Raw genomic sequence first — 72,089 nt, 5'->3', positions numbered from 1 at the left:
TCCATAATAGTCCATCAGTCATAAATATAAAGTGCGAGAGTCTTCGTCAAATTATCCTTATACCCGAAGTCAAATATTCTAACTAATTGGGGATTCGAACTGTAACAAGGTCTTAATACTTTGTTTAATGAATACACCAGGTTATCGACTGCGTGTAATCCAAGGTTTTACTACTTTGTTAACAATTACACCAATTACCCTTGAATGTAATCCACCCTTGTTTTAATGAGTCCATTAACTATTAATCCATCCCCGTGTCCGGTAAAATGAACGATAATTCGTATTTATAGATATCCCGTCCACCGTACCCGATTAAGCGTATGTGGTTATATATAGATACGTCAAATTGTAATCTTTATATTAAATTAATGAGGTATCATTTAGTTAATATAAAGCCCATTAATAGCCTACAGTCTAATTTCCACAAGTATCGTTCTTTTGTCCAAACCCCAATTATGGTCCAAAACTCAATTACCCCGTCTTTAATATTTAGCCCAACATCACGATTACTTCGGCTTAAATAAGCATAATAATAACTTAGCTACGAGACATTAATTTAAAAAGGTTGAACATAACTTACAATGATTAATAATAGCGTAGCGTTACACGGACAGAATTTCGACTTACACACTTACAACATTCGCTAACATAACCTTATTATTATTAATCTTAAAATTAAAATTATAATTAAAATATAAATATAAATATAAATTGAGAGTGAGAGATTGATTAGAAAAGATGTATATTTTCGGCCAGAAAACGTTTCATTTATAGAACCTCAGCTGCTACAGTACTCCATGCCACCGCATGGAGTTTGTGCTTCCTCGCCATACGGTCGAATGGTCGCCTTTCACTGGACACGTATCCTTCCAAAAACGTGGGCTGCTCGATTAATATATTAATTATAATATATTATATATAATTTTAATTAATTATATATATATATATATATATATATATATATATATATATATATATATTATATTCTTGTGCATAGTTGACTCGTAATTTTAGGTCCGTTGCGTCGCGCGTTGATAGTTGGCTCAAGTCCCGGTTCCAGATTTTCAAATGTCCTTTCGTACTATTTAATATCTTGTACTTTGCGTTTTGCGACTCGTACTCTTTTAACTTTTAGACGTTTCTCATCAATAAATTGAACCTCGTGGATTGTATTTTGTACTTTTTAGCGTTTTGGTCATTTGCGTCTTCAAATCGTCGAATCTGTCTTTTGTCTTCACCTTTTATTATTTAAACGAATATCACTTGTAAATAGAACAAGTACAACTAAAAGCTTGTCTTTCTTGAGGGATGATGCTATGAAATATATGTTCGTTTTTAGCATTATCAAATATTTCCACACTTGAGTGTTGCTTGTCCTCAAGCAATATAGAATTTAAATATAACTTTAATAGAATTACTTCTTTATTCTTCACACTTTGTACATCAGTGATTTTAATACGGCGGTATGAACAATGATAGTAACGATGTGGTTTACAGTCCCACATGACTATAAAAATTTAGATCCTTTAGGAAATTGGATCTTTATGAAAATATTTTATCTTTTGAAAATTTCAATCTAGCTTTTTCTCTAGATTAGTTTTTCGGAATAACCCTTCACCGGTGTTTGCAAATTGTTTTTGTGGGTTTTGTGGGTTTCAGATTTGAAAATTTTAGCTCAAAACTTATAGTTATGTGTCACCCACTTGCTAACCTTGTATTAGGAAAGCAACACGTCCAGTATACTTGCTCCGTATATTACCTTTCGGTAAACTACCGTCCGGTTGTAAAAGAAAGCGTTTGAACAAGCAACTGTCGAGGCAATGTCCCGTGACATGCTTTTGATTATGGTCTATAACGTGTTGGATGCAATTACTATCCTTTGTAGGAGCAATAGTAAAGATCACCCTATAGTTTTTTCGGTCTGGCACAAGGTCCTGTCTTCGACCATGCTATGCAACCACCGTTCTTACGGTTGACACCTGATTTGGTTCAGGTGACCTAATGAATTCCAGGTGAATTCCTAGGATTTTACGTTCAATGGTAATGAACGCATTGAAAATGGGTTTTCAGAAAACAAATCGGTTTGTAATTTTGATCAAAATATTTTCTCGTTCAAGCTCGAGTTTAGATATCATCGAATTCCATGAGTTTGTAATTCTCAATCTTTAAGGTCAATCTCAAGGATTAAGTAATATCAGGCTTAAAAGCTAATTTTTGATCTTTAAGGAGATTATCCTTTCTGGGAATCTGATTCATTAGTCTTATAAGCTAATTTGCATGGTGCCCCCCCCCCCCATTGTACGAGATAGATGCTCTAATGGTTAGGATAAGTCTGACCACTTGGCGACCCTGTTTGATGCTGAGGTCCGTGGATTTCCAGCTGATTTTCGAGAAAACTTTTCAAGATTTTTCGTAGACTCTACAACTGGTCTGGACTACAACTTCCTGACCAAAATCAAGAAGCACGTGTCTTTTTCTCGAAAGACTTTACTTCCTTTTAAATTTCATTTATATTACAATAAACTGGGTAAAACTGATTAATATCGTTCAAAACAAAAGTATCTTCAATTATTTGTACAAAAATATGTAATATATGTTTAAATAACTTGGTAATTTTTTTCACACTTGGCTTTTATTTTCCTTTCTTTGCCTTTTTATTATCCTCTATTCCATTTTAAATGAATTCTAACATTTTAGGTTGTTTCTCAATTTATGTCCTTTACGAGGTAACAATAATTTCGGTGTTAACACCTAGTTTTATCGTTCATAAATATGTATAAACATGATTTTGAATTCATTTATTTGAAAATTTTTAAAATTTTACTAGAATTGGGTAGTCAGTATATAAGACTAGGGCTGTTCTTTATTATCAAAGAGCACTAGATTCTAATACAACTACTGCGTTACTAGTATTTTTAATGGTAACCAAGTGTTTAAAATTAAAATTTTTAAAAATTCGAAAGAATTTAACCCCTTCCCACACTTAAGATCTTGCAATGCCCTCATTTGCAAGAAATCAGTAACAATTTAAATTATTGAGGGTGATCAGCTTAGAAAAATGATTAAATTTTACCAAAGTTTCCAAACATATTGTTGTTTATGTTGAATGATAAATTGTGCACATCATTTGTTCATTCCTGCAGTTGTTATTTCACATTTATTTTGCCTCTTGTCGTCAAAATTAGTTGTTTTTGCTGAACTTAATGCCAGTCTTTGAAAATTCACTGTTTTACCCTTTGAATTAGATGCTGCCTAACTGGGTTAGCTAGGTGGACCCTTTTCAAAGGCTCCCAATCGATTACCCTTGGTACTTCAACATTTTTCGTTACCAGTTTATATTTGTTACTTTGGTACGTCGGGTAATCTCTCCAACTTCTATCAATCCTTAAATTGGGATGCAACTGTTCTTCATGAATTGTTGGGTGTTCTACTATATGGTGAGCGGGAAATACTAAGTAGGTAATAAAAAATTGTGGATCCGGCTCATAGTATGGTACATGTTGATCATCATGTTGTTGTTGTTGTTGTTCCGGTTGTTGCTCCGGTTCGTCATATTGCATCTCTGGCTGTGGTTCCGGAGTAGGTTGCCTAGATGATGATGATGCACCATCAATATCGATATTTCTCTGTAAAATACATTAAACACAAAATTTGTGCATTCAAATATGCATTAGTATTAGCAAAATAACAAATTAAAACAATTACAATAACATGTTTAATCCATATTAAACTTATACTCATTTTCATATTTTTTTTATCAATTCTACACTTTTTCAAATAAGCATATATGAAAATGTTTACAAAGTTCATAAGCATTCAACTCAAATAACATGTTAAAATAACCATTACTAGCAATTAAACAAGTTTCAAATGGCATTTACATCAATTTAATCAAGTTCATGAATTTTAGACTTAAAAAGTCCACTTTAATTCTCAAAAATCATGTTTAGGATCAAAGTTTGGATCATTTAGCTACCTAAACATGTTACATTACTTAATTTAGCAATAATTCATGATAAAAATCGGCCATAACCTGTTTATATCAAAAAGCCCCAAATTGCTCAAGAACACAAACCCTAGATTTCTAAAATTTTTGAAGTTTTTAGCTTCAAATCATGTTAAATAGCATCAATCTAGGTTATACATGCATAATATACTAACAATTTAACTCTAATTACACTAGAAATTAACAAAATTAAATTAGGTAAAATTTAGCTCAAGAACACTAAAATTCAAATTTAAAGCGTTTTAGGGGTGAAATCTTTACCTTCTTTGAAAAACTTCTGAAAAATTTCATGATTAAAGCGCATTATTGCAAGAAATTTGGTGAATTTTAGTGAAAAATGGCGAATTTTTGAGAGTATTTGGGATGGTTTTCGTATATGTGTGTGTGTTGAATTGGGATACAGAGGCAGCGAGCTGCTCTTTTTGATCCTGGCCAGATTTTGGTCCCCATGCGACCGCATGGTTTTGAAGAGGAAACCCCATGCGATCGCATGGGGTCTGAATTTTTTTTTTTTTTTGCATACTTTAATTCAATAAGATTAAAAATAATGATAACAAAATTTCTCGTCCCGCCCTCGGGTAAAGCAATTTCGGTTCAATGACCTAGTCTTCAACTCACGACGAATTTTAGAAATCATATTTTTAACTTAATGAAATAAAGTAATTTTTGTTTTTTAAATTCACACCAAACTTAAATTTAAAATGCATAAAATTAAAAATTCATATAAATATCATTAATATTTTTATACATTAATTTTACAAACTTATATTAAAAATATTAATTTTAAAAATATTTAAAAACTTAAATATATTGATTTTAAAAATTTACAATAATAATTTATTATTAATTTAAAAACAAGGTAAAAATTAAAATTAAAAATCTTTTTGGTCTTTTATCCCACTTTAATCAATCAAATATTATCAAAAATATACGCCCCTCTTTTGGGTAAAGTAATTTCGGCTATATTACCTAGTTCTACCCCTGACGAATTTTTTGAAATATTTTGGATTGATTGGTTAAAGATATTTATACCTTAAGAATAAACGGTAAATTTTGCAGTGATGTAATAAATTTTTGTATGGTATCAACAATTTCGGTTTCGCATACCTAATTTTATTGAATACCAATTTAATACTTTATAGTGAACAATTCAGTGTTTATTATCAAAAGGTTAAAAATAAAAACTGTACATACTTACCTGTGAGATAGAATTCTCAGAGACCTGCTTTAGCTGACTCATAGGAGAGTCGTGTGATTTGGTTTTCCATAGCTACATAAGCATAACCCTGATTCTTCAATAACTTTTCTTCTAAATATATGAATGGTCCTTCTCTGCATAGAGTAACAAATTCGGTATTTGAATATGTTTGATTGTTCGAACATTTACCTTCGTGTGACCATTTTCCGCATTTATGACATCTTTCAAGGTGTCGTGTTCTTCTTTTTATTGCGGATTTTGATTTTTCTTTACCAAAATGTGTCTTATGATGATCTTTCCTGAGTTCTTTCCTTACTTCGTCCATTTTGCCTCTTATGAAGGATACCAGTTCACTCGGGAAAGTGTTATTATTACGTTTAGTAATCATAGTGTGTAGTAGTAGACCATGGTTCAGATCAAAGGAATTCTTCATCTCGTAAACCTAAAAAAAATAAAAATTCAGAATGGAGGGAGAAGACTAGTTCTTTAGGGTCTGCTAGGGAAAGACCATTCGGATTCCATTCTCGAGAACTACACGAAAACAGAATATCTAACTCTAACAGATATACATATTACCATTAAAAGATTCGAATCTTCCCACACTTAGTTAGCTGTGGTGTCGAAATTGTGATTAACTTCGTTTTCAATTGGACTATCAACAACTTGTATATCTCTGACTTTTGCTTCAAGCCAATTGTTGATTTTCTCTGTAACTTTCACAAATTTAACTAACATTGCCTTTGCTTTAGGCGACAAATTGGATAATAATCGGTTACATAACTTAAAGTTCCCCTTAATCCTAGCATCTTGAATCCGTTTATAAAGTTTCTTCGTTGAACTATTAAAAACGGGTTCATCTAATTTCGTATCAACAACGGGGTTCTTTGTTATCAGGTCATCATTGGTTGTTGCTTCATCTTCCCCACACTTAGGCATTTTTATTGGTTCAACAGTTTTGGTTGGTGGAGATCTAAATTTTCAGTTCACAAAGGTGACCGATTTGTCACCATCCCTTAGTGTCATTCTACCTTCTCTTACATCAATGAACGCCTCGGTGGTTGCTAATAATGGGCGACCTAAAATTAGAGGAATATGAAGGTCTTCCTCCCTATTAATAACTATGAAGTTTACAACAAAGGTCAAACTTCTCACTTTAACAAGTAAATTGTTTGTTATTCCAACCGGGTGTTTAATGGTTTGATCAAATAATCGAACACCTATTCTGGTTGGTATTAATTTACCCACACCTAATCTTTTGTATAAGGAAAGAGGCATATCATTTGCACTTGCTCCTAAATCTGCGAGTCCATTATACATAGCACCATCGTTAAGCAAGCAAGAAATGATAAATTCACCTGGGTCTCCTACTTTAGTAAGTAGAGTTGGTTTGTTAACCTTTTCCAAGTGATCTTTTCTTGGTTCTTTCACTTCTACTTGAACTTCTTGTTCAAATTTTTCTTCGTTTCTTGGAATGGGAGGTTTGTATAGGAATTCTTCTTCATCACTCCAATTTGAAGCTTCCCCGTCTTCCAATTTTGGTTTTTCATACGTTGTTGATAACATATTTATGTTTTCATTCTGAGGGTTTTCTTGGGTGGTGAAATTATGATTGACTTCATTGTCAACTTTCATCGGACCATATATGTAATGTTTAACTCTGTGACCATTAACTTTAAATTCAATCTCATTTGAATTTATTAACTCTATTGTTCCATATGGGAAAACTCTTTTGACTATGAATGGTCCAGACCATCTTGATTTCAATTTTCCAGGAAATAACTTGAATCGTGAATTGAAAAGAAGAACTCTGTCTCTTTCTTTAAATTCTTTTGAACTTCTGATTCTTTTATCATGCCATTTCTTCGTTCTTTCTTTATAGATTAACGAATTTTTGTATGCTTCATGTCTTAATTCTTCTAATTCGTTTAGTTGACTTAACCGTAGACGTCTGAATTCATGTAAATCAAGATTACATGTCTTCAAAGCCCAAAATGCTTTGTGCTCAATTTCTACTGGAAGGTGACATGCTTTTTCGTAAACGAGTCTAAAAGGTGTGGTGCCAATTGGAGTTTTGTAGGCTGTTCTAAAAGCCCAGAGTGAATCCTCCAATTTCATGGACCATTCCTTCGGATTTGATCCTACGGTTTTTTCTAGAATACATTTTAAAGCTCGGTTGGTATTTTCAACTTGTCCACTTATTTGTGGATGATATGCGGTTGAGATTTTATGAGTTACTCCATATCTTTTAAGAACTTTCTCAAGTTGATTATTACAAAAATGAGTACCCCGATCACTTATTAAAGCTTTCGGTGTTCCGAACCTTGCAAAAAGACGTTTTAAGAAGTTGACTACAACTCGTGCATCGTTAGTTGGGAGAGCTTGTGCTTCTGCCCATTTAGATACATAATCAATGGCAACGAGAATGTAGAGATTATTATGAGATTTTTAATATGGACCCATAAAGTCAATACCCCAAACGTCAAACACTTCACATACTTGAATGGCATTTTGTGGCATTTCATCACGTTGACTTATTTTTTTGGCCCTTTGACAAGCATCACAGGATTTACAAAGAAGGTGTGCGTCTTTGAAAATTGTAGGCCAATAGAATCCAGCGTCGTAAACTTTTCTTGCTGTGAGTTGAGGCCCATAATGCCCTCCTGTTGGTCCTGTGTGACAATGGTTTAGGATTTGACTAGCTTCATCTCCGAATACACATCGGCGTATTATTCCATCGGGACAACTTTTAAACAAATGTGGATCTTTCCAGAAATAGTGTTTTATATCACTAAAGAATTTCTTTCGTTTTTGGTACGACAACCCTTTTTCAAGGAATCCACATACTAAGTAGTTTGCATAGTCTGCAAACCATGGAATTTCATTATAATCTATCTTCAAAAGATATTCATTAGAAAAGTTATCTTGTATGGCCGATTCATTTAAAACTTCTAATTCAGGATTTTCAAGACGAGAAAGATGATCAGCGGTGAGATTTTCTGCCCCCTTTTTGTCTCGGATCTCAATATCGAACTCTTGTAAGAGTAAGATCCAACGGATTAATCGTGGTTTGGCATCTTGTTTTGAAAATAGGTATCTAAGAGCAGAATGGTTGGTATAGACCACCGTTTTAGCTAGAACGAGATATGAACGAAATTTGTCAAAAGCAAAGACAATAGCAAGGAGTTATTTTTCAGTAGTTGTGTAATTCGTTTATGCTCCTTGTAACGTCTTACTTGCGTAATAAATAGGTTGAAATCATTTTTCAATCCTTTGTCCTAAAACGGCTCCCATTGCAAAATCACTTGCATCGCACATGAGTTCAAAAGGTAAATTCCAATTTGGAGTTATCATGATCGGCGCATTAGTGAGTTTCTCTTTAAGAATATTAAAAAATTTGATGCATTCATCTGAAAAGATGAATGGAGCATCCTTTTCTAGGAGTTTATTCATAGGAGTGGCAATTTTAGAAAAATCTTTTATGAAACGTCGGTAAAAACCGGCATGCCCTAGAAAACTCCTAACTCCTCTAACATTGGTGGGATGTGGAAGTTTAGCAATTACATCTACTTTAGCTCTATCCACTTCAATTCCTTCTTTTGAAATTTTATGTCCAAGAACGATGCCTTCTTTAACCATGAAATGGCATTTCTCCCAATTAAGAACTAGATTTGATTGTTCATATCTAATAAGCATTCGTTCCAGATTAACTAGACATGATTCAAATGTATCACCGAAGACTGAAAAGTCATCCATGAAAACTTCCATGCATTCTTCTATCATGTCGTGAAAAATCGCCATCATGCACCTTTGAAAGGTTGCAGGGGCGTTGCAAAGTCCAAATGGCATGCGTTTGTAAGCAAAAGTACCATAAGGGCACGTGAACATGGTTTTCTCTTGATCTTCGGGTGCTATTGGAATTTGAAAATATCCGGAAAATCCATCAAGAAAATAATAGTAACTGTTTCCGGCTAATCTTTCCAACATTTGATCAATAAAAGGTAAGGGAAAGTGATCTTTTCTGGTGGCGTCATTTAATTTTCTATAATCAATACAAACACGCCATCCTGTTACAGTCCTAGTAGGAATAAGCTCATTTTTCTCATTTGTAATGACAGTCATGCCACCCTTCTTAGGCACGCATTGAACTGGGCTTACCCATGGACTATCAGAGATTGGATAAATTAAACCTGCATCTAGCAGTTTAATAATTTCTTTTTTTAACTACATCTTGCATATTCGGATTTAGTCTTCGTTGGCGTTGCACATACGTTTTATGACCTTCTTCCATAAGGATTTTATGTGTGCAATACGAAGGACTTATTCCTTTAATATCATGAATTTTCCATGCAATGGCTGGTTTATGAGCTTTCAACACAGAAATGAGTTGTGATTTTTCATTTTCAGTAAGAGAAGACGATATTATTACAGGTAATTCAGATTCACCATGTAAATAAGCGTATTCCAAATGGTTTGGAAGTGGCTTTAACTCTAATGTTGGAGGTTCTTCTATCGATGATTTATATCGATATCTGTCTTCTTCTTTTAGCATTTGAATTTCTTCTGTTGTTGGTTCATATTCATTAGCTGTTAGTGTAGCAAACATTTCAGCTTCATCAATTTGTTCAGTTCCTTCTCCTAAAGAACATTCTCCTGTTCCTTGTAATTCTGGAAATTCTTCTAATAATTCTGCATGTGAATCTATAGTTTGAATATAATAACATGTATCATCTGCAGATTGTGGTTGTTGCATTGCTCTATCCACAGAAAAGGTAACACTCTCGTCCTCTATACTTAGGGTCAATTTCTTACCGAACACGTCTATCATTGCTTTAGCCGTGTTTAAGAATGGTCTTCCTAATATGAGAGGAACTCGAGAATCTTCTTCCATGTCTAGAATAACAAAATTTACTGGAAATACTAAAGTACCAACTTTAACTAGCATGTTCTCCATTATCTCTCTAGGATATTTTACTGATCGATCAGCTAGTTATATGCTTATTCGTGTTGGTTTCAATTCTCCAAGGTCTAGTTTAGTGTATAGTGAATACGGCATTAAATTTATACTAGCACCTAAGTCAGCCAATGCTTCTATTGAACTAAGACTACCCAGAAAACAGGGAATTGTGAAACTTCCTGGATCTGATAATTTTTCTGGTATCTTATTCAACAACACTGCAGAACAATTAGCATTCATAGTAACAGCCGCGAGTTCTTCCATTTTCTTTCTATTTGTTAATAGATCTTTCAAGAATTTAGCATACCTTGGCATTCCTGGTATCACATCAATGAAAGGATGATTTACATTTATTTGTTTAAACATATCTAAGAATTTGGATTGCTCAGCTTCAAGTCTTTCTTTTCTCATTTTACTCGGATAAGGAAGTGGTGGTTGGTATAGTTTAACATAAGGTTTAGCCTTAACTGTTTTATCCTCATTAACCTTTTCAACTACCGGTTCTTTTTCCTTTTCTTGCTCAGGCTGTGGTGCCTGTGTAGTGGGAGTAGAGTCATCAGAAGTTACAGAAATTTCAGATGGTTTAAGTGTAATACCACTTCTCGTGGTAATAGCTTTAGCTGTTTTATTCCGGGGGTTAACATTTGTATCGCTAAGTAGACTCCCCGGTTTTCTTTCACCTATCAACCTTGCTAGGTTGCTTACTTCTTGTTCCAGATTTTGGATTGAAGCTTGTTGATTTCTAAATGCTTGAGCATTTTGTTCATTGGTTTGTTTCTGAGATGAGAAAAACTGCGTTTGAGATTCAACTAGCTTCAACATCATATCTTCTAAATTTGGCTTTTTATCATCGGTTTGTGGTGGTTTATTTTGAAAAATAGGTCTTTGCTGATTGTAAGTATTATTGGATACTTGTTGATTGCTAGGACCTTGTTGGTTGTTGTATGGAACATTTTGGTTATAATTCTGGTTTTGATTGTAGTTTGGTCTTGGCGGTTGATAATTATTTCCAGGCCTTTGGTTCATTAATGAAACATTCTCTCTTTGTTCCATTGTTTTTTCAATACTGAGACAATCTTTTGTCAAATGTGGTCCTCCACACTGCTCACAACTAATTCGTATTGAGTGAATATCTTTAGTCATCTTTTCCATTCGTCTTTCGACAGCATCTATCTTTGCAGAAATGGAATCAAAGTCATGGCTAGAATCGGCTCTAGCTGCTTTAGATGATCTAACGATATCTTTTTCTTGATGCCACTCATGTGAGTGGGAAGCAGTGTTATCAATAATTTTGTAAGCTTCAGTTGCGGTTTTCTTCATAATGGAACCACCAGCTGCTATGTCGATGTCTTTTCGTGTGGTAATGTCGCATCCTTGGTAGAATATTTGTACTATTTGATAAGTGTCTAAAACATGTTGCGGACATCCTCTCAATAGCTTTCCAAATCTTGTCCACGCCTCATATAGTGTTTCATTTGGCTTTTGTGTGAACGTAACTATTTCTCCTTGAAGTCTCACGGCTTTAGATGCCGGAAAGAATTGTTTAAGAAAATTTTCAACTAAAACATCCCATGTATCAATCGCCCCTTCAGGTAACGATTCTAACCAATCTTTGGCTTCTCCCTTTAAAGTCCAGGGAAATAACATGAGATATATCTGTTCATCCTCCACTTCTCCGATTATAAATAGAGTACAAATCCTATTAAAGGTACGAAGATGTTCGTTTGAATCTTCCTTCGGCGCACCACTAAATTGGCATTGATTAGTTACCATGTGTAGGATTTGTCCTTTTATTTCATAATCTGGCGCATTATTGTCTGGTTTAGTAATTGCGTGACCTTAGCCAGTGCGTTTAGCCCTCATTCGGTCTTCCATACTTAGAGGTTCCAGATTTTCCATGATTGAATTTGTTAAATCTGAATCACTGGAGGATTGTGACTTAATGGTTTCTTCCTCGACAATTTCTGGATGAGTGATTTGTGGTTCAGGAGGAATGATTAGTAGTTCAGGATCTCTGAATTGTCCTTGAATATCCTCCGGATTCTCAATTGTGAGGTCGGGTTCAAAAAATGGATTATCGAAAATTTGAATTGGAGTACTTGGTCGACTAGATGACGATTCTAAAGAAAAATTAACGGCGACAATATTGGCTAAATGTCTTGATCGAGTTACAGGTGGTGAACGTATGAAAGGTGGTGAACGTTTTGCTCGGTGCATTCACTGAATATCCTATTAGTTATAAAAATAAAAATTATATAAGTTATCAAATTAATAGACTTTTCTGATTTTGCCCACGTTTCGAATAGCCAATAGATGCAGCAGGTAGCCAGGACCCTTTAAATCGGAAGCCCACAACTCGCCACTAACAAATCCAACTATTACTACGAACCAGAAAATTTTGGATGTCTATCAATTTAACCACTTAAAATAATTTTTCGTTTTGAAATTTTAGAGAAGAAATAGAAAATTCTATATCCAAAAAACTAGAGCATCGAGAAATAAGAAAGAAAAAGAGCGCGTCGAAAACAGTCGAAAAATAAAAGGTCGAAAAAAATAAGCGTCGAAAAATAAATGTCGAAAAACAATAAAATGCAGCGTCGAAACTTAAAAGTCTAAAAACTAAAATTTAAAACTTACGTCTAAAGGTATTAAAGCTTAAAAGGAATTCTATATCCAAAACGGCAATAACTTAAAAAGGTACTAAAATCTATTAAAAACGACGTCGCAAAATTCTAAAGTGCCTAAGTCTTAATCTAAAGAGAAAGTACTTAAGGGATTTTACGGCAAAGCCTAAAAATCTAGAAATATAAAATAGCTACGGCAAAAACTAAGTTTAAAACTAGTTATGAATGATAAAAATACAAATTACGAAATAAACGATTAAAATATATGATTTATAAAAAGAAACTAAAAATGATAAAATTACTAATTTTTATAAAAATATTATTTTTATATTATTTTATAAAAGTATTAAGTTTAAAACTAATTAAAACTTAAAATACAAATTAATTAAAACTAAAACTAACTAATATTAAATTAAAACCCTAATTATAATTAATTATATATTAAACTTAACCCTAATTCGTTCGTACCAGGATCAGGGCTGTCAAATCACCTTATGCGATCGCATGAGGTTTACGTATCCATTCCATGCGATCGCGTGGCTTCAGATACCAGGCCAGATTGTTGGGCTGCTACAGTGTTCGGCCCGAATACTTTTATACATATATATATTTTTTTCTTTCTGTTTTTAACTTATAAAATATATATATAAAATAAATAAAAACTTATACTTTCAAAACTAAAAAAAAAAAAAGAAATACTTTCTAATTTTATATATTTTAAACAAACTCTTAAAAATATATATTTTGTTTTTCTTTTTATATTTTTGTATTTAAAACGTATTTTTACAAAAATAAATTAAAACTTAGTAATTTTTTTTTAATAGCGTTTCGCTTCGGCGTTTAAGAGTTCCCCGGCAGCGGCTCCAAAAATACTTGATGTTATGCGAGGTGTATATGAAATAGTTATATATTTACTACGAAATACTAATAAATACGATACAATTTTACACAAGTTATTTATTTATTTATAGAATGGATATACCTAAACCTTGCTACAACACTTATAGGAAGTGTACCTAATCGTACAGTAGTGTAGTTTTTAGTAAGTCCGATTCGTTTCACAGGGATACAGTAAAAAAGTTTAATGCTATAATTATTTTTAAACTATATTTGTATAAATATATATATATATATATATATATATATATATATATATATATATATATATATATATATATATATATATATATATATATATATATATAGTATTATTATTATAAAGAGGGGGGTTTTACCGTTTAATAACTGGTTTGTCGATTTTTAAAACTTAAGTCGCAATTAAAACCTAATGTAAAATATTAAATATAAATATAACTTTATTTAAAGCTTAAAGTAAATGACGATAAATAAAAATGCGATAATTAAAAGTGCGATAAATAAAATGACGGTAAATAAATTTGCGATAATTAAAAAGTATGATAATTAAAAGTGCGATAAATAAAATGATGATAAATAAAATTGTGATAATTAAAAAGTACGATAATTAAAAGTGCGATAAGATATAAAATAAAGGAATTATGCTTATTTAAACTTCTGTAATCATGATGTTGACGTGTTGATTTTAATTTATTACCATGGGTTAATTGTCCTTTGTCCTGCATTATTCGATATGTCCATACAGTTTTGTCCATAATAGTCCATCAGTCATAAATATAAAGTGCGAGAGTCTTCGTCAAATTATCCTTATACCCGAAGTCAAATATTCCAACTAATTGGAGATTCGAACTGTAATAAGGTCTTAATACTTTGTTTAATGAATACACCAGGTCATCGACTGCGTGTAATCCAAGATTTTACTACTTTGTTAACAATTACACCAATTACCCTTGAATGTAATCCACCCCTGTTTTAATGAGTCCATTAACTATTAATCCATCCATGTGTCCGGTAAAATGAACGATAATTCGTATTTATTGATATCCCGCCCACCGTACCCGATTAATCGTATGTGGTTATATATAGATACGTCAAATTGTAATATTTATATTAAATTAACGAGGTATTATTTAGTTAATATAAAGCCCATTAATAGCCCACAGTCTAATTTCCACAAGTGTCGTTCTTTTGTCCAAACCCCAATTATGGTCCAAAACCCAATTACCCCGTCTTTAATATTTAGCCCAACATCACGATTACTTCGACTTAAATAAGCATAATAATAACTTAGCTACGAGACATTAATTTAAAAAAGGTTGAACATAACTTACAATGATTAATAATAGCGTAGCATTACACGGACAGAATTTCGACTTACACACTTACAACATTCGCTAACATAACCTTATTATTATTAATCTTAAAATTAAAATTATAATTAAAATATAAATATAAATATAAATTGAGAGTGAGAGATTGATTAGAAAAAAATGTATATTTTCGGCCAGAATACGTTTCATTTATAGAACCTCCGCTGCTACAGTACTCCATGCCACCGCATGGAGTTTGTGCTTCCTGGCCATGCGGTCGCATGGCCGCCTTTCACTGGACACATATCCTTCCAAAAACGTGGGCTGCTCGATTAATATATTAATTATAATATATTATATATAATTTTAAATAATTATATATATATATATATTATATTATATTCTTGTGCATAGTTGACTCATAATTTTAGGTCCGTTGCGTCGCGCGTTGATAGTTGGCTCAGGTCCCGGTTCCGGATTTTCAAACGTCCTTTCGTACTATTTAATATCTTGTACTTTGCATTTTGCGGCTCGTACTCTTGTAACTTTTAGACATTTCTCATCAATAAATTGAACCTCGTGGATTGTACTTTGTACCTTTTAGCATTTTGGTCATTTGCATCTTCAAATCGTCGAATCTGTCTTTTGTCTTCACCTTTTATTATTTAAATGAATATCACTTGTAAATAGAACAATTGCAACTAAAAGCTTGTCTTTCTTGAGGGATAATGCTATGAAATATATGTTCGTTTTTAGCATTATCACCCGTACATTGGCGTGGCAACACTCAGACGGCATGTATTCAATGCAACTGTTAGTGTTTGCAGCCATGGTGGGTTTTGGATCCTCTTTTGTCTTGAATTATAGATACCAGGTCTGAGCCTAACAAATTTCTAAACGAATATGGATGTTATGCTCTAATATCCTGTGGGTTTCTGAATTTTTCGTACCTCGCCTTTGCTGTTATATATTTTGATTAATTATGGAAGTTATGCAACTTTTCCTGAAACTGTTTTTGGTAGATTGTTTATGATTACTGCGGTTAATACATTTAATTCAAAGTGTCTATCATTTTAAATAGAAACCTTCCGGTGAAGGCGTGAGTTGTCGTTTTTGGTTTTAAAATTATTGTTAAAAATAGGCCTTTTTTACTATACGAGGTTAAGTGGGTTTTTTAGCTGCTTAGCCACATGGTGGTTTGGAGTTCACCTACTGTGCTTATTAATCATGTATTAAAAAAAATGATACGGATTAATTGTATTATATGGTTTATTCACACCGTTTGTTGTGTGCAATTAGCTATTGCGATTACAATTGTCAGACATGTTATCAAATGCTACTTTATATGTTTTGAACTTCATGTCAGAAATTTCAAGTTGTTTTTGGTAGTATTTGCCTTACTTCAAGTTAAAATTTGCAGTTTGTCCCATCTCTTGGTAATTGTCATTGAAGGTTTGTGTTAATGTTAATTTTGTTGATAATTTTTTTTTGGGAGTGATTTATATTTCAATTGCAGTTAGATAGACTTATATGGATGGCTATTATGTGTTTTGTATTTGTTGTTCTGAGGTTGTTCGTCGGTTTCTGTTTGAAATTACAATTTGTTGTTTGCCTTTTGTCTTATAAAAGGTATTGTTGTCTCTTGGTTGTAAACATACCTACTATAATGCTTTCATTCCGAAAGTAATTCATAGTAAGGTACGTTATGTTGTATTTCAAATGTTTGTTGTTCTATAATTGTTAATTATTGCACTAAGTGGATGTGATAATGGCCAATCAAATGAGTGACCTTTATGTAGGCTTACACAATTATAACTTACTATATAAATAACTTAAGAGATAATATTTTGTTGACCATTTTATTGATTTGTGCAGATATAGATTCCACCTTTGCTATTTTGTTTGAAGATTGTTTGTAGCCATCTACCTCTGTTGTTGGAACAACGATTACTGTTACATGAGTTTCCTGTATCAGATCAGCCTGAAAGTATTTAGAAACTACTTATTTTTCTCATTAGGTACTTACATGTGAAATGTCCCGTTCATATCGATTTATAAACGTTCCATATTAATTGATTTCGTTGCGAGGTTTTGACCTCTATATGAGACGTTTTTCAAAGACTGCATTTGATTTTAAAACAAACCATAACCTTTATTTTATCGATAAAGGTTTAAAAATATTACGACGATTATCAAATAATGATAATCTAAAATATAGCGTTTTCACACGATTATTACATAATGGTTTACAATAATATTACACATCAATTTAAGTCTTCGAATGCAGTTTTTAAACAATATTATACAAGCATGCTGACTCCAACTCTTTTCCATAAATTAGCATGCAACAGCGGAAGCTCTTAATAATCACCTGAGAATAAACATGCATTAAATGTCAACAAAAATGTTGGTGAGTTATAGGTTTAACCTATATATTTATCAAATCGTAATAATAGACCACAAGATTTCATATTTCCATTTCTCATAAACAACATGCAATCTGCATAAAAATCATTCATATGATAAACACCTGGTAACCGACCTTAACAGGATGCATATAGAATATCCCCATCATTCCAGGACTCTCATCGGACATGATAAATCGAAGTACTAAAGCATCCGTAACTCGGATGAGGCTTGTTGGGCCAAATAGATCTATCTTTAGGATTCGCGTCAATTGGTGGCAATTATAATAAACACTAATTCTTAGGCTACCAAGCTAAAAAGGGGCATATTCGGTTCGATAATTCAACATAGAATGTAATTTTGATCACTTGTGTCTATTTTGTAAAACATTTATAAAACTGCATGTATTCTCATCCCAAAAATAATAGATTTTAAAAGTGGGACTATAACTCACTTTCACAGATTTTTCATTCGTTGGAAATAAGACTTGGCCACTGGTCGATTCACGAACCTATAACAAATATGTACATATATATCAAAGTATGATTTAAATATATTCACAACATTTTTTATTACGTTTTTATGATTTAAGTTTGTTAAGTTAGCAGTCCTCGTTAGTAACCTACAACTAGTTGTCCACAGTTAGATGTGCGGAAATAAATCATTATATATTATCTCGAATCAATCCATGACCCAGTGTATACAAGTCTCAGGCTAGATCACAACTCAAAGTATATATATTATTTTGGAATAAACCTCAACCCTGTATAGCTAACTCAAACATTACTGCATATAGAGTGTCTATGGTTGTTCCGAAATATATACATAGATGGGTCGATATGATATGTCAAAACATTGCATACGTGTCTATGGTATCCCAAGATTACATAATATGTATAATACAATATAAATTAGTTAGGATATGTTTAGTCTAGATTTGTTACAAAATTTTCGTAGCTAAAACTAGCAAATTTATCCAATTTTGTTTTACCCGTCATTTCTTCGTTTCAAATCCGTTTTGAGTAATTCAAGTTGCTATGGTTTCATAATGAACTGAAATTTATGAAACTAAACAGAAAAAATATACGTTTATAGTCGGAAATACAGGTTACAAGTCATTTTTTAAAGAGGTAGTCATTTCCGTCGAAAGAACGATTGATGACTATTTTGAAAAACATACTTCCACTTTGTGTTTAATCATGATTTTTGGATATAGTATCATGTTCATATGTAATATCATTTTTCCAGAAAACAAACTTCCAATTCAAAGATTAAGATAGTTTTTATTTTTCTAACCCAAAACAGCCCTCGGTTTCACTATGACGGCGTATGTCCGGTTTTACGGCGTTCTTCTTGTTTTTAGGTTTTAAATTATTAAGTTAGCATATCATATAGATATAGAACATGTGTTTAGTTGATTTTAAAAGTCAAGTTAGAAGGATTAACTATGTTTGCGAACAAGTTTAGAATTAACTAAACTATGTTCTAGTGATTACAAGTTTAAATCTTCGAATAAGATAGCTTTATATGTATGAATCGAATGATGTTATGAAAATCATTACTACCTCAAGTTTTTTGGATAAACCTACTGGAAAAGAGAAAAATAGATCTAGTTTCAAAGGATCCTTGGATGGCTTGAAAGTTCTTGAAGTAGAATCATGACACGAAAACAAGTTCAAGTAAGATTTTCACTTGAAATAAGATTGTTATAGTTATAGAAATAGAATCAAAGTTTGAGTATGAGTATTACCTTAAATTAGAAAGATATCTTACTGTAAATAAGAGAGATTTCTTGAGATTAGATGATCACTTGAAATGGATTTGCAATATTGGAAGTAAGCTAGCAAGTTTGAAAGATTTCTTGAAGTGTTCTTGAATGGTTATTTTTATGATGATTAAAGCTTGTAATTGAAGCTAAAAGATGGTGAAAATGCTTGGAGATGATCAAGTATGATGTTAGGAGTATTTTGAGAGAGAATTTGGAGTGTAAGTATGAGAAAATGGAATGGAAAAATGGGGTGAAATCATAAAAACGGAATTACTTGTTATAAAGAGAAAAAAAAAAGATCCTTAAGTTTGTTTTTAGCTCATTAGTCATACAAGTTGTTAAATAATGGTTTCACATATTTTTGACACTAAGATGGCTGCTAAGAATGAATGATTAAAGGTGTATATACCAATAGTAAATACATCTAGAAGCTGTGTATTGTACGAGTACGAATACGGGTACATACGAGTAGAATTGTTGATGAAAATGAATGAGAATGTAATTATGAGCATTTTTGCTAAGTAGAAGTACTTTGATATGTGTCTTGAAGTCTTTCAAAAATGTACTAATACATATTAATACACTACATGTATATACATTTTAACTGAGTCGTTAAGTCACCGTTAGTCGTTACATTTAAGTGTTGTTTTGAAACCTTTAAGTTAACGATCTTGTTAAATATAATTAATCCATTGTTATAATACTTAAATAAGATGTTAAATTGTTATGTTATCATAATAACATGGTGTATAAATATATCTTAACATCATATATATATATATATATATATATATATATATATATATATATATATATATATATATATATATATATATGTTAAAATACTATTACAACGATAATCGTTACATATATGTCTCGTTTCGAAATCCTTAAGTTAGTAGTCATGTTTTTTACATATGTAGTTCATTGTTAACACACTTAATGATTTACTTAATTATTATTTTATCATGTTAAATATAGTGTAAAAATATCTTAATATGATACATATGTATTTAGTAAGACGTTGTTATAACGATAATCGTTATATATATCATTTTCGAGTTTCTTAAATCAATAATCTCATTTGTTTGTATATAACTCATTGTTAACATATTTATGGAGATACTTACTTATCATAATCTCATGTTAACCATATATATATATCCATTTATATAACATCATGTAATTTTTACAAGTTTTTAACGTTCATGAATCGTCGGTCAACTTGGGTAGTCAATTGTCTATATAAAACTCATTTCAAATAATCAAGTCTTAACAAGTTTGATTACTTATCATGTTGGAAACATTTAATCATGTAAATATCAATCTAATTTAATATATATAAATATGGAAAAGTTCGGGTCACTACAGTACCTACCCGTTAAATAAATTTCGTCTCGAAATTTTAAGCTGTTGAAGGTGTTGCCGAATCTTCTGGAGATAGATGGGGTATTTATTCTTCATCTGATCTTCACGTTCCCAGGTGAACTCGGGTCATCTACGAGCATTCCATTGCACCTTAACGATTGGTATTTTATTTTACTTAAGTCCTTTAACCTCACGATCCATTATTTCGACGGGTTCTTCGATGAATTGAAGTTTTTCATTGATTTGAATTTCGTCTAATGGAATAGTGAGATCTTCTTTAGCAAAACATTTCTTCAAATTCGAGACTTGGAAAGTGTTATGTACAGCCGAGAGTTATTGTGGTAACTCAAGTCGGTAAGCTACCGCTCCGACACGATCAATAATCTTGAATGGTCCAATGTACCTTTGATTTAGTTTCCTCCGTTTACCAAATCGAACAACGCCTTTCCAAGGTGAAACCTTAAGCATGACCATTTCTCCAACTTCAAATTCTATGTCTTTTCTTTTAATGTCCGCGTAACTCTTTTGTCGACTTTGGGTAGTTTTCAACCGTTGTTGAATTTGAATGATCTTCTCGGTAGTTTCTTGAATTATCTCCGGACTCGTAATCTGTATATCCCCCACTTCACTCCCATAAATTAGAGACCTGCACTTTCTACCATAGAGTGCTTTAAATGGCTCCATCTCAATACTCGAATGGTAACTGTTGTTGTAGGAAAACTCTGCTAATGGTAGATGTCGATCCCAACTGTTTCCAAAATCAATAACACATGCTCGTAGCATGTCTTCAAGCGTTTGTATCGTCCTTTTGCTCTGCCCATTAGTTTGTGGATGATAGGCAGCACTCATGTCTAGACGAGTCCCTAATGCTTGTTGTAACGTCTGTTAGAATCTTGAAACAAATCTGCCATCCCTATCAGAGATAATAGAGACTGGTATTCCATGTCTGGAGACAACTTCCTTCAAGTATAGTCGTGCTAACTTCTCCATTTTATCATCTTCTCTCATTGGCAGAAAGTGTGCTGAATAGGTGAAACGATCGACTATTACCCAAATAGTATCATAACCACTTGCAGTCCTTGGCAATTTAGTAATGAAATCCATGGTAATGTTTTCCCATTTCCATTCCGGGATTTCGAGTTGTTGAAGTAGACCTGATGATTTCTGATGTTCAGCTTTGACCTTAGAACACGTCAAACATTCTCCTATGTATCTAGCAATATCGGCTTTCATACCCGGCCACCAAAACTATTTTTTGAGATCTTTGCACATCTTCCCCGCTCCGGGATGTATTGAATATCTGGTTTTATGTGCTTCCTTAAGTACCTTTTCTCTCACATCTCCAAACCTTGGTGCCCAAATTCTTTCAGCTCTATATCGAGTTCCGTCTTCCCGAATATTAAGGAGTTTCTCCGACCCTTTGGGTATTTCATTTTTCAAATTCCCTTCTTTTACAACTCCCTGTTGCGCCTCCTTTATTTGAGTAGTAAGGTTAGTACGAATAATTATATTCATAGCTTTTACCCGTATAGGTTCTCTGTCCTTTCTACTCAAAGCGTTGGCTACCACATTCGCCTTCCCCTGGTGGTAACGAATCTCGAAATTGTAATCATTCAATAACTCAATCCATCTACACTGCCTCATGTTCAGTTGTTTCTGATTAAATATGTGTTGAAGACTTTTGTGGTCGGTATATATAATACTTTTGACCCCATATAAATAGTGCCTCCAAGTATTTAATGCAAAAACAACCGCGCCTAATTCCAAATCATGCGTCGTATAATTCTGCTCGTGAATCTTCAATTGTCTAGACACATAAGCAATTACCTTCGTTCGTTGCATTAATACACAACCGAGACCTTGCTTTGAGGCGTCACAATATATCACAAAATCATCATTCCCTTCAGGCAATGACAATATAGGTGCCGTAGTTAACTTTTTTCTTCAACAATTGAAACGCTTTCTCCTGCTCATCCTTCCATTCGAATTTCTTTCCTTTATGCGTTAATGCAGTCAAGGGTTTTGCTATTTTGGAAAAATCTTGGATGAATCTTCTGTAGTAACCAGCTAGTCCTAAAAATTGGCGTATATGTTTCGGAGTTTTCGGGGTTTCCCATTTTTCAACAGTTTCAATCTTCGCCGGATCCACCTGAATACCTTCTTTGTTCACTATGTGACCGAGGAATTGAACTTCTTCCAACCAAAATGCACACTTTGAAAATTTAGCGTACAGTTTTTCTTTCCTCAACAACTCTAGCACTTTTCTCAAATGTTCTTCGTGCTCTTGATCATTCTTTGAGTAAATAAGTATGTCATAGATGAAAACAATGACAAACTTGTCAAGGTATGGTCCACACACTCGGTTCATGAGGTCCATGAACACAGCTGGTGCGTTAGTCAACCCAAACGGCATAACCATAAACTCGTAATGACCGTAACGCGTTCTGAAAGCAGTCTTCAGAATATCATCCTCCTTCACCCGCATTTGATGATACCCAAAACGTAAATCAATCTTCGAATAAACTGACGAGCCTTGTAGTTGATCAAATAAGTCATCGATTCTCGGTAGTGGATAACGGTTCTTGATGGTAAGTTTGTTCAAATCTCGGTAGTCGATACATAACCTAAATTTGTTCAACTCTCGGTAGTCGATACACAACCTAAATGTACCATCCTTCTTTTTGACAAACAAAACAGGAGCTCCCCATGGTGATGTACTTGGTCGTATGAAACCACGTTCTAAAAGTTCTTGTAGTTGGCTTTGGAGTTCCTTCATTTCACTAAGTGCGAGTCTGTATGGAGCACGAGCTATTGGTGCAGCTCTTGGTACAAGATCTATTTGAAATTCCACAGATCGGTGTGGAGGTAGTCCCGGTAATTCTTTCGGAAATACATCGGGAAATTCTTTTACGATGGGAACATCATTGATATTCTTCTCTTCGGTTTGTAATTTCTCGACGTGTGCTAGAACAACATAGCAACCTTTTCTTATTAACTTTTGCGCCTTCAAGTTACTAATAAGGTTTAGCTTCGCGTTGCTCTTTTCTCCGTACACCATTAAGGGTTTTCCTTCTTCTCGTACAATGCGAATTGCATTTTTGTAACATACGATCTCTGCTCTCTCCTTTTTCAACCAGTCCATGCCAATTATCACATCAAAACTCCCTAACTCAACTGGTATCAAATCAATCTTAAACATTTCGCTAACCAGTTTAATTTCTCGATTCCGACATATTTTATCTGCCGAAATTAATTTACCGTTTGCTAATTCGAGTAAAAATTTATTATTCATAGACGTCAACGGACCACTTAATTTAGCACAAAAATCTCTACTCATATAGCTTCTATCTGCACCCGAATCAAATAAAACATAATCCGGTTTTTCATCGATAAGAAACGTACCCGTAACAAGCTCCGGGTGTTCCTGCGCTTCTTCCACATTAATGTTAAAAACTCTCCCACGGATTTTCCCATTATTATTTCCCTGGTTTGGGCACGTAGTTTTGTAGTGGCCCTTCTTTCCGCATCTGAAACAAATAATGTGGGCAGTATTTGTTCTTTTAGTCACTGGTCCGAATGCTTCACACTTCGCTGCAGCATAACCCTTCCTATTACATTTGGTACATACTACTTCACAAAATTTACCCGGATGATATCCTTCACACCTATAGTATGGAATTTTTTGATTGTTGTTGTCATTGTTGTTATTGAGATTGCTATTGGGATTGATGTGGTTGTTATTGTTGTTGGGAAGTTTGGTGAAGTTATTGTTGTTGGGACACTTGTTGTAGTTGTTGTTGGGATTGCGATTGTTATTGTTGTTGCGATTGATGTTGTGGTTGTTGGGATAGTTGTTGCAATTGTGGTTGTGATTGTTGTTGTTGTTGTATTGGTAACTCTTGTCACTGTTTTCCTCCCACTTTCTCTTGACTTGTTTCGTGTTGGCCTCTTCGGCTGCCTGTTCTTTAATCCTTCTCTCAATCTGATTTATGAGTTTGTGAGCCATTCGACTTGCCTTTTGTATGGAGGCGGGCTCGTGTGAACTCACATCTTCTTGAATCCTTTCTGGTAACCCTTTTACAAATGTGTCATTCTTCTCCTCTTCATCTTCAAATGCTCTTGGACACAATAGGCTCAACTCTGTAAATCGTCGTTCGTACTTGGTGATGTCAAAACCTTGCGTTTGTAATCCTCTAAGCTCTACCTTAAGCTTATTGACCTCGTTTCTGGGATGATACTGCTCGTTCAACAATTGCTAGAATGCTGACCACGGTAGTGCGTAAGCAGCATCTTGTCCCACCTGCTCGAGATAGGTGTTCCACCATGTTAACGCAGTACCTGTGAAGGTATGCGTAGCGTACTTTACTTTGTCTTCTTCAGTACATTTACTTATGGCAAACACCGATTCAACCTTTTCGGTCCACCGTTTTAATCTGATTGGACCCCCGGTTCCATCGAATTCCATAGGTTTACAGGCAGTGAATTCTTTGTAGGAGCATCCTACCCGATTTCTTGTGGAATTAGTTCCACTGCTAGAACCAGAGTTATTGTTGTTATTTTGAATTGTGGCCTGCACTGCGGCTATGTTCACAGCAAGGAAAACACGAAAGTCTTCCTCACTCATGTTCAAGTTCTGACGAGTCGTCGGTGCCATTTCCTTCAAAAATAGCCAAAATAATTGAGTTAATCATATAGAATTTAAGAGTAGTCAATAGTATTTCGTAGCATAATATGAACTCTTTTATAAAAGCTTTTTCTTCATATTAGCATTTTATAAGTTTTAATTCGGGTAATTCCTACCCTTTAAGTTCATACTTAGTAGCTACTATACAATTCAACTACTACGATTCTATATGAAAAACTAAATACAATAATATTTCGCGTTCAAACTTTTATACAATATTTTTACAAATTTACAATACCTCTATTTTACATATAGCATGAAATATAGCACAAAATAACTTTGATACAAAACAGTTGTGACAACAATCCTAGTTAATACGCAAGTCGTTCAGCAAAGGCAATAAAAACACGTGATTCATAAGTCCAGAAACAAGTCATGCATTCTGGTTTTATTAAGACTACTTCCGATCCTTGGTCTTGTGGAACATAACCGTTGTGGCCGTTGACAAGACAGCATGTTGTAACGTCGTCAAAGGGACGAGGGTTTTGTATTGCCCAACAGCCCCGTAACAATCTAAAAACCTTGTTTCTTACCCCAACTACTGAATTCGTCACTTGTGGGAAGGTTTTATTTAAAAGTTGTAATCCGATGTTCTTTTTCTCACTTTGGTTAGAAGCGAACATCACTAACCCGTAAGCATAACATGCTTCTTTATGTTGCATGTTAGAAGCTCTTTCTAACTCACGAAGTCCTACGTTGGGATATGTTGAGTCAAAATAGGTTCTTAACCCGTAGCGTAAAATTGCATTTGGGTTTCCCACATTTAACGCTTTAAAGAAAACACGGCGTAACTTACGGTGTCCCCAATGTGCTATACCCCATCTTTCAAATGAAATCCTTTTATAAACTAAGGCATACCTGGAATGTTCTTCAAATGTTCTACAAACTAATTTTGCCGTAAATAATTGTACCGATGAATTCTGACCGACTTTAGACAAGATTTCATCAATCATGTCCCCGGGTAGGTCTTCTAAAATTTTTGGTTGTCTATCCTTAACGTCCATTGTGTTTTTATACTGTAAAACAGACGAGAATTAGATTCGTAAAAGAAAATAATACAAGCAATTTTCACATACAACAAGAAAAGTACAAGCACACTTATTTTACATATTTTACACCTCATGATTACAACTCTTTATTCCGACTCACTAGTTTTTTCCTCTTCGGACCTGTTTCGTTTTGCTAATTTTCTAGGGATATATGATGTTCCTCTAATACGAGCCGTTGTTTTCACAAATGGTTTAGAAAAATCTGGTGGCTTAGGGGTTCCCGGGTTATTGTTACAACTTAAGAAATACGGGTGTTGAAAATACATATAAAGTTCATCGGGGTTGGAATCAGGTTTCTCTATTTTGATGCCCTTTCCCTTATTATTTTCTTTTGCTTTTTCAAATTGGGTCAAGGTAATTTCTATAACATCATCGGAATCCTCATCGGGATCTGATTCATTGGAAAATTGGTAATCTTCCCAATATTTTGCTTCCTAGGCGGAAACACCATTGACCATTATTAATTTTGGTCCATTAGTTGAGGGTTTTCTTTTATTTGTCTGTTTTTCAGTGGTTCCTAAAATTTCCCCCTCCAGAACCTCTTCTTCTGGTTCCTCTTCTTCCGGTTCCTCCTCTTCCGGTTCCTCTTCTTCCGATTCCTCTTCTTCCGGTTCCTCTTCGGGAATTTGTGAATCTTCCCAAAATATATTTGACTCTTCATTATTATTAGGTGAGTCGATGAGATTTGTACTAGAGGTAGACATCTATCACACATTATCAAATACATTAAGAGATTAATATATCACATAATATTTACATGTTAAATATATATAGTTTTCAACGAAAAGTATTAAGCAATCGTTTTTAAAGAAAAATATACGGTCGAAGTCCAGACTCACTAATGCATCCTACACTAATGTAAATTTTTGGTTCTCTAAGACCAGCGCTCGGATACCAACTGAAATGTCTCGTTCATATCGATTTATAAACGTTCCATATTAATTGATTTCGTTGCGAGGTTTTGACCTCTATATGAGACGTTTTTCAAAGACTGCATTCGATTTTAAAACAAACCATAACCTTTATTTTATCAATAAGGGTTTAAAAATATTATGACGATTATCAAATAATGATAATCTAAAATATAGCGTTTTCACACGATTATTACATAATGGTTTACAATAATATTACACATTAATTTAAGTCTTCGAATGCAGTTTTTAAACAGTATTATACAAGCATGCTGACTCCAACTCTTGTCCATAAATTAGCATGCAACAGCGGAAGCTCTTAATAATCACCTGAGAATAAATATGCTTTAAACGTCAACAAAAATGTTGGTGAGTTATAGGTTTAACCTATATATTTATCAAATCGTAATAATAGACCACAAGATTTCATATTTCCATTTCTCATAAACAACATGCAATCTGCATAAAAATCATTCATATGATGAACACCTGGTAACCGACCTTAACAGGATGCATATAGAATATCCCCATCATTCCGGGACTCTCATCGGACATGATAAATCGAAGTACTAAAGCATCCGTAACTTGGATGAGGCTTGTTGGGCCAAATAGATCTATCTTTAGGATTCGCGTCAATTGGTGGCAATTATAATAAACACCAATTCTTAGGCTACCAAGCTAAAAAGGGGCATATTCGGTTCGATAATTCAACATAGAATGTAATTTTGATCACTTGTGTCTATTTTGTAAAACATTTATAAAACTGCATGTATTCTCATCCCAAAAATAATAGATTTTAAAAGTGGGACTATAACTCACTTTCACAGATTTTTCCTTCGTTGGAAATAAGACTTGGCCACTGGTTGATTCACGAACCTATAACAAATATGTACATATATATATATCAAAGTATGATTTAAATATATTCACAACATTTTTTATTACATTTTTATGATTTAAGTTTGTTAAGTTAGCAGTCCTCGTTAGTAACCTACAACTAGTTGTCCACGGTTAGATGTGCTGAAATAAATCAATATATATTATCTCGAATCAATCCACGACCCAGTGTATACAAGTCTCAGGCTAGATCACAACTCAAAGTATATATATTATTTTGGAATCAACCTCAACCCTGTATAGCTAACTCAAACATTACTGCATATAGAGTGTCTATGGTTGTTCCAAACTATATATATAGATGGGTCGATATGATATGTCAAAACATTGCATACGTGTCTATGGTATCCCAAGATTACATAATATGTATAATACAATCTAAATTAGTTAGGATATGTTTAGTCTAGATTTATTACAAAATTTTCGTAACTAAAACTAGCAAATTTATCCAATTTTGTTTTACCCGTCATTTCTTCGTTTCAAATCCGTTTTGAGTGATTCAAGTTGATATGGTTTCATAATGAACTGAAATTTATGAAACTAAATAGAAAAAATATACGTTTATAGTTGGAAATACAGGTTACAAGTCATTTTTTAAAGAGGTAGTCATTTCCGTCGAAAGAACGATTGATGACCATTTTGAAAAACATACTTCCACTTTGTGTTTAACCATGATTTTTGGATATAGTATCATGTTCATATGTAATATCATTTTTCCAAAAAACAAACTTCCAATTCGAAGATTAAGATAGTTTTTATTTTTCTAACCCAAAACAGCCCCACGGTTTCACTATGACAGCGTATGTCCGGTTTTACGGTGTTCTTCGTGTTTTCAGGTTTTAAATCATTAAGTTAGCATATCATATAGATATATAACATGTGTTTAGTTGATTTTAAATTTCAATTTAGAAGGATTAACTTTGTTTGCGAACAAGTTTAGAATTAACTAAACTACGTTCTAGTGATTACAAGTTTAAATCTTCGAATAAGCTAGCCTTATATGTATGAATCGAATGATGTTATGAACATCATTACTACCTCAAGTTTTGTGGATAAACCTACTGGAAAAGAGAAATATAGATCTAGCTTCAAAGGATCCTTGAATGGCTTGAAAGTTCTTGAAGTAGAATCATGACATGAAAACAAGTTCAAGTAAGATTTCCACTTGAAATAAGATTGTTATAGTTATAGAAATTGAATCAAAGTTTGAGTATGAGTATTACCTTGAATTAGAAAGATATCTTACTATAAATAAGAAAAATTTCTTGAGATTGGATGATCACTTGAAATGGATTTGCAAGATTGGAAGTAAGCTAGCAAGTTTGAAAGATTTCTTGAAGTGTTCTTGAATGGTTGTTTTTATGATGATTAAAGCTTGTAATTGAAGCTAAAAGATGGTGAAAATACTTGGAGATGATCAAGTATGATGTTAGGAGTATTTTGAGAGAGAATTTGGAGTGTAAGTATGAGAAAATGGAATGGAAAAATGGGGTGAAATCATAAAAACCGGATTACTTGTTATAAAGAAAAAAAAAGATCCTTAAGTTTGTTTTTAGCTCATTAGTCATACAAGTTATTAAATAATGGTTCTACATGTTTTTGACTCTAAGATGGCTGCTAAGAATGAATGATTAAAGGTGTATATACGAATAGTAAATACATCTAGAAGCTGTGTATTGTACGAGTACGAATACGGGTACATACGAGTAGAATTGTTGATGAAAATAAATGAGAATGTAATTATGAGCATTTTTGCTAAGTAGAAATACTTTTATATGTGTCTTGAAGTCTTTCAAAAGTGTACTAATATATATTAATACACTACATGTATATACATTTTAACTGAGTCGTTAAGTCACCGTTAGTCGCTACATGTAAGTGTTGTTTTGAAACCTTTAAGTTAACGATCTTGTTAAATGTAATTAATCCATTGTTATAATACTTAAATAAGATGTTAAATTGTTATGTTATCATAATAACATGGTGTATAAATATATCTTAACATCATATATATATATATATATATATATATATATATATATATATATATATATATATATATATATATATATATATATATATATATATATATATATATATATATATATATATATATATATGTTAAAATACTATTACAACGATAATCGTTACATATATGTCTCGTTTCGAAATCCTTAAGTTAGTAGTCTTATTTTTACATATGTAGTTCATTGTTAACACACTTAATGATTTACTTAATTATCATTTTATCATGTTAAATATAGTGTAAAAATATCTTAATATGATACATATGTATTTAGTAAGACGTTGTTATAACGATAATAGTTATATATATCATTTTCGAGTTTCTTAAATCAATAATCTCATTTGTTTGTATATAACTCATTGTTAACATATTTATGGAGATACTTACTTATCATAATCTCATGTTAACCATATATATATATATATATATATATATATATATATATATATATATATATATATATATATATATATATCCATTTATATAACATCATGTAATTTTTACAAGTTTTTAACGTTCGTGAATCGCCGGTCAACTTGGGTGGTCAATTGTCTATATGAAACTCATTTCAAATAATCAAGTCTTAACAAGTTTGATTGCTTATCATGTTGGAAACATTTAGTCATGTAAATATCAATCTCATTTAATATATATAAACATGGAAAAGTTCGGGCACTACAACATGTTTGCGATGTCGCATTTTTTTATTTTTTGGTTATTACATAGTACACCCTGCGTTAACAGTCTTGCCATTATTAAAATATTTTACACAAGCACACACACTTAATAGTAAGATACTTGAAAGATGAAACTACATTAATCGATTGCTCTAGAGGTAATAGATACAAATTAGTGCTTCTTTAGGTAGGAGATGCAAATTCAATTTTCTATGTCATTATATGAAATAACGCCTCTTATAACCATATATTTTGGTTAAGAAATCATATGAATAAATTAACTTATATACTAATAGTGAGATCATGCACCTTTGAGATTCAATTATGTTGGACTTGATCGTCCTAGAGTTATAAGATAGAAGTTTTAACTTAATATTCATCTTATATGTTTATATGTGTATATGGGTGACACTCATCAGCTTGATAAATTTGTAGTTCCTTTGAATTCTTTCGGAGCTATTTTCTTCATTTTGATATTTGTAAGGAAGGAATAAGGATCCCCATGGAAAAGTCAATAATTAAGCATTTTAAGCAATAATATGATCTTGGTTTGTATTCCTTTGTTTGTGGTCTGCAATCCCATTGGCTACAACCCCTCCAATCACTGTTATACTGTAGCAGGGTTTTTTTTTTTTTTTTTTTTTTCCTTCCCTTCTTCGTGAAGCTTCGCCCGTGAAATCCGTTTAACACAGACCAGGGTTTCATTCAGATTAATATAAAGTATTAAATTGCACAACCCTTTAATACACAAATGCATAAATAAAAAATTTCATACCAACACATTAGATATATTTTCATTTACTTCAGTAGACTAATTGTCATAACTGTGACAAACAACCTACTAAAAACGTGCAAACCTTACCTACAATATATATGTAGTATCAAAAAACCAAAAAATACAGACCACGGTATGAAAGTTAGAGATATGTTTTATGGAGCATGCATTTAATTGTGTACTTTAATTGTTCATAGATGTTTAGATACTAGTGTATGGGTACCCAATTTTAATATGCATGAGCTACAAGTCTACAACTTTGGACTTCTTTTTCCAAAAAATATTTTGTTAGTTGAGCTGACGTTAATTATTGCTATATAAATCCAAATATTCATGAATACAAGGAGTCCATTGAAGCGTAAGTACTACAAATAAGCTTCCCTATTTATAAATGAACATTGATGATCAAATCATGTTTGCATTTTGTCAGTCCAAGTATGAAAAGAAACTGCTCCGTATTTTTCTCATATATACGATGATAATGGTGGGTCATTTATCTTTATTTTGGATTAAGTGAATTTTAATCCATTAGTGTGTTGTTAATCTTTATTGATAACTATTATAATGGCAAGTAAAAAAAAAAGGTAATGATAATGTATGTGTAATCGATGAATGTATCGGAGGCGAGAGTGTATTATGTGATGCTCCTTTTGTTTCATTGAGGAAAGTTGCTGCTACAGGTTATCTCCGATGGTGTATTGAAATGAGTATGGCCTTTGGTAACAGCGGTTCGTCGTGGTGATCTGTTGTCATTAATTCTGGCACGGTCAGCTCTGCAACCGATTTTTATTTTACTTTATTTTATTTTAATCTGGACTCTTTTGGTTTTTGTTATTGCTGTCATTGGTGTTGTTATTATCATTGACTAATGGAGTTCCAATTTCATGAATTGCTGCTTCACCTACACCATTTGGTCTGTTTCTTTTTGCGTTAAATCACTCAAATTTCACCACGGATGGTTTCGAGCTTTCCAGGTTTTTTATTTTAGGTTCGTTTTCGATATGGATTTTTAAAGGGTTGGTGAGAAGTTTCAGAGTTTACTCTCACTTCTCTAGACGTCTAGATCTCTCGGTTTCCTTCCATTAACTTCTGATCGCTCTGAGGTAATTCAAATGTTATACCTCAATTTGATTTCAGTTAGCTTATTGTAACATATATGCATTTTAATAATACTTTGTTTTGTTAATGAACTATTAATTCACACGTATTACAAAAGACAACTTATGTATGCATTGTGCGATAGTAAGCAAAGTATACATACTCTAATAAAATTTTGGATAAGTAGCTGTAAGTTTATTATAAATTTTTAATATAGTTAAATTTTATTGTGTATGTTTTTTTGATGCATATATTGTGACACCCCGTACAAAACCATCATGTACGAATTGAAATGTCCCGTTCTTATTGATTAAAAATGTTCCATATTAATTGATTTAGTTGCGAGGTTTTGACCTCTATATGAGACGCTTTTCAAAGACTGCATTCATTTTTAAAACAAACCATAACCTTTATTTCATAAATAAAGGTTTAAAAAGCTTTACGTAGATTATCAAATAATGATAATCTAAAATATCCTGTTTGCACACGACCATTACATAATGGTTTACAATACAAATGTGTTACATCGAAATCAGTTTCTTGAATGCAGTTTTTACACAATATCATACAAACATGGACTCCAAATCTTGTTCTTATTTTAGTATGCAACAGCGGAAGCTCTTAGTATTCACCTGAGAATAAACATGCTTTAAACGTCAACAAAAATGTTGGTGAGTTATAGGTTTAACCTATATATATCAAATCGTAACAATAGACCACAAGATTTCATATTTCAATACACATCCCATACATAGAGATAAAAATCATTCATATGGTGAACACCTGGTAATCGACATTAACAAGATGCATATATAAGAATATCCCCATCATTCCGGGACACCCTTCGGATATGATATAAATTTTGAAGTACTAAAGCATCCGGTACTTTGGATGGGGTTTGTTAGGCCCAATAGATCTATCTTTAGGATTCGCGTCAATTAGGGTGTCTGTTCCCTAATTCTTAGATTACCAGACTTAATAAAAAGGGGCATATTCGATTTCGATAATTCAACCATAGAATGTAGTTTCACGTACTTGTGTCTATTTTGTAAATCATTTATAAAACCTGCATGTATTCTCATCCCAAAAATATTATATTTTAAAAGTGGGACTATAACTCACTTTCACAGATTTTTACTTCGTCGGGAAGTAAGACTTGGCCACTGGTTGATTCACGAACCTATAACAATATATACATATATATCAAAGTATGTTCAAAATATATTTACAACACTTTTAATATATTTTGATGTTTTAAGTTTATTAAGTCAGATGTCCTCGTTAGTAACCTACAACTAGTTGTCCACAGTTAGATGTACAGAAATAAATTGATAAATATTATCTTGAATCAATCCACGATCCAGTGTATACGTATCTCAGTATTGATCACAACTCAAACTATATATATTTTGGAATCAACCTCAACCCTGTATAGCTAACTCCAACATTCACATATAGAGTGTCTATGGTTGTTCCGAAATATATATAGATGTGTCGACATGATAGGTCGAAACATTGTATACGTGTCTATGGTATCTCAAGATTACATAATATACAATACAAGTTGATTAAGTTATGGTTGGAATAGATTTGTTACCAATTTTCACGTAGCTAAAATGAGAAAAATTATCCAATCTTGTTTTACCCATAACTTCTTCATTTTAAATCCATTTTGAGTGAATCAAATTGCTATGGTTTCATATTGAACTCTATTTTATGAATCTAATCAGAAAAATTATAGGTTTATAGTCGAAAAAATAAGTTACAAGTCGTTTTTGTAAAGGTAGTCATTTCAGTCGAAAGAACGACGTCTAGATGACCATTTTAGAAAACATACTTCCACTTTGAGTTTAACCATAATTTTTGGATATAGTTTCATGTTCATAATAAAAATCATTTTCCCAGAATAACAACTTTTAAATCAAAGTTTATCATAGTTTTTAATTAACTAACCCAAAACAGCCCGCGGTGTTACTACAACGGCGTAAATCCGGTTTTACGGTGTTTTTCGTGTTTCCGGGTTTTAAATCATTAAGTTAGTATATCATATAGATATAGAACATGTGTTTAGTTGATTTTAAAAGTCAAGTTAGAAGGATTAACTTTTATTTGCCAACAAGTTTAGAATTAACTAAACTATGTTCTAGTGATTACAAGTTTAAACCTTCGTATAAGATAGCTTTATATGTATGAATCGAATGATGTTATGAACATCATTACTACCTCAAGTTCCTTGGATAAACCTATTGGAAATGAGAAAAATAGATCTAGCTTCAAAGGATCCTTGGATGGCTTGAAAGTTCTTGAAGCAGAATCATGACACGAAAACAATTTCAAGTAAGATTTCCACTCGAAATAAGATTGTTATAGTTATAGAAATTGAATTAAAGTTTGAATATGATTATTACCTTGTATTAGAAAGATAACCTACTGTAAGTAACAAAGGTTTCTTGATCTTGGATGATTACTTGGAATGGATTTAGAAAACTTGGAAGTAAACTTGCAATCTTGGAAGTATTCTTGATTTTATGAAACTAGAACTTTTGGAATTTATGAAGAACACTTAGAACTTGAAGATAGAACTTGAGAGAGATCAATTAGATGAAGAAAATTGAAGAATTAACGTGTTTGTAGGTGTTTTTGGTCATTGGTGTATGGATTAGATATAAAGGATATGTAATTTTGTTTTCATGTAAATAAGTCATGAATGATTACTCATATTTTTGTAATTTTATGAGATATTTCATGCTAGTTGCCAAATGATGGTTCCCACATGTGTTAGGTGACTCACATGGGATGCTGAGAGCTGATCATTGGAGTGTATATACCAATAGTACATACATCTAAAAGCTGTGTATTGTACGAGTACGAATACGGGTGCATACGAGTAGAATTGTTGATGAAGCTGAACGAGGATGTAATTGTAAGCATTTTTGTTAAGTAGAAGTATTTTGATAAGTGTCTTGAAGTCTTTCAAAAGTTTATAAATACATATTAAAACACTACATGTATATACATTTTAACTGAGTCGTTAAGTCATCGTTAGTCGTTACATGTAAGTGTTGTTTTGAAACCTTTAAGTTAACGATCTTGTTAAATGTTGTTAACCCAATGTTTATAATATCAAATGAGATTTTAAATTATTATATTATCATGATAATATGATGTATGAATATCTTTTAATATGATATATATACATTAAATGTCGTTACAACGATAATCGTTACATATATGTCTCGTTTCAAAATCATTAAGTTAGTAGTCTTATTTTTACATATGTAGTTCATTGTTAATACACTTAATGATATATTTACTTATCATTTAATATAATTAACCAAGTGTATCAATATCTTAATATGATTCATATGTACCTAGTAAGACGTTATAACGATAATCGTTATATATATCGTTTTCGAGTTTCTTAATTTAATAGTCTCATTTTTATGTATATAACTCATTGTTAAAATACCTAATGAGACACATACTTATAATAAAATCATGTTAACTATATATATAACCATACATATGTCATTGTATAGTTTTTACAAGTTTTAACGTTCGTGAATCACCGGTCAACTTGGGTGGTCATTTGTCTATATGAAACCTATTCCAATTAATCAAGTATTAATAAGTTTGATTGCTTAACATGTTGGAAACACTTAATCATGTAAATAACAATTTCATTTAATATATATATAAACATGGAAAAGTTCGGGTCACTACAGTACCTACCCGTTAAATAAATTTCGTCCCGAAATTTTAAGCAGTTGGAGGTGTTGACGTATCTTCTGGAAATAAATGCGGGTATTTCTCTTCATCTGATCTTCTCGTTCCCAGGTGAACTCGGGTCCTCTACGAGCATTCTATCGAACCTTAACAATCGGTATCTTGTTTTGTTTAAGTCTCTTAACCTCACGATCCATTATTTCGACGGGTTCTTCAATGAATTGAAGTTTTTCATTGATTTGGATTTCGTCCAACGGAATAGTGAGATCTTCTTTAACAAAACATCTCTTCAAATTTGAGACGTGGAAAGTGTTATGTACAGCCGCGAGTTGTTAAGGTAGCTCCAGTTGGTAAGCTACTGGTCCGACACGATCTATAATCTTGAATGGTCCAATGTACCTTGGATTTAGTTTCCCCCGTTTACCAAATCGAACAACGCCTTTCCAAGGTGAAACCTTAAGCATGATCGTTTCTCCAATTTCAAACTCTATATCTTTTCTTTTACTGTCCGCGTAGCTCTTTTGTTGACTCTGGGCGGTTTTCAATCTTTGTTGAATTTGGATGATTTTCTCGGTAGTTTCTTGTATTATCTCCGGACCCGTAATCTGTCTATCCCCCACTTCACTCCAACATATCGGAGACCTGCACTTTCTACCATAAAGTGCTTTAAACGGCGCCATCTCAATGCTTGAATGGTAGCTGTTGTTGTAGGAAAATTCTGCTAACGGTAGATGTCGATCCCAACTGTTTCCGAAATCAATAACACAAGCTCGTAGCATGTCTTCAAGCGTTTGTATCGTCCTTTCGCTCTGTCCATCAGTTTGTGGATGATAGGCAGTACTCATGTCTAGACGAGTTCCCAATGCTTGCTGTAATATCTGCCAGAATCTTGAAATTGAAGGTATTTCATATGCCCGAGAGACATATTAAACTAATGTGGCTAACATGTTATGATCCAAGTCGGGTCATACCCAATAACAAACCGTCAACATCTTTAAGTATCTATTTTAATGATTGGATCTTTAAAATAAATACTTGACACTTAGACTTTAGAATTTGGTATTCTAAAGATGAAATGCAAGAAATAATTATTTGGATAATTATAAGTGCAAGTTTAATTATTAGTATGGTTAAACTTATGTGTGTGTTATAATTTTATAAAGTGGTTTATAAAATTATATCTAAATGTGCAAGTAACATATACATATAACTTTATAAGTGGTTTATAAAGATATATATATGTACATGTAATTATATAAATTGAGTGTGCATGTATCTTGATATTATAAAGAAAGCAAAAAAAAAAAAAAAGGGGTAACTAAAGGGGACGGTTTTGGGGACTCCAAGGAGGCCTCCCCATGCTTGCTTTTAATCAATGCACACTCCACCTACATGCATGCTTGCACACATATCCTCACACACACTTTAACTTGTTTTTGAATTAGCAAAAAGCTCTCCTTCCTCCATCTAATTTGGCCAAAATTTTGGGCTTGAACAAGGGGTTCTTTGATTGATTTTTGCTAGTTGATAAGTGTTTTAAATCCTAACCAAAGAAGGGTGTTGATTTACAAAGGTTTGTGGGTATCAAAGGCTTGAGGTTTCAAGTGAGAAACTAGCATCTTCATCATCTTCATCTTCTTGCTTTAACCTCCTTTTAGGAGAAGGTATAAACCTCTTACTAGCTCTATTTACATTTTAGTGTATTTTCAAGACTAGATCTATGAAATGGAATACATTTTAATTGGTTAAAATACACATGCAAACTTAAAAATTGCTTCCGCTTGCTATATACATATACATGAATTCATATACATACAAATATGGTTTTGTGACTTTGTTTACATGTGGTATTCCATCAATGGTATCTAGAGCCAAAGTCTTGTTAATATGCTTCTTGTTTTTGGCTAGTAAACTCATTTATTTTACAATCTACCAACATGCATGAAAGTAGAATGTAAAAATCATGAGTTTTGGTGGGTTTGTTGGTTTGGCCGATTTTTGGACCCCAAAAGTGGGTTTGGGACTTCAAGGTTGGCCAAGATTTGATGTTATGTTATTGTTCACAATCGAGCCTAGACCATGTGGTTGAATGTTTGAATGATTTGGTTATTATTCATGGTTGTAATATTCATTCATTTGGTTTGTATTAATTTGTAATAATTTTGTAATTTTGGTGTGTAATAAGTTGTAAGTAATCTTGTAATTTTTCATGTAATTTATTCTATTTGTTTGTAAAAATAGAATAGGTTGTTATTTCATTTTCTAGAAAAATTGTATTAGGATATAATTTTGTAAAAAGAAAATGAAGATTCAAGATGAAGATTACAAGATGGAGCTTTGAAGATTACAAGATTAAGTGGGAGATTTTGTTTAAAAATCTCTTGCTTTCTTTTGTTAACCCTTACCGGTGACATTTGTTTTTTGGCTAAACAAATGCCCACAAAAATGACTCCCGATTGTGAACATATTTTGTTATGCATGTTTGTGTATGTTTGTATGATTGGTTGCTACAAGATTATCACATGTTAACAACTTGCTTAATACATTATAAATGGTTATAATAAAACATAACATAACGACACTAATAATTGGTTATTAGACCTAAATAAAATGGTTTATTTAAAAGGTATTAAATTGGTTCATAACTAGTAATTGGTTTACTAAAAGGACATGAAAATGGGTTTTTCAAAATTTACTACACACCAAATGCATGTTGGTGTATAGCATTTTGTTTTCTAAAACTAGAATGTAGAAAACTCAAATCCCTTTAACTAAAACAAGGTAAACAAGTTAAACGCCATCCTTTTGTGAAAACACTTAGACATATTAAGAAACTCTTGACGGGATAAAGGTCACCTAACCGTCATGAGCGGACTAATATGAATAAGGTAAATTTCGCACACTAGTGGGATAAAGGTCACCTAACCACTTGTTTGTTAAATTTACATGTCTACACAAGTAGGACGACTTGATTTGGGAATCATGAACTTAGGTTCACCGAAGCATGAGGAACAAATAGGCGTTGATGGGATTAATATGCCATGCAAAAGGATTGCATGATCCCATAACTTAGAAGTTGCAAAAGGATTGCAATTGTCATTATGACTACCTAGCTAAATTAAATGACGGGATAAAGGTCACCTAACCGAAATTTGATTTACCGTTGGATTCTAATATTTAATAAAACAAATTAAAAGGGTATTGTTTATTGAATTTAAAATCGATACTTAAAAGGACTTTTTTGAATTTTGTAGATGGCCGCTAATAACAACAACAACATGCAAAACGCACCACTTAACATGAACAACCTATCATTAAGGTCTCTCTTAGAGAAAGACAAACTCAACCATACAAACTTTATGGATTGGTTCCGCAATCTTCGGATTGTCCTCAAACAAGAGGATAAAGCGTATGTACTTGAGGACCCCATTCCCGATCAACCGGATGAGAATGATGTGGAGGCAATGGCCTCTTACGATAAGTATTGCCACGACTCCCTTCAAGTCTCATGCCTAATGCTTGGGACTATGATTCCCGAACTCCAGAAGGATTTCGAGCATCATAGTGCATACGACATGATAACGCAATTGAAGGAGATGTTCCTTCAACAAGCGCGTGTCGAGCGTTTCGAGACCGTTCGGGCGCTACATGCTTGTCGTATGGACGATACCCAATAGGTTTCATCTTATGTGCTTAAGATGAAGAGCCTTATTGATCGTGCTAACCGTCTTAACCTAAACATATCAAATGAGTTAGCCACCGATCTTATCCTTAACTCCCTATCAAAAAGGTTTGATCAATTTGTAATTAATTACAATATGAATGGGATGGATAAGAGCATAGGTGAGCTTCACGGTATGCTTAGAACGGCGGAAACTAGCATGGGTAAAAGGGCTTTACCCGTGTTAGCAATCGATCAAGGTGGGTCCAAAGGTAACACCTCTAAGCCAAAGGTGGCTAAGAGAAAAGGACCCACCTATCAAGGTAAAGGGAAGGGGAAGATGGTTACCCCAACCATCAACAAGGCTAAGAAGCAAAAGGTAGCCGAGAAGGCAAACCCCAAGGAAGACCCATGTTTCGGTTGCGGTGAGATGGGTCATTGGAAACGAAACTGTCCGGTCTATCTTAAGGAGTTGAAGGACAAGAGGGATGCAGGGCAAACCTCAGGTAATATATATATGGTATATATAGAGCTTAGTATTACTTCTTCTAATACATGGGTATTAGACACTGGATGTGGAACTCATATTTGCAATTCTTTGCAGGGGTTCAAAAGAAGTGATCATAAAGCAGGAACATCAAGTCTCTATATGGGCAATGGTGCAAAGGTGCATGTTAAAGCTCAAGGAGATTTTATTTTGAAGCTTCCAAGCGGATTGGAACTTATTTTAGAAAATGTTTTGTATGCTCCGGATTTGTGTAGAAACATTATTTCTATTTCTCGCTTAAAACAATGTGGTTACATTGTTAATTTTATTGATGATGATATTCATGTTTCTAAAGATAATGTATTCTATTTCAAGGCTTCGCCTTCAAATGGAATTTATGAATTGGTTCATGATGACGCATCATCGAGCTCTATATACCATACTAGCACCAAGAAACTCAAAAGGGATTTGAGTAATTCCTATTTATGGCATTGTCGCCTTGGTCACATAAACAAGGACCGAATGCATACACTTCAAAAGAATGGACTTTTGAAATCAAATGAAATGGATTCGTTTGATGTATGTGAATCTTGTTTATAAGGCAAGATGACTAAAGCGCCTTTCAAAGGGACTTATGAGAGGGCTAAAGATTTATTGGGATTAATACATTCGGATGTATGTGGACCCTTTAAACCCATGACTAGGAATGGTGAAAGATACTTTGTTACTTTCATTGATGACTTTAGTCGTTTCGGATATGTCTACTTATTAAGACACAAGGACGAAACGTTTGAAGCATTCAAAGAATATCAAAACGAAGTACAAAATCAACTCAATAGGACAATTAAGGTACTTCGTACCGATAGAGGAGGTGAATACCTAAGCGATGCCTTCCAAGATCATCTTAGGAGTTGTGGGATTATCTCACAACTTACTCCACCCGGAACACCCCAACTTAATGGAGTTTCCGAAAGGAGGAACCGAACCCTAATGGATATGGTTCGATCTATGATGGCAAGAAGCTCGTTACCTCTATCATTTTGGGGTTATTGTCTAAGCTCCGCGGTTCGTATTTTAAATATGGCCCCAACCAAGAAAGTGGAACGAACTCCTCATGAGATGTGGTTTGGAAAACCTCCTTCTCTTTCATACTTAAAAGTATGGGGATGTGAAGCTTATCCTAAGCGTTATGTAGCTAATAAGCTACATGCTCGATCCACAAAGTGTATCTTCATAGGATATCCCAAAGATGACATGGGATATTACTTCTATGATCCATCCGAGCAAATGGTATTTGTTGCTCGGAAAGCGTAATTTCTTGAAACCAAATTCCTTATGGAAGGGGATGGTGAAAGGAAGATAGATCTTGTAGAGGTACAAGATCAAGCCGATGATACACAATTGGTTGGCACTAGTACTCAACATGAGGATGTTGAAAATGATCAAGTGGATGATCAAAGTACACAAGACGTTCGAAGATCTAGTAGGATTAGTAATCCTCCCGAGAGATATGGGTTTCTCGTGGATGGTTGCTATACGGTTGATTTGGATGAACCGACAAACTACGAAGATGCTTTATCAAGGATTGATAAAGATAAATGGCAGGAAGCCATGAACGCCGAGATGCAATCCATGTATGAAAATCAAGTTTGAGAACTTGTTGTGCAACCTCCAAGCTCCAAGCTAGTTGATTGCAAATGGCTTTTCAAGAAGAAAACCGACATACATGGAAACTTGGATACATACAAAGCTAGACTTGTAGCAAAAGGTTTCACTCAAACTCAAGGGGTTGATTATGATGAAACTTTCTCGCCTGTGGCAATGCTAAAGTCTATTAGGATATTATTTGCCATTGCTGCTCACTATGACTATGAAATATGGCAAATGGATGTCAAAACCGCTTTCCTGAATGGATATCTTGAGGAAGATGTCTATATGGTACAGCCCGAAGGTTTTGTTGATCCGAAAAATCCTAAAAAGGTATGCAAGTTAAAGAAATCAATCTACGGATTGAAACAAGCATCTAGAATGTGGAATCATCATTTTAATGAAGAGGCAAAGAAATTTGGCTTCATTAAAAACGGTGATGAAGCTTGTGTGTACAAGAAGGCTAGTGGGAGCTCTATAATGTTTCTTTTGCTATATGTGGATGATATATTATTATTTGGGAATGATATTACCACAATGCAAGAAGTCAAAACTTGGCTGAAGAGTTGCTTCTCCATTAAGGATCTTGGAGAAGCACAATACATATTGGGGATAGGGATCTATAGGAATAGATCTAAGAGATTGATAGGTTTAAGTCAAAGTACATACATTGATAAAATCTTGAAAAGGTTCAAGATGGAAAACTCTAAGAAAGGTTTGGTACCTATTCAAAGAGGAACCATTCTCAGTTCATCTCAGTGTCCTACCACGAAAGATGAACAAGAGAGAATGAAGAAAGTCCCATACGCATCTGCTATTGGGTCTATCATGTATGCAATGATATGTACTAGACCGGATGTGTCATGCGCTCTAAGATTGACAAGTAGATACCAGAATAACCCAGGAAACAGTCATTGGATTGCTGTTAAAAGTATATTGAAATACCTTAGGAGGACTAAGGATATGTTTCTAATATATGGGTCTGGTGAGGAGGAACTCGCTGTAAAAGGTTACGTGGACGCGAGTTTCCAAACTGATCGAGATGACTCTCGATCACAATCCGGTTATGTCTTCATGTTAAATGGTGGTGCAGTCTCTTGGAAGAGCTCAAAACAGGAAGTTGTTGCGTTATCCACTACAGAGTCAGAGTACATTGCCGCCTCACTGGCAGCTCAGGGAGCTGCATGGATGAAGAAATTCATCGACGACTTAGGAGTGGTCCCTACCATTCAGGACCCTCTTGAGATCTTTTGTGACAACGAGGGTGCGATTGCTCAAATCAAGGAACCTCGTGCTCATCAAAAGACTCGTCACATTGAGCAGAGATTCAACTACATCAGGGATGAGGTTGAAAAGGGAAAGATATGTATTCACAAAGTTCACACAGATCAAAATGTTGCGGATCCACTCACGAAGCTTTTACATGGGCCAAAACATGACGGACATGTTTGTGCATTAGGGCTTCGATATTCTAGTGATTGGAAATGATCTATTTTATGTATTGTAACGGAACGAATTAGTTCAAACTCATTAATATAATTATGGTATTAATTTAATTATGAGTCATGTTCCAATTTTGCATATTTTATCCATGAATAAACTATTATTCTAAATTCCGTAGTTGATCACATTTGTGGGAACAAGTGTGAGGTCTAGACTATTATGAACTTGTATTGGTTAACATTCAAATGGTGAATGTGGGGAAAGGTTGCAACCAAGGTTCATAGATATTTGTGGGACACAAATATTGGAAGACCCGCTCTCAAGATTTACTATATGGAGGCTTTGTGGTTGATCACATGTAATCTTGAGTAAAGGAGAATATCATTATATCCTCTGACCTGAGACACATATTGGGTTCGGATATTCACCGAATATTGTGCCTTGATTCTTTCCTTCGCTATTCTGAAATATGGTAGTACATAAGGGACGCTTCAGGTATGGTACGAAGTGTAGTGTCTAGGACGTATGTAGTCGAGATGGAATTTGTCCCTCTTATTCGTTGAGAGTCAGATGTCTAAGGCCTGACAAAGTTAAATCTATAAGAGAGTGATCATTCTATGTCTCTTGGATTTAACATGACATCTAGGACAAAAGGATATATTGAAAGATTCACCTAATCATATTCGAGATGCAACTCGAAAGGGATGATGTTATTGAATGGCACTAAGTCATAACATATTAGGGGTGATGGACGGTCGTTAGGTGGTATCCATCACTTGCATTAATTTCTTATGTTTCTCGTGCAAGTGGGAGATTGAAGGTATTTCATATGCCCGAGAGACATATTAAACTAATGTGGCTAACATGTTATGATCCAAGTCGGGTCATACCCAATAACAAACCGTCAACATCTTTAAGTATCTATTTTAATGATTGGATCTTTAAAATAAATACTTGACACTTAGACTTTAGAATTTGGTATTTTAAAGATGAAATGCAAGAAATAATTATTTGGATAATTATAAGTGCAAGTTTAATTATTAGTATGGTTAAACTTATGTGTGTGTTATAATTTTATAAAGTGGTTTATAAAATTATATCTAAATGTGCAAGTAACATATACATATAACTTTATAAGTGGTTTATAAAGATATATATATGTACATGTAATTATATAAATTGAGTGTGCATGTATCTTGATATTATAAAGAAAGCAAAAAAAAAAAAAAAAAAAAAAAAAAAAAAAAAAGGGGTAACTAAAGGGGACGGTTTTGGGGACTCCAAGGAGGCCTCCCCATGCTTGCTTTTAATCAATGCACACTCCACCTACATGCATGCTTGCACACATATCCTCACACACACTTTAACTTGTTTTTGAATTAGCAAAAAGCTCTCCTTCCTCCATCTAATTTGGCCGAAATTTTGGGCTTGAACAAGGGGTTCTTTGATTGATTTTTGCTAGTTGATAAGTGTTTTAAATCCTAACCAAAGAAGGGTGTTGATTTACAAAGGTTTTTGGGTATCAAAGGCTTGAGGTTTCAAGTGAGAAACTGGCATCTTCATCATCTTCATCTTCTTGCTTCAACCTCCTTTTAGGAGAAGGTATAAACCTCTTACTAGCTCTATTTACATTTTAGTGTATTTTCAAGACTAGATCTATGAAATGGAATACATTTTAATTGGTTAAAATACACATGCAAACTTAAAAATTGCTTCCGCTTGCTATATACATATACATGAATTCATATACATACAAATATGGTTTTGTGACTTTGTTTACATGTGGTATTCCATCAGAAATAAATCTGCCATCCCTATCAGAGATAATAGAGATTGGTATTCCATGTCTGGAGACGACTTCCTTCAAATACAGTCGTGCTAACTTCTCCATCTTGTCATCTTCTCTTATTGGCAGGAAGTGTGCTGACTTGGTGAGACGATCAACTATTACCCAAATAGTATCATAACCACTTGCAGTCCTTGGCAATTTAGTGATGAAATCCATGGTAATGTTTTCCCATTTCCATTCCGGGATTTCGGGTTGTTGAAGTAGATCTGATGGTTTCTGATGCTCCGTTTTGACCTTAGAACACGTCAAACATTCCCCTACGTATTTAGCAACATCGGCTTTCATACCTGGCCACCAAAAATGTTTCTTGAGATCCTTGTACATCTTTCCCGTTCCAGGATGTATTGAGTATCTAGTTTTATGAGCTTCTCTAAGTACCATTTCTCTCATATCTCCAAATTTTGATACCCAAATCCTTTCAGCCCTATATCGGGTTCCGTCTTCCCGAATATTAAGATGCTTCTCCGATCCTTTGGGTATTTCATCCTTTAAATTTCCCTCTTTTAAAACTCCTTGTTGCGCCTCCTTTATTTGAGTAGTAAGGTTATTGTGAATCATTATATTCATATATTTTACTCGAATGGGTTCTCTGTCCTTCCTGCTCAAGGCGCCGACTACCACATTTGCCTTCCCCGGGTGGTAACGAATCTCAAAGTCGTAATCATTCAACAATTCAATCCACCTACGCTGCCTCATATTCAGTTGTTTCTGATTAAATATGTGCTGAAGACTTTTGTGGTCGGTATATATAATACTTTTGACCCCATATAAGTAGTGCCTCCAAGTCTTTAATGCAAAAACAACCGCGCCTAATTCTAAATCAAGCGTCGTATAATTTTGTTCGTGAATCTTCAATTGTCATGACGCATAAGCAATCACCTTCATTCGTTGCATTAATACACAACCGAGACCTTGCTTTGATGCGTCACAATAAATCACAAAATCATCATTCCCTTCAGGCAATGACAATATAGGTGCCGTAGTTAGCTTTTTCTTCAATAACTGAAACGCTTTCTCTTGTTCATCCTTCCATTCAAATTTCTTCCCTTTATGCGTTAATGCAGTCAAGGGTTTTGCTATTCTGGAAAAGTCTTGGATGAACCTTCTGTAGTAACCAGCTAGTCCTAAAAACTGGCGTATGTGTTTTGGATTTTTCGGGGTTTCCCACTTTTCAACAGTTTCTATCTTTGCCGGATCCACCTTAATACCTTCTTTGTTCACTATGTGACCGAGGAATTGAACTTCTTCCAACCAAAATGCACACTTTGAAAACTTAGCGTACAATTCTTCCTTCCTCAATACTTCTAACACCTTTCTCAAATGTTCACCGTGTTCTTGGTCATTCTTTGAGTAAATAAGTATGTCATTAATGAAAACAATGACAAACTTGTCAAGGTATGGTCCACACACTCGGTTCATAAGGTCCATGAACACAGCTGGTGCATTAGTTAAACCAAACGGCATGACCATAAACTCGTAATGACCGTAACGTGTTCTGAAAGCAGTCTTTAGAATATCATCTTCTTTCACCCGCATTTGATGATACCCGGAACGTAAGTCAATCTTTGAATAAACAGACGAGCCTTGTAGTTGATCAAATAAGTCGTTGATTCTCAGTAGTGGGTAGCGGTTCTTGATGGTAAGTTTGTTCAACTCTCGGTAGTCGATACACAACCTGAATGTACCATCTTTCTTCTTGACAAACAAAACAGGAGCTCCCCACGGTGATGTGCTTGGTCGAATGAAACCACGCTCTAAGAGTTCTTGTAACTGGCTTTGCAGTTCTTTCATCTCGCTGGGTTCGAGTCTGTAAGGAGCACGAGCTATTGGTGCAGCTCCTGGTACAAGATCTATTTGAAATTCAACGGATCGATGTGGGGGTAATCCCGGTAATTCTTTCGGAAATACATCGGGAAATTCTTTTGCGACGGGAACATCATTGATGCTCTTTTCTTCAGTTTGTACTTTCTCGACGTGTGCTAGAACAGCATAGCAACCTTTTCTTATTAGTTTTTGTGCCTTCAAATTACTAATAAGATGTAGCTTCGTGTTGCCCTTTTCTCCGTACACCATTAAGGGTTTTCCTTTTTCTCGTATAATGCGAATTGCATTTTTGTAACAAACGATCTCTTCTTTCACTTCTTTCAACCAGTCCATACCGATTATCACATCAAAACTCCCTAACTCTACTGGTATCAAATCAATCTTAAATTAAATATTTCGCTACCCAGTTTAATTTCTCGATTCCGGCATATATTATCTGCTGAAATTAATTTACCGTTTGCTAATTCGAGTAAAATTTACTATCCAACGGCGTCAATGGACAACTTAATTTAGTACAAAAATCTCTACTCATATAGCTTCTATCCGCACCCGAATCAAATAAAACGTAAGCAGATTTATTGTCAATAAAAAACGTACCCGTAACAAGCTCCGGGTCTTCCTGTGCCTCTGCCGTATTAATATTGAAAACTCTTCCGCGGCCTTGTCCATTCGTGTTCTCCTTGTTCGGGCAATTTCTAATAATGTGGCCCGGTTTTCCACATTTATAACAAACTACATTGGCATAACTTGCTCCGACACTACTTGCTCCGCCATTACTCGTTCCGACACCATTTGTTCCTTTCGTTCTGTTAACCCCTGGTCCGTAGACCTCACACTTCGCTGCGCTATGACCATTTCTTTTACACTTGTTGCAAAATTTGATGCAGAACCCCGAGTGATACTTTTCACACCTTTGGCATAGCTGCTTCTGATTGTTGTTGTTGTTGTTGTTGCGGTTGTTATTGTTGTTGGGATGATTGTTATAGTTGTTGTTGTTGTTGTTGTTGTTGTTGTTATTGTTGGGCCGTTTGTTGTAGTTGCTATTGATGTTGCGATTGTTGGGATAATTGTTGCGATTATTATTGTAATTGATATTGTTGTTGTATTGGTGATTCTTATCACCGTTTTCCTCCCACTTTCTTTGGACTTGCTTCACATTGGCCTCTTCAGCCGTCTGTTCTTTAATTCTTTCCTCAATCTGGTTCACTAGTTTGTGAGCCATTCTACATGCCTGTTGTATGGAGGCGGGCTCGTGTGAACTTATATCTTCTTGGATTCTTTCCGGTAATCCTTTCACAAACGTGTCGATCTTCTCTTCCTCATCTTCGAACGCTCCCGGACACAATAGGCACAATTCTGTGAATAGTCTTTCGTACGTGGTAATATCAAATCCTTGGGTTCGTAACCCTCTAAGTTCTGTCTTGAGCTTATTGACCTCGGTTCTGGGACGGTACTTCTCGTTCATCAAGTGCTTGAATGCTGACCACGGTAGTGCGTATGCATCATCTTGTCCCACTTGCTCTAGATAGGTATTCCACCATGTTAACGCAGAACCTGTGAAGGTATATGTAGCGTACTTCACTTTGTCCTCTTCAGTACACTTACTTATGGCAAACACCGATTCGACCTTCTCGGTCCACCGTTTCAATCCGATCGGTCCTTCGGTTCCATCAAATTCCAAAGGTTTGCAGGCAGTGAATTCTTTGTAGGTGCATCCTACACGATTTCCTGTACTGCTAGATCCAAGGTTATTGTTGGTATGTAGCGCGGCCTGTACTGCAGCTATGTTTGAAGCAAGAAAGGCACGAAATTCCTCTTCGCTCATATTCAAGGTTTGTCGAGTAGTCGGTGCCATTTCCTTCAAATAGTCAAATGAAACAAGTTAATCATACAGAATATTAAGAGTAGTCAATAGTATTTCGTAGCATAATATGAACTCATTTATAAAAGCTTTTTCTTCATATTAGCGTTTTATAAGTTTAAATTCGGGTAATACCTACCCGTTAAGTTCATACTTAGTAGCTAATATACAATTTAACTACAACAATTCTATATGAAAAACTGATTATAATAATATTTCGCGTTCAAACTTTTATACAATATTTTACAAACTTACAATACCGCTTATTTTACATAAAGCATGAAATATAGCACACAATAACTTTGATACAAGATAGTTGTGAAGATAATTCTAGCTAGTACACAAGTCGTTCAGTAAATGCAATAAAAACACGTAATTCATACGTCCAGAAACAAGTCATGCATTCTAGTTTTACTAGGACTACTTCCCATCCTTGGTCTTGTGGAACATAACCGTTATGGCCGTTGATAAGACAGCGTGTTGTAACGTCGTCAAAGGGACGAGGGTTACGTAATGACCAACAGTCTCGTAATAACCTAAAAACCTCATTTCTTACCCCAATTACCGACTCCGTCACTTGTGGGAACGTTTTGTTTAATTGTTGTAGCCCGATGTTCTTTTTCTCACTTTGGTGAGAAGCGAACATTACTAACCCGTAAGCATAGCATGCTTCTTTATGTTGCATGTTAGCCCCTTTTTCTAAATCATGAAGTCCTATATTCGGATACATTGAGTCAAAATAATTTCTTAACCCGTTGCGTAAAATAGCATTTGGGTTCCCCGTAATATATGCGTCAAAGTAAACACATCGTAACTTATGGGTTTCCCAATGTGACATCCCCCATCTTTCAAACGAAAGTCTCTTATAAACTAAGACATTCTTGGAACGTTCTTCGAATGTCTTACAAACTGATTTCGCCGTAAATAGTTGTGTCGAAGAATTCTGACCGACTCTAGACAAGATTTCATCAATCATGTCTCCGGGTAGGTCTCTTAAAATATTGGGTTGTCTATCTATTTTGTGTTTTTATACTGTAAAATAGACAAGAGTTAGATTCATAAAAAAAATACTTATTAATACAAGCAATTTTTACATATATCATAAAGCATAAGCACACTATATTACATATATTACACCACACGAATACAACTATCTTATTCCGACTCGCTCGTTTCTTCTTCTTCGGTTTTGGTTCGTTTTGCCAAGTTTCTAGGGATATATGACGTTCCACTAATATGAGCCGTCGTTTTCCACATTGGTTTAGAAAAACCTGGTGGTTTAGAGGTTCCCGGGTTATTGTCACAACTTAAGAAATACGGGTGTTGACGATACATATAAAGTTCATCGGGTTTGGAATCGAATTTCTCTATTTTTATGCCCTTTCCCTTATTGTTCTCTTTTGCCTTATTAAATTGTGTTGAGGTAATTTCTATAACATCATCGGAATCCTTGTCGGGATCCGATTCATCGGAGAATTGGTAATCCTCCCAATACTTTGCTTCCTTGGCGGACCATAATTAACTTTGGTCGGTTGGTTGAGGATTTTCTTCTACTTAACCGTTTTATTATTTCCCCCACTGGTTCTATTTCTTCTTCTGGTTCCGATTCTTCTTCCGGTTCCGACTCTTCTTCCGGTTCCTCTTCGGGAACTTGTGAATCAGTCCACGAATCATTCCAATTTACATTTGACTCTTCATTATTATTAGGTGAGTCAATGGGACTTGTTCTAGAGGTAGACATCTATCACATAATATCAAACGCGTTAAGAGATTAATATATCACATAATATTCACATGTTAAAAATATATAGTTTCCAACAAAATTTGTTAAGCAATCATTTTTCAAGTAAACACGGTCGAAGTCCAGACTCACTAATGCATCCTAACAAACTCGATAAGACACACTAATGCAAAATTCTGGTTCTCTAAGACCAACGCTCTGATACCAACTGATGTAGTGACCCGAACTTTTCCATGTTTATATATATTAATTGAGATTGATATTTACATGATTAAATGTTTCCAACATGTTAAGCAATCAAACTTGTTAAGACTTGATTAATTGAAATATGTTTCATATAAACAATTGACCACCCAAGTTGATCGGTGATTCACGAACGTTAAAACTTGTAAAAACTATATGATGACATATATATGGATATATATATATAGTTAACATGATACTATGATAAGAAAACATATCATAAAGTATATTAACAATGAACTACATATGTAAAAACAAGACTACTAACTTAATGATTTTTAAACGAGACATATATGTAACGATTATCGTTGTAAAGACATTTAATGTATATATATCATATTAAGAGATATTCATACATGATAATATCATGTTAATATAATAATTTAAAATCTCATTTGATATTATAAACATTGGGTTAACAACATTTAACAAGATCGTTAACCTAAAGGTTTCAAAACAACATTTACATGTAACGACTAACGATGACTTAATGACTCAGTTAAAATGTATATACATGTAGTGTTTTAATATGTATTCATACACTTTTGAAAGACTTCAAGACACTTATCAAAATACTTCTACTTAACAAAAATGCTTACAATTACATCCTCGTTCAGTTTCATCAACAATTCTACTCGTATGCACCCGTATTCGTACTCGTACAATACACAGCTTTTAGATGTATGTACTATTGGTATATACACTCCAATGATCAGCTCTTAGCAGCCCATGTGAGTCACCTAACACATGTGGGAACCATCATTTGGCAACTAGCATGAAATATCTCATAAAATTACAAAAATATGAGTAATCATTCATGACTTATTTACATGAAAACAAAATAACATATCCTTTATATCTAATCCATACACCAACGACCAAAAACACCTACAAACACTTTCATTCTTCAATTTTCTTCATCTAATTGATCTCTCTCAAGTTCTATCTTCAAGTTCTAAGTGTTCTTCATAAATTCCAAAAGTTCTAGTTTCATAAAATCAAGAATACTTTCAAGTTTGCTAGCTCACTTCGAATCTTGTAAGGTGATCATCCAACCTCAAGAAATCTTTATTTCTTACAGTAGGTTATCATTCTAATACAAGGTAATAATCATATTCAAACTTTGGTTCAATTTCTATAACTATAACAATCTTATTTCAAGTGATGATCTTACTTGAACTTGTTTTCGTGTCATGATTCTGCTTCAAGAACTTCGAGCCATCCAAGGATCCATTGAAGCTAGATCCATTTTTCTCTTTTCCAGTAGGTTTATCCAAGGAAATTAAGGTAGTAATGATGTTCATAACATCATTCGATTCATACATATAAAGCTATCTTATTCGAAGGTTTAAAATTGTAATCACTAGAACATAGTTTAGTTAATTCTAAACTTGTTCGCAAACAAAAGTTAATCCTTCTAACTTGACTTTTAAAATCAACTAAACACATGTTCTATATCTATATGATATGCTAACTTAATGATTTAAAACCTGAAAACACGAAAAACACCGTAAAACCGGATTTACGCCGTCGTAGTAACACTGCGGGCTGTTTTGGGTTAGTTAATTAAAAACTATGATAAACTTTGATTTAAAAGTTGTTATTATGAGAAAATGATTTTTATTATGAACATGAAACTATATCCAAAAATTATGGTTAAACTCAAAGTGGAAGTATGTTTTCTAAAATGGTCATCTAGACGTCGTTCTTTCGACTGAAATGACTACCTTTACAAAAACGACTTGTAACTTATTTTTCTGACTATAAACCTATACTTTTTCTGTTTAGATTCATAAAATAGAGTTCAATATGAAACCATAGCAATTTGATTCACTCAAAACGGATTTAAAATGAAGAAGTTATGGGTAAAACAAGATTGGATAATTTTTCTCATTTTAGCTACGTGAAAATTGGTAACAAATCTATTCCAACAATAACTTAATCAACTTGTATTGTATATTATGTAATCTTGAGATACCATAGACACGTATATAATGTTTCGACCTATCATGTCGACACATCTATATATATTTCGGAACAACCATAGACACTCTATATGTGAATGTTGGAGTTAGCTATACAGGGTTGAGGTTGATTCCAAAATATCTATAGTTTGAGTTGTGATCAATACTGAGATACGTATACACTGGGTCGTGGATTGATTCAAGATAATATTTATCGATTTATTTCTGTACATCTAACTGTGGACAACTAGTTGTAGGTTACTAACGAGGACAGCTGACTTAATAAACTTAAAACATCAAAATATATTAAAAGTGTTGTAAATATATTTTGAACATACTTTGATATATATGTATATATTGTTATAGGTTCGTGAATCAACCAGTGGCCAAGTCTTACTTCCCGACGAAGTAAAAATTTGTGAAAGTGAGTTATAGTCCCACTTTTAAAATCTAATATTTTTGGGATGAGAATACATGCAGGTTTTATAAATGATTTACAAAATAGACACAAGTACGTGAAACTACATTCTATGGTTGAATTATCGAAATCGAATATGCCCTTTTTTATTAAGTCTGGTAATCTAAGAATTAGGGAACAGACACCCTAATTGACGCGAATCCTAAAGATAGATCTATTGGGCCTAACAAACCCCATCCAAAGTACCGGATGCTTTAGTACTTCGAAATTTATATCATATCCGAAGGGTGTCCCGGAATGATGGGGATATTCTTATATATGCATCTTGTTAATGTCGGTTACCAGGTGTTCACCATATGAATGATTTTTATCTCTATGTATGGGATGTGTATTGAAATATGAAATCTTGTGGTCTATTATTATGATTTGATATATATAGGTTAAACCTATAACTCACCAACATTTTTGTTGACGTTTTAAGCATGTTTATTCTCAGGTGATTATTAAGAGCTTCCGCTGTCGCATACTTAAATAAGGACGAGATTTGGAGTCCATGCTTGTATGATATTGTGTAAAAACTGCATTCAAGAAACTTATTTTGTTGTAACATATTTGTATTGTAAACCATTATGTAATGGTCGTGTGTAAACAGGATATTTTAGATTATCATTATTTGATAATCTACGTAAAGCTTTTTAAACCTTTATTGAGGAAATAAAGGTTATGGTTTGTTTTAAAATGAATGCAGTCTTTGAAAAACGTCTCATATAGAGGTCAAAACCTCGCAACGAAATCAATTAATATGGAACGTTTTTAATCAATAAGAACGGGACATTTCAACTGAAATGTCCCGTTCTTATTGATTAAAAACGTTCCATATTAATTGATTTCGTTGCGAGGTTTTGACCTCTATATGAGACATTTTTCAAAGACTGCATTCATTTTTAAAACAAACCATAACCTTTATTTCATAAATAAAGGTTTAAAAAGCTTTACGTAGATTATCAAATAATGATAATCTAAAATATCTTGTTTGCACACGACCATTACATAATGGTTTACAATACAAATATGTTACATCGAAATCAGTTTCTTGAATGCAGTTTTTACACAATATCATACAAACATGGACTCCAAATCTTGTTCTTATTTTAGTATGCAACAGCGGAAGCTCTTAGTATTCACCTGAGAATAAACATGCTTTAAACGTCAACAAAAATGTTGGTGACTTATAGGTTTAACCTATATATATCAAATCGTAACAATAGACCACAAGATTTCATATTTCAATACACATCCCATACATAGAGATAAAAATCATTCATATGGTGAACACCTGGTAACCGACATTAACAAGATGCATATATAAGAATAACCCCATCATTCCGGGACACCCTTCGGATATGATATAAATTTCGAAGTACTAAACCATCCGGTACTTTGGATGGAGTTTGTTAGGCCCAATAGATCTATCTTTAGGATTCGTGTCAATTAGGGTGTCTGTTCCCTAATTCTTAGATTACCATACTTAATAAAAAGGGGCATATTCGATTTCGATAATTCAACCATGGAATGTAGTTTCACGTACTTGTGTCTATTTTGTAAATCATTTATAAAACCTGCATGTATTCTCATCCCAAAAATATTAGATTTTAAAAGTGGGACTATAACTCACTTTCACAGATTTTTACTTCGTCGGGAAGTAAGACTTGGCCACTGGTTGATTCACGAACCTATAACAATATATACATATATATCAAAGTATGTTCAAAATATATTTACAACACTTTTAATATATTTTGATGTTTTAAGTTTATTAAGTCAGCTGTCCTCGTTAGTAACCTACAACTAGTTGTCCACAGTTAGATGTACAGAAATAAATCGATAAATATTATCTTGAATCAATCCACGACCCAGTGTATATATCTCAGTATTGATTACAACTCAAACTATATATATTTTGGAATCAACCTCAACCCTGTATAGCTAACTCCAACATTCACATATAGAGTGTCTATGGTTGTTCCGAAATATATATAGATGTGTCGACATGATAGGTCGAAACATTGTATACGTGTCTATGGTATCTCAAGATTACATAATATACAATACAAGTTGATTAAGTTATGGTTGGAATAGATTTGTTACCAATTTTCACGTAGCTAAAATGAGAAAAATTATCCAATCTTGTTTTACCCATAACTTTTTCATTTTAAATCCGTTTTGAGTGAATCAAATTGCTATGGCTTCATATTGAACTCTATTTTATGAATCTAAACAGAAAAAGTATAGGTTTATCGTGGAAAAAATAAGTTACAAGTCGTTTTTGTAAAGGTAGTCATTTCAGTCGAAAGAACGACGTCTAGATGACCATTTTAGAAAACATACTTCCACTTTGAGTTTAACCATAATTTTTGGATATAGTTTCATGTTCATAATAAAAATCATTTTCCCAGAATAACAACTTTTAAATCAAAGTTTATCATAGTTTTTAATTAACTAACCCAAAACAGCCCGCGGTGTTACTACGACGGCGTAAATCGGTTTTACGGTGTTTTTCGTGTTTCCAGGTTTTAAATCATTAAGTTAGCATATCATATAGATATAGAACATGTGTTTAGTTGATTTTAAAAGTCAAGTTAGAAGGATTAACTTTTATTTGCGAACAAGTTTAGAATTAACTAAACTATGTTCTAGTGATTACAAGTTTAAACCTTCGTATAAGATAGCTTTATATGTACGAATCGAATGATGTTATGAACATAATTACTACCTCAAGTTCCTTGGATAAACCTACTGGATATGAGAAAAATAGATCTAGCTTCAAAGGATCCTTGGATGGCTTGAAAGTTCTTGAAGCAGAATCATGACACGAAAACAATTTCAAGTAAGATTTCCACTCGAAATAAGATTGTTATAGTTATAGAAATTGAATTAAAGTTTGAATATGATTATTACCTTGTATTAGAAAGATAACCTACTGTAAGTAACAAAGGTTTCTTGATCTTGGATGATTACTTGGAATGGATTTAGAAAACTTGGAAGTAAACTTGCAATCTTGGAAGTATTCTTGATTTTATGAAACTAGAACTTTTGGAATTTATGAAGAACACTTAGAACTTGAAGATAGAACTTGAGAGAGATCAATTAGATGAAGAAAATTGAAGAATGAAAGTGTTTGTAGGTGTTTTTGGTCGTTGGTGTATGGATTAGATATAAAGGATATGTAATTTTGTTTTCATGTAAATAAGTCATGAATGATTACTCATATTTTTGTAATTTTATGAGATATTTCATGCTAGTTTCCAAATTATGGTTCCCACATGTGTTAGGTGACTCACATGGGCTGCTAAAAGCTGATCATTGGAGTGTATATACCAATAGTACATACATCTAAAAGGTGTGTATTGTATGAGTACGAATACGGGTGCATACGAGTAGAATTGTTGATGAAACTGAACGAGGATGTAATTGTAAGCATTTTTGTTAAGTAGAAGTATTTTGATAAGTGTCTTGAAGTCTTTAAAAAGTGTATAAATATATATTAAAACACTACATGTATATACATTTTAACTGAGTCGTTAAGTCATCGTTAGTCGTTACATGTAAGTGTTGTTTTGAAACCTTTAGGTTAACGATCTTGTTAAATGTTGTTAACCCAATGTTTATAATATCAAATGAGATTTTAAATTATTATATTATCATGATAATATGATGTATGAATATCTCTTAATATGATATATATACATTAAATGTCGTTATAACGATAATCGTTACATATATGTCTCGTTTCAAAATCATTAAGTTAGTAGTCTTATTTTTACATATGTAGTTCATTGTTAATACACTTAATGATATATTTACTTATCATTTAACATAATTAACCAAGTGTATCAATATCTTAATATGATTCATATGTACCTAGTAAGACGTTATAACGATAATCGTTATATATATCGTTTTCGAGTTTCTTAATTTAATAGTCTCATTTTTATGTATATAACTCATTGTTAAAATACCTAATGAGACACATACTTATAATAAAATCATGTTAACTATATATATAACCATACATATGTCATCGTATAGTTTTTACAAGTTTTAACGTTCGTGAATCACCGGTCAACTTGGGTGGTCATTTGTCTATATGAAACCTATTCCAATTAATCAAGTCTTAATAAGTTTGATTGCTTAACATGTTGGAAACACTTAATCATGTAAATAACAATTTCATTTAATATATATATAAACATGGAAAATTTCGGGTCACTACACGAATTATCAACAACAGGTCCATTACATGGTATAATACTATATGCTGTTTTAAACAAGATTTGCATTCATGAAAAGGTAACGTTTTTACCAACGTCAAATGTTTTACAAAAGGTAACGTGCTTCTACCAATAGAAAGCATTAACAAAAGTACGTGACACAAAGGTCATTACAAAGCCATTGTTCAAATGTAACATAAGTTGTGAATGCAAAGTAAAAGTTCCATAATTGAGACATCTCTAAGTAATGCAGCGGAAGTCTAACACAGCGAGTCTGTAACAGCAAGTCTATAACACCAAGACTATAATAGCAAGTCTAACAGCGGAAGCAAAAATGTCTAAGCACCTGAGAAATACATGCTTAAAAAGTCAACACGAATGTTGGTGAGCTATAGTTTGTTTGTATTTAGTAATGTAATGTAGACCACGAGATTTCAGTACTTCAACCAGCGTTTCAAATCAGTATTTCAAATCAGTATGATAAAGTATATGCTTATTCGTGGGCACCCGGTAACTAACTTAACGTAATATTACCCCTAAAAGTACACTTGGCGAGTGCATCTGTTTACGAAGTATTAAACACCCGCTGAATGCTAGCGCGACTAGCCCGAGTGGGGATGTCAAACCCTATGAATCCATATCTAAGATTCGCGTTCATCGGCTAATAAACCAATGACTAAACGTTATCGAGCTAAGGGGAATCTTTGTGCCGTTATATCACCCACACATATATAAAGTTTAAGTACTCGTGTCTAGTATGTAAAACATAAAAAGCGCATGTATTCTCAGACCCAAAAATAGTAAAGTAAAAAGGGAAGCTATAACTCACAGTGAATGTGCGGTAAAATCGATACGACAATGTAAGCAAGTAGTAAGTCGGTCCAAACAAGTAAGTTGGTCAATCCAAAAGGTCCTTAACCTAAGTCAAAGGTTACTAGGTCAGTAAATTGTCCCCAAAAGTTTTAATAGTGAATAAATTAAGTTTAAGTATCATCATCATCATCATCATCATCATTCGTAAAAGATAAAGTAAGTTTTCAACAAGAATAGAGATCGAAACAAAAGGCTGACTTCAGACAGCTGCTACGACCTCTATACAAACCGAACTCTTACTGCTATCCAATTTTCAGATCCTATCTTGATGTCGTTTGACCGTGGCGACGGTTCAAGCGCGAGTAGGTCATAATTTTCAGCACGTCGTTACAATGGCGTAGTGATTTTCAGAAGGCTATAAATCCTAAACCGTATATCGTATTTAGGCGAGTCCTAAATGAAAAGTCATCTACTCGAACCGAACTATCTGAGAATCAATTTTCCAGAAGTCCTAGGAGTCTGATAAGACTCCGAAAAACAGCAAACAAGTGCTCCGGTGGGTTTCTTGGTACTTGATGCTCATCACGGTTCTCATCCTTGATGCGTGTAAGCTTCAAGTGTACAACTCTTTGATGTTTTAGCATCACTTTGACCAAATTTCAACCATAAACACACAACTAAGAGTAAAAGCTAACATTCTACAAGTTTTGAATATCAAGGTTGTCTCTTTATTGCATAAACACAATAAAGCTTCAACCTTTGTCCTTTTGACACAAGTTTATGCATCTTCATCATATGAGATGATGAAGACTTGATTTTTATCACCATAAAAATCATAAAAAGGTTCTAAGTAAGTGAGATCTACAATAATAATTTAGATCTCAAGTATTAAGAAACCCTAAGCTAGAAAGCTTGGATCTTTACAAGATTAATGAGACCATAAGATAGAAAGCTAAGATCTAGTAAAAGTAATGAGACCATAAGCTAAAAAGCTTAGATCTTAAACAAAATAATGAAACCCTAAGCTAGAAAGCTTGGATCTTTAATATTCTTGAAGATCCTTAAAGCAAAAGGCTAGATCTTCAAGTTTCATGAAGATCATAAACACAAGTTTTGATCTTTTTAACAAAATAAAGGGATCATAAGCTAGAACACTTAGATCCAACAAAGTAATGAAGATTCAAAGCTAGAAAGCTTGAATCTTTCGTGTTCTTGAAGGATTCAAATCAAAGTTTGAATCTTCAAGATATAACAAGATCAAGAAGCTAAAAAGCTTGATCCTTTAATGATGATGATGATGTCGTGTAGAAGAAGAGAAGAAGAAGAAGTAGAAAATTTAAACTTACAATTTTTTTTAGTGTGAGAAAGTCTAGAGAGAGAATTAGAGAGCAAGTGTGTGTAAAATGTGAATGAGATCAAGTGTGAAATGGAAGATCAAGGCTTGATATTTATAGTGTGGTGGTGGTCCTTATGGACGTAGGTATCAGGGGGACAATGGGACAACTTTTTGCTTTTTGCTTAGTGGTGGTCTAAAGGTGGTGCTTATTGTTGGGATCCCATGCAACATGTATGGTAATTGTTAACAAAAATGCTAGTATGTTGGCTCATATTAATGAGTTTTTGTCTTACATTTTAATGGGTTATAATCCATTTAAAATTGGGCTAACTTAAAAGTCCAATAACTAAAGTAGGGTGGGCTTAAGTCCAATAAGGTAGAAAGTCCAACAAGACTAACTAGTGTGCATTAGTAAATTACTAAGCGTAATTAAGCAACCAATAAGCCAAGTAATTGTCATTAGAAAATAGCAATTAGTATTACGTAGTCATAATATTCCAATTATGATAAAAGTTAAACGTGTACCAAGTACGTAGCTCACTTTAAACGTCAAGTGACACTAACGGTCATAAAAGCATTCGAGGATCAAGTAAAGTGATTAAACACTTAATAGCACGTTTTAAGACATTAACGAAAGTAATTAATCATGAAATAAGATCCCAGAACATAAACTAGCTCAAGACGCACATATACGCAGATTCGTGAAAGTATAGAGCACAAAAATATAAGTCAAAAAAGTCGGGTCGTTACATTATCCACCTATTAAAGAAAATTTCGTCCCGAAATTTTGAGGAGTGACCAACAACGGTACCGAATTTGAACAAGAAGGAGCGTATCAAAGTTTCGAGGGACTCGTGGGCTCAGAAGTGAGCTATTTACATTGAAAGATACTTAGGCATATAAAAGTAAGAATAGGTATATGCCATTAATTAAGTCTCTTGACCTTAGAGATCAACAAATTGATTTCGTTTCTTGTTAACATGAGTATGTCATCTGAATATATAACCACAAAAGGAAAGATGATGTTTTTAGCCTTACAGGCGTCTTCAGTAAGCTGGATGCATGAAATGCATCATGAATGTTACCAAACTCATCTAAAATATTGAGCGCTTATGTCGCAATACAAAGCTGACAGATGGAATGGAAAACATGGTGATTACAACCATGCGATTTGATGTATAGACGGTGTTAGCCACGGATTTTACTAACCCCTTAATTTCGGAAGGAGACCATAGTTGCAACTAAGGAAGGAAGAAATATATAGAGTAACCACATCAGTGTTATAGATGTTTTAAGCAGTCCCTTCCAAGAGGATAACAAGATTCATAGATTTTTAAAATATTTTCCATTACATTTCCGAAAGAAAATCGCACGAAGGGTGTGATCTTTGAATGAGAGTGAATTCTTCGTACAACGAGTGAGTTGATATGAATTTATCCTTATACTTAAGGAGATGCGCAGATGAGAAGATACGTGAACCCTTAGTCATAAAGAATGGTTTACTCCAAGTGAAAAGAATCCCAAAAATGATTTCTTGTACCTCAACATACTGATTCAGAGAGATGATGTTTACGAGGGGGTTGCGATTAGCCGTAAAATTTTGAGAGTAGAAACCCACCTAGTGCCTTTCCTACAAGGGGGTGACCACTGAGCGTACCTCAGAAAACTGATTTATCGGCCCGCGATTTTGCTATGTCTAACCTTAAAAGGAACATTTTATGAGCGCAAAGACTTCCTAACAAATTTTATAAGACTTCCATCCAAGGCGGCTCAAGAGTTTTTAACAAATATCTTAATGGTATGCTTCATCCCTAAACGGAGGACGAGAAGAAATGTGATCCATACATGGTGTAGACTAATACGGAAACCTTTAATAAAATCAACAAAGGAGGTTTTGAAAACCCTTTAAACGTTTGATGTGACAACATAAACGGAACGAAGTTCCTAGTAAATTTGGAAGTGTGTACAACGTGTACCATTTTGCACAAAACTATTTGACTTAAGTTAAACAACTCAATAAAGGAGCGATTTTTAAATAATTTGAAGGTATAACTTAGTATGTACTAACCAAAATAAATAATGGTAAATTTATTAACTTGCTTATATACATACATATATGATTTTATAAATCTCATAAGTGACAGAAAATTTTTTATTACTTTCATTTGTCCATAAATCTAGTGAGGACCGCACAAATAAACAACGTGTAAATTTTTTGATAAACATAGTTTTTCGTATTTCAGAGGTTACAAGTTGAAAAAGATCGAGTGAAAAATCTTTGAATCATCGGGTGACATGTTACTAGGTAATGAAAACTAATGAATTAAATGTAGTTTTGATAATTATCAGGACATAAGTCTTTGGACCAAAAATGTTCACGTGCGAAGCCGTTGCTAAAAGTGAGGTATGAAGGATAGAGCATGAGGATGAGAAGTTAATCGCTTCTTGACATTGCAAAATGCCAAACAGGTTATGACTAATATTAAAGTCAGAATATTGATGGTGTTAATATCACTAAATGAGAATTCCCCTTGAATAAGTCAGGACTTAGAGTTATGTAAGAAAGAGCATCGTTCCAACAGGTGTGGTAAATAAGATCCTTGGGGTAACGCAATAATTTTGAATGGTTTATGTGCTAGTGGATGCCCGAAGGCTCTGCATGACGTGGTAGTAAGTGCCTTTATCTCACACATGAATCTCTCGGTTTTGATGGTTGTGAAGTCTTCATGATGACTGGGATACGAATAACACAAAAAAAATTATATAAAAAGCAACGAAAATTTTATAAAAAATTATTTTAGGTGACAATGTAAGAAAAGAAACGAAGTTCTTAGTAAACTGGAGTTATGTATAACATGTACTATTCTAAGTAAAATATCTTTTGAATAAAAGAATTGATTTGTAAAGTGAAAGTAAAATTTCATATGTACTAGTAAAAAATAAGTAATTATTTACTTTATTTCATATAACATATACGATTTCAAAAATTTGCACGAATGGCAAATAAAATAAATTTATTTTTATAAAACTTTGAGAGGATCGCAAAGTAAAATAGTGTGTGTAAAATTTTGGCAAACAAAATTTTCATATTTCGGAGGTTACAAGTTAGAAAAAGATTGATGAGGATCGAGTAAAAGATTTTTTGAAAATTTTGGGTGATATTTGAGCAACAATGTCACGAGGTAGTGAAAACTATTGAATTTAAATGTGGTTGATGACTATTAGTAGGGCATAAGTCCTTTGACCAAAAATGCTTAAGTGTGAAGCTGTTGCTTATAAGTGAGATACGAATGGGAGAGTATGAGGATGAGAATTAACCACCCATTGATTTTGGAAAATTTTGAACTGGTATGACTAATATCGAAGTAAGAAGGATGATGGTGTGATCATCATCAAATAAGAAATCTCTCGGATTAAGTTAGGATTTAGAGTCGTGTAAGAATAAGTATCGAATAAGATTCTTGGATAGTCTTTAATATAGAATTTGAATTGCCGAAGTGACGGGATACAATTTCCTTTATGTATCATTATGCAAGTTTGTCCATTATATCGGTTTCTTTCATGGTTAGAAAGTGAGCAGATTTGGAAAGGCGGTCAACGATAATCCAGATAGTGTCATAACCGCCTACCATTTTCGGTAGCTTCGTGATGAAATCCATTGTTATTCCTTCCCATTTTCATTGTGGGATTTCGGGTTGTTGAAGTAACCCAGATGGCTTTTGGCTCACCATTCTCGCGAGGTATACGAATAATCTTCTCACTATAAATAACTTTCGCTTTCATCCTTGAAAGCCAGTCCGTTCCAACTATTTCATCAAAGCTTCCAAACTTGATGAATATTAGGTTAATCCTAAAGTCCATTCCAACTTTTACATCAAGCTTCCCGAATTGATGGGTGTTAGGTTAATCTTAAGGTTCATTCGAACCAAATCTTATTATACTACCGTGAAAATTTCTATCAATCTTCTCAAATAACATCTGCTTGTGCGTAGGTAACTAATCCTTTCCACTACTACTTTAAAACTTCCAAGTTTTGTAGACATGAGGTCATCTCCAAATGACTCACCCATTAATTTTAAGGTACTACCTTAAATTATTCCTCTATCTCTACCAGCTTACCATTAGCTTGTCCTATAGAATACTTAACTCTCATGGTTGTTAATGGCTTATTAGTCATAACACTAGGGTCCTTAGATATAAGGTTTCTATCACTCTAGTATTAAACAACTTCAAGACAATAAAACATTGTGACGAATCGTACCCTAACTATAATCAGGATCCATGCGAGTCTCCATAGCTGAGATAACGATTGCTCTACCGCAAGTAAGTCCAAAGTTTTTCCTATTTGAGAACTTTTTCCTTAAGTGTCCAGGGTGTCTATATCTATAACAAATTTTCGGGTTATCAATTCTGTAATCAAGGCCCTTCTTGTACGATATCTTGGATATGTGGTTATTATTTCCCTACCTCTAACAGACCATAATGCGTATACTCAAGTGGTTCCTACCAAAATTTTATTTGAATCACTTCATATTCCTTACGTAGTAACATTGGAACATCTGCATATTTTACTTCAATATAATCACGCTGGCCTGGCGTCATTATATTGTACTAAATCGTACGTTCATTCCAATATCACTCCATATGGTCAATGTAACGTGATCACTTCAAGTTCTACTCAATTTCATCTAACGGTGCTTTATCTATGATATCTCAAAACAAAATCTACATAATTAATCTCACAGTTTCTCGGTGTGGGTGCGTAGGTTCCGTAGGTCATGCCTCAATGACTAAATGTCCCGAAATTTTCTTCAAAATATTCGGGTTCAGGTAATGTCGTTAGGTTCCTTTCTAGAAATTCAATCTGGGTCTCGTGTCGAGTTGTACGTGTAGCAAGTAGTAATACGATATGTCTTGAGGTGACTCCCAAGCTTTAGGTATGACTAAGCATCAGTAGAAGACACTCTGACCTTGTGAAAGGAGATGCCTTCCCGACTTCTCCAATGCCTAAGAGTGTTAGGGACCTAAGTCCAAAAGTGTCATTAGATTGTCGAGTAGTGGTGAAGGATGAAAAGATAAGTGACGTTCATGAAAGCGTACGGGATACGGGTCAACTTGCGGAAACTGAACAACCTTCTAATGTTCATACATTGTACGTAGCTAATTAGGGTGGGCTCGGGGGTGGGGCGAGGTGCGGTTACTCCGACAAGTCCTCACATATCTCCTCCCCTGAGGGTCAACTTTTGTGGGCGTGTAATCTGAGGGGTACTCTTCCTAGATTACTTGAAGTAATGTTTCGATCTATGGAACGGTGGAATGGTAGTAACAGGTGGATTACATTACTAGTTCTTAGGGTTAGATGTAACTACCCGTCCTAATCCATCAGGGCGAATACATTACATTTGGTTACATCGCGAGGTACTTGACCTCTATATGATACAATTTTACAAACATTGCATTCGTTTTTTAAAGACAAACTTTCATTACATCGAAAGTTGACGGCATGCATACCATTTCATAATGTATCCAACTATAATTGATTTAATAATAATCTTGATGAACTCAATGACTAGAATACAACGTCTTTTGAAATATGTCATGAACGACTCCAAGTAATATCTCTAAAATGAGCAAATGTACAGCGGAAGATTTCTTTCATACCTGAGAATAAACATGCTTTAAAGTGTCAACCAAAAGGTTGGTGAGTTCACAAGTTTATCGTAAACAATAAAATTCATCATTTTGATAGACCACAAGATTCAAATACAGTACACCTATCTCGCGTACAAAACCATTTTCATAAATCTTAGTAACCGTACACATATCTCGTGTACAAAAATATCATACACATAACATGTGTATAAAATCATTATCTCGATACATAACATTCACTTTTCATTCATTGCTTGGCTTGGCTTGGTAACTGACCTTAACATATAATGCACATAATAATATCCCCAAAACAGAACATCTCGTCTATATAATAATCATATAAACTTCGAAGTACTAAACACCACGCCCACTAGCCCTTCCGTCTAGTGAACATTCTGGGTGGGGGTGTTAAACCCGGTAGCTACCTTTAGTATTCGCGTGAATTAGGCGTGCACTAATTCTCAAAATTAGTGATGTTTCCTAATTCTTAGGTTACCAAGCAATAATAATTAGGGGAAAAATATTCACATCAATTGGTGGAAGTTATCATGTCCACATAATTCAACAATAATCCAAAGAACTTCTGTCTGCATAATAATTCATTCGAGGAATGTTTTGCTTGTGTCTATCTCGTCAAACATTTATAAAAGTATTTCATGTATTCGCAGTTCAAAAATATATTTCAAAAGCATTTAATAAAGCAGTTGTAAAAACAGCGCATGTATTCTCAGTCCCAAAAATGTAAAGAGTAAAAGGGAATCAAATGAACTCACTATCCAATATTTTGTAGTAAAAATATTCATACAACGAAACTGAACAATGCAGGGTTGGCCTCGGATTCATGAACCTATAACCATTATATATATATATATATATATATATATATATATATATATATATATATATATATATATATATATATTAAAACATATAATAACAATTAACAAGTTTATATATTAATAATTTATATATTATACTAATAATTAAGTTATATTTATCATATATATACTTTAAGTAATTAATATTTATTCTCATAATACATTTATTAATATTAATATAATAAATACTTATTGAAGTAGTTTAATAATAATATAATATATATGATTCATCATAATATATTAAAATAGAAATTTATTTTGAGGTTTATATATGATAATATATATATATATATATATATATATATATATATATATATATATATATAAGTAATATATTTTATATATAGCTTAATTAATATCATTTTACTAATAAAAATGTGGTAATATGTAATATTTATATATTTGTATTGTATTTTTGTAAAATAATATTTATTTGCAATAATAACCATAATTGTGATAATAATGATATTAATAATAATAATAATAATGATAGTAATAATAATAATAGTCATAATATTTGTAATACAATAATTATAATACTAATAATTATAATAATATAATATTAATATTAATAATAATAATAATAATTATTATTATTATTATTATTATTATTATTATTATTATTATTATTATTATAATTAATTATACCAAATAAAAATTACGCGTTAGTTGATCTTTTTCCCTAAATCAGATCCAGATCAGAAGTCATTCGAAGAGAAGAAGAAAAAAAATCATCGTATAATTAATCAATAATCATCTTCATCATCAACGGATAAATCAAGCAACAATCATCGATGAATAGCAGGTCGTTGATTTGTAATCACCCTCGTTCACTTCATCATCGGTCTTTTTCATCATCGTATTATCATCTTCCATTAATCAAGTTATCGATTTATTATTTGGTGATGTAGGTAATTGGTGCTTTATTAATCTTTTAATTTCTTCATCCCTCTATAAATTTCTGTATTTTAATTGACTCGAACACAAACCGTAATAGTAAAATAGCAGGTGTAGTGAATTAAAGGGGTGGTGGATTGGGTTTGTTTTGACAGAAACTGATACACCGCAGCTGTAGTTGCAGCAGGAGAAAGAAGAGGAAACAAATAGAAAGTGATGGTTTCTTGATTTCAGGAGATGGTGGCGGTTGTGGTATAAGGAAGAGGTGATATTTGATCTCTTTATGTTATTCTCATGTATATAATATATATATATATATATATATATATATATATATATATATATATATATATATATATATATATATATATAGATTAGAGATATAGATAGATATAGATGATGGTAATTAAAGGTGGTCTGATTTTTATTTCTTTTCCAATCAGAAACAGAAAACGTACCACTATAGTTGTGATGTGCTCGGTTATGTTGCAGGTATAATGATGGTGAAGATCTTCGAATGAAACAGGAACGTAGCAGGAACTTTAGTTTAATGGTGTTTGATCTGATCGAATTTAAACTGAAACGAGTGGCAGCGGGTATGTGCAGGTTTGAGAGTATTGTTTGAGTAAAGAAACAGCAGCAATAACAGGCACATTTTAACAGCCCTTTGGGCTTGTGCGTGTGTGACGACCCGGAAATTTCCGACCAAATTTAAACTTAATCTTTATATAATTCCGACTTGATAAGCAATGAATTTTAATAAATCTTGAACCTCCGGAAATAGTTTTACACAAGCTTTTGGTCACCCTTTTATTCCGAGGATTCACGAACATCATAACTTGATTTAATTGTTTAATTGTTTAGTTATTGTGTATATATATGGATTTATATATATTTAACTTGAAAATATGATAATTAAGTATCTCATTAAGTATATTAACAAAGTATTATATATATATATATATATATATATATATATATATATATATATATATATATTCATACTACTAATTTAAAGAGTTTTGGAACAATATATATGTTACTATTTAAACGACGTAATTAACTTATGTTAAAGTGTATTTACATACAATGTATTACGAGTATAAATACATCCTTAAAAGTATTGAATACACTTTATAATATATTATTGGAATATTATGTCATGCATAACATCATCAATTTAACTTATACTAGATATTAGTCAAAAAAAGACAACATAAAGTATTTACTATTCGTATATACCAATCGTAATTTCCATGATTGATGTATTATGTCATGCATGACATCATCAATCTTATTATGTCATGCATGACCTAATGGTTTTTAACTTATACTAGATATTTTTCACAAAATGACAAATTACAACTAGTATATAAAGACACCATATGTGATCAAATTTTTACCATTCCATTTTCTAATTTTTACTTCAAGTTTACTTACACACACACTCTTTCTCTGGTTCTAGTATCCCTTTTTTTATTCTTCATCTATTTCTAGTAAGTTCAAGCTTCAAATTCAAGGTATTAACATTGCCTAAACTTTTGTTCAATTCATATGTTTATAGCTATCTATATAAGAGTTTATAAACTAGAACATAGTTTAGTTGATTCTAAACTTGTTTGAAAAACTAATCTAATCTTTCTAACTTAACTCTAATAACACTTATTTATATGTATTATGATGTTATATTAAGTTAATATAAGAACTTATAACTTTTACTTACGAAGAACACCTTGAAACTTAACATATATCGTTTAATCTCCATTCGGTAAAAAGCGGGCTGTTTTGGATTGGGAATTAAAAACCTATCTTAGACTTTGAGTTCGAGGCGAAGACTTTGGAAATATATTAATATATGTAAATAAGACTTCCAGTATTTTTTTCATGATTTTAGACAAAGTGGAAGTATTTTATCAAAAATCATATATTGGGTGGGTGCCGGGATTCTTTCAAATCTGTCCACCGGCACAAAAAGAGGGTAAAACTCTGAATATTAATACATGGGCTGAAATTTTCGAATTGTTTTTGAAATATTAACTTCTTAAGGAATCCATAGCAATTTGATTCACTTTAAACGGAGTTGTAATGAATATTTGGCGAGCAAAACAAAATCTGCTAAAATTAACATTGTATGGACGAAATTTATATTGTAAAAACTATATTAACCATATCCTTGCTAACTTTTCCTATATCCTATATATATATTTGGACATGTTATCATTAGTATAACAAAATATTATAATCTTAGTTAATTCTGAGATTGTATATATATATATATATATATATATATATATATATATATATATATATATATATATATATATATATATAATAATCTTGGTACATATCATGACAATAAGTATATGATACGTTTTGATAAATCCTAAGACAATAAGTATACAATACGTTTTGATAAATTCTAAGACAATACGTATACAATACGTCTCTGGGTTGATGCAAAGACAATATGTATACAATACATCGTGGGGTAATTCTAAGATTATATATATACCGATTATTGGATTGTTGGACATTTTGGACTATTTTGGACTACTAATAAAGAACTACTAACATAAAAATGTTAAAAATTAATATATAAGTATTCTATGAACTTGTTTTATTTTATTCACATGTATTATTATCTGAATCGTTATTATTGTTATAGGTTCGTGAATCCAAGAACGTCGGCTATATTTTAATAAGTTGAAAACTTGTTGAAACTATACTTTTACGACAGTGAGTATATAGTCCCATTTTTAAACTCTAAAAATATTTTGGGATGAGAATACATGCATTTTATGTTTTACGCCATGGACACAAGTACTTAAAATATATTCTACGTTGAGTTGTACCACCTTGCATATCTTCCCTAATAGCTTGGTAACTAATATTTACATATTGTAAGAATATGTAAGCGCGAATCCTATTGATAGATCTATCGGGTTTGACAACCCCAACCGGGCTAGTCGCTCTAGTATCGTAAACGGTTGCATAGTACTTCGTTTTTACTACATTTGGTACAGTGTAGGGAGATTTCATAATAAAGGGAATACGCTACATTAATAGTTAAGTATGGTTACCAAAGCGCTCAACAACTTATAGAATACTTTTATACACTTGTCAGTGTACATATAATTATAACTATAAAATATTGTGGTCTATATTTATATCAATGCTAAACCTATATATCTCACCAACCGTTGTGTTGACTGTTTACGCATGTTTATTCTCAGGTCCTTAAGAAAGTCTTCCGCTGTTGCATTATCTGAGCAAGCTGTGCATGGAGTCTCATACTTTTATTTAAATAAAGTGTTGCATTTAATAAAAACCTTTGTCATGTATTATATTCGACTGTTACGTCACGTGTGTAGTGTTTGAAAACCGATGTATTATGGGGATTATTCCTTAAATAATTGCCCAATTGTTTAAAACATGCATTATGTATAATAATGGTGTGCTTTTTATGAAACGAATGCAATATTTTCTAAAACGTATCATATAGAGGTCAAATACCTCGCTATGGGACCAATGAATATCGTACTGCGTTTATAGTAATATGGACGGGTCATTTCAGTTGGTATCACAGCGGTGGTCTTAGCGAACCATGTCTTACATTAGTGTGTCTAACGGATAGTTATTAAGATGCATTAGTGAGTCTGGACTTCGACCTTAACTACATGTGAAAAGTTTTGCTTATCATTTCTAGTCGGAAATCATCTGCTTATCACCCTTAGAAAATTACATGCTTATCATTCTTAGTCTGGACACATCTTACTGCATTGATTGCATAAATAGTGTATAGACAAAGTTCATATTTTAGCGTATATGCTAATTCATATCTTAGCGTATCTGTTACTGTAAACTTTCCCTAACATATTCCGTAAATTCCTCCGTAATCTATGAAATCTTTTGCTCTATATATATAGATATTCTATGTAATTAGAATACCATCCGATAGCCGAAAATTATTTCATATCGAAAAATCCTTTATTCAATCGTACGAAATGGAACTCTCCACTAGTTCAAGTCCCTCGAATTTCGATATGGAGTTTCACTCAAGCTCCGAAAGCAGTGTGACCGGAATGGATCAACCAATTAGCCATCATCTATTTTGGATAAATTGGGGATAGGTTCGTAGTCTACTTACTCATTGGAGATAAGAAGAAAGTGATCCCTTCCATCCACCACATTGCCCTCTTGGTGAAGAACATGAGGCACTTACCGGCGAACCCGTTCGTAACACCATTTTCTCTCTCCTTTCCAGAATATGCCGCAACGAGTATAATATTACTAATATTATTGAGGCTATCCGACCTTTACTCCGTATCTTGCATGGTGAATTATTTAGTAAAAAAAAAAATTACTGGCATGAAAAGCAAAACTTCATTAGCAAGTGCATCCTACATCATTTCATTCCCTTTATAAAGCTCTTGACCTCTCTTTTTATTCAAGAAACTTTAAACATCTTCTTTTATAATACAAAACAAAACAAATTCTCATCATCTATACTCACATCAAACCACAACCAGCACCAGCACCAGCAGTACCAACAACATCACAAGCCTCAACATCGCAAGCCGCATTACGAGCATCAACATCATACGCACCGCAGGCACTGAGGGATACCAACAATAATGAGTGATGAAGTATTAATTCATTATTTCATTTACGTTGAAGAAATATTCCGCGGCGATTATGTAATCTCTAAAGTTTTAGGGATTATTCATTTCTAGTTCCAACCGTAAACCAAA

Source organism: Rutidosis leptorrhynchoides, chromosome 5 (genome assembly GCF_046630445.1).
Source record: "Rutidosis leptorrhynchoides isolate AG116_Rl617_1_P2 chromosome 5, CSIRO_AGI_Rlap_v1, whole genome shotgun sequence".
NCBI lineage: Eukaryota > Viridiplantae > Streptophyta > Magnoliopsida > Asterales > Asteraceae > Rutidosis > Rutidosis leptorrhynchoides.
This window is presented reverse-complemented; position numbering follows the sequence as displayed.